Source organism: Pteronotus mesoamericanus, unplaced genomic scaffold (assembly GCF_021234165.1).
Source record: "Pteronotus mesoamericanus isolate MK-2021 breed Mesoamerican mustached bat unplaced genomic scaffold, CSHL_Meso_final scaffold_533, whole genome shotgun sequence".
NCBI lineage: Eukaryota > Metazoa > Chordata > Mammalia > Chiroptera > Mormoopidae > Pteronotus > Pteronotus mesoamericanus.
Window position 1 is genome coordinate 4,798,053 of NW_026555320.1, and position 53,553 is coordinate 4,851,605.

At 56.9% G+C, this 53,553-nt stretch overlaps 1 protein-coding gene across 1 annotated transcript; it reads left to right on the forward strand.

Annotated features, from left to right (window-relative positions):
* The first annotated feature begins 5,102 nt into the window (after positions 1 to 5,102).
* Positions 5,103 to 27,841, forward strand: RBM5 (RNA binding motif protein 5). Its single transcript, XM_054594685.1, has 25 exons — positions 5,103 to 5,213; positions 6,475 to 6,546; positions 8,162 to 8,327; positions 9,019 to 9,174; positions 12,698 to 12,767; positions 13,246 to 13,319; positions 15,755 to 15,838; positions 16,621 to 16,681; positions 17,297 to 17,362; positions 17,618 to 17,778; positions 18,205 to 18,302; positions 18,891 to 18,978; positions 19,154 to 19,231; positions 19,317 to 19,389; positions 19,969 to 20,054; positions 20,436 to 20,520; positions 20,732 to 20,823; positions 22,802 to 22,963; positions 23,363 to 23,512; positions 23,592 to 23,663; positions 24,271 to 24,450; positions 24,886 to 24,960; positions 25,903 to 26,000; positions 26,079 to 26,208; positions 27,213 to 27,841. Exons 2-25 carry the CDS (start codon positions 6,530 to 6,532, stop codon positions 27,336 to 27,338), a joined length of 2,448 nt encoding a protein of 815 aa, XP_054450660.1. The 5' UTR covers positions 5,103 to 5,213; positions 6,475 to 6,529; the 3' UTR covers positions 27,339 to 27,841.
* Positions 27,842 to 53,553: the final 25,712 nt, after the last annotated feature.

The window sequence follows — 53,553 nt, forward strand, 5'->3', positions numbered from 1 at the left end:
GGAAGCTAGTCCAAGTTTGTCCTGAGCCGACCAGGCCAGACTTCCCTTCCGGCCCTGTCGTCCTGCAGGGCCTGGGGCGAGCTGTAGAACATGTGACCTGCTTCGCTGTTGAAGACTGTCCTCGGGGCTACTGAGTTGACGCAGGTTATGGCTCCCCAGCAGAAGGACCAGGTTGTTACATGGTCATCCCATGAATGCCTTGAGAGCCTACCCTGCCTGCCCCGGGGCTTCTGTAGCGAGGCCAGTGTTGGTGTCTAGGGGACTCAGTCAGCGGGGGAGGAGATGAACACTGAGCAGTTATTGGCGTGTTGAGAGCCCTGAGGGAGAAGGACAGCAAATTCCCCGGAATGGTCTGAGCTGCACTCATTCTCATCTTCCCTGAAAACCTTGGACCTCGGAGCCTCGTTCGGGCCGTTGCCTAGTTTTATTTTTTTTAGTTTTATTTTGCCACCTTAATGGAGATTTTGCTGTTGGAAATAAGGTCTAAAGTATTTAATACATTTTAAAAGCAGTACTTCGGGTGTTGATGAAAGTAGAAATAGGTGGGAAAAGTGTGTCACCGTATGGTGTCCCTGGGAAGTTCCCTGAGGCCTGCGATCAGAACGCCGGCTGCACGGGGACAGGGATCCGGGCAGTTTTCTCCACGCGCGTACCCCTGGCTCCCGGCACAGGGCCTGACCTGGTGGGCCCTCAACGGGAGCAAATGATGCTGACCTCATGGGGCAGTGGGAAACACTGGTTGAATTACATTTTAACAACATCTTTCAGTTCATCAAAGCACATCTTAACAAAAGAAATTATTTTAACTTCTTGGCATAGGCCAGAGTTCTCAAAGAAATCTTTTTTACTTGCTATTCTAGAGCAGCAGTTGTGGCCTGGGACACAAACACGTGGGCTGGTGGTTTCTTTTGCCGAGGGGGAGATTAGGGAGGTTGGGGGATGAAGGTTATTATTTCATTAAAAGGAGAACTTGGTTTTTTTTATGTCGAAAAAGTAGGAAAAGCAACTTTAGGGACTACCCTTTATCCTGTATTGAGCGCAACTCTCTTTTGTCATCGTTTTCCTTACTCAGCTGGGAATCTAAACGTTCCCAGGCCCACATCAGCTGTCAGCCAGACCTTCAGGGGCGCAGCTCAGGAGCCCGGCAGGACAATGTCCACAGAGAGGGTCGGCAACCAGAGGATTTGGAAGACGGCACTTCCTCTGATGGAATCCATCTTTTTTTCTAGGCAGCTCCTTTAAGTTTAAGAATGATTTTGCACCATTTACAGCCACATAGCTTTTATGGCCGGTGAGGAGCCCAGCTGAGCAACACCTCAGGGATGCTTATAAATGCTTGTTGGAACAGCTTTGGGAACAAGACAGTCAGCTTGCTAGTGGCCATTAAGTTGGGCAGATTCAGGATTCTTGGCATCTTTATCATCCGTTGGAAAGTTGCAATGACAAAACGTATTTGTGTGGCCCTGGCTGCTGTGGCAAAGTGTCTTGAGCACTGGCCTGCGACTGAAAGGTTGTTGGTTTAATTGCCAGTCACAGCACATGTCTGGGTTGCAAGCCTGGTCCCCAGTTAGGGGCGTGCGAGAGACAACCCATGGATGTGTCTCCCGCATATTGATCTGTTTCTCTTCCTCTCTTCCTCCCTCCCTCCCCCTCTCCTTAAAAGTAAATAAATACAATCTTAAAAATATATATTTGCCTGCCCTGTGTGGAGCACATTTTTTTCTGATGATAAATGTTTTATATATACTCATATATGTACTTTCCCCATAAGTTGGAATATATACCCATATGTATATATGAGACATATATACATATAAAAAGGTAGAAATGTGTGTGTGTAGATAGTGCTATGGTCTGAATGTTTGTGCCCGCGCCCCAAATCTGTATATTGAAATCCAAACCCCCAAAGGTGATGGTATTCGTAGGTGAGGCTTTTGGGAAGTGATTAGTTCCTGAGGATGGAGTTGTCATAAATAAGATTATAACTCTTTTTATTAAAAGAGATTCCCGCGGAGTTCCGCAGACCCTCCGCCCATTGAGGATGAAGTGCCCCTTGTCCCACCATGCCGGCTCCACGATGTCGGGCCTCCCTGCTTCCAAAACTGAGAGAAGGAAATATCTTTTGGTTTATAAGCTACCAAGTCTGTGGTATTTTGTAATATTAGCCCAAATGGACTTCATGCATACATACATATACACATACACCTGTGCATGGTGTGAGAGAGGAGAAAAAGGGAAAGAACAGAAATAAGTTATTATTCCAAAATCGAGGTATTTCTCCATTTCCCTAATGCCATGTTTTTAATTACCCGAAAGGTTTCCACTGTCAGTCACTGAAAGCCCTTGATGCAGAAAGATAAGCCATACCTGTTTTAACACACTTCTCCAGGAGAAAAAATATATTTTTTTAGTATATTTGAAGGTTCTGGTTTGGAATCTCACTGACATCCACTTACTTTTGAAAGATTTCTTGCCTACAGGAGAGTGAGCGCTGTGGACGCAGTTCTCCGTAACTGAACTGACACCTTCCTCTGCCTTGTCATGGTCTATTTTTAAATTTGTATACGTGACCTGAAAACTCAGTTCCACTAAAAATACCTTTCTCAATAATGCCAGGGAGCAAGTTGTGGTAACTGGATGCACAGAAATACCACCACTTCACTGGCCAGAGTCCAAAACATCTCTATGAATCACCCATGGATCCCTCCTTTTTTCTGCCACAAATATTACAATTTTAGCTTAGGTAGTAGATTCATTTATTGTCCAGCAAATAGTCACTGAGTGCATACCATGTGCCAGGCACCAGTAGAAGCACTGGGGACATAGAGCAATGTGGAGAGCAGGACCAATAAGATGGCATTGGTCTGGTCAAGATAACAAACTATATAAAAGAGTCACTCATGTCAACCAAAGCGGCTGCCAGTCAGCCATGACCCTTTGGTTCAAGGGAGAAACTATCTAAATCAGAGCAGACATATCTGGCAAAGAGACACACCTAAATATCTGCACGTGTGATCAGAATAGCCATGTCTGCAGAGCAGGACCACCCATAGGTAGGCTCCTGGGGAAATTCTACACTCCATCATGGGTGCCAAGACATTTATCAAAACACCCAGAAGGGCAGAGAACACCACTTTCAAGGTATAACTGAGGCGGGCTCCAAACAGCAGAGCTCTGCCCCATGCCACGCTGATGTCCCTCGGCATCAGCACTGGAGGCTCTGCCCTGTGGGACGGAGGACTTTCATCTGCACTGCTGCCTATGTGGCTCCAGAGAGCCTTCCTTGCAAGACACTGAAAACTCCCTTGTCCACTGTCCTGTCTCCTGGACCTGCAGACTGAGACTGGGACTCGGGTTCTTCTCTCCCATTGATTGCTCTGTGTGTGTTATATTTCTCTTAGATTGTTAGTGTGAGTAGGATATTAATGTATGTTGATGTCCTACTTTGAGTGAACCTGTGTTCAATAAAAGTTGAGTGAATAGCATGGTTACTTTGTGTGATTCTTATCTATTCCTTGGTGCTGAGCCGCTCAGCGGGCAGCTAGCTGAGCAGTTGCCCGGCTGACTTATAGGAAAGGCTATATCACAAACATACGCTTGTATGACACTAGTAGTAAACTAAACAGACAGAAGTCCCTACCGTTTTGGAGTTTAGAGTCTTGTGGCTGAGGGCAAGGACTCTGAAATCAAACTTCGTAGTTCATATCCCAGTTCCAACTCTGTTAGCTCTTTGTGACCTGCCGTCTCTGTAAAACGATGGCTTTGCCTAGGTGGACAGCAGTCACAGCTAGACGTGGTCAGATCCTAGGAATATTCTAAGGGTAGAATCAGAAAGATTTGCTGACAGGTTGGGTGCAAGGAAAAAAAGTCATGGATTACTCCAAGGTTTTTTGTCCTAACTGGAAGCAGGGAATTTCCATTTATGAGCTGGGGCAGGTTGTGGAGATGAGGTTGGGCTTTGTCTGTGTTAAACTTTGAGATACTACTAGACATCCAAGTAGTAACTGTTAAATTAAATTACTTTCCTGATCCCTTGCCTTAGACTAGAGAATATCAATGAATGATATTGGGTTAGACAAAAAGTTCATTTATTTTTTTTCCAAACCATGGCTCTAGCAGTGCTTAGTTGTCTTTAACTTCATTTGAAACAATTTTGTTAGAATGATTTGTGACAGCTATCATATCAGTGTGCATTAAAAAAAAATGCATTTACCAAAATTGGTGAATTGTTGCACAGCTATTTCAATATTGAAGGTGGAAGAAAATACACAACATTTTTGGTGTATTATGCTTTATTATTTCAAGAAAGATAAAAACACAACAGAAAAGCAAACAAACAAACAAACAAACCCGGTTTATACAGTGTATGGAGAAAGTACTGTGACTGATTGAATGTGTCAAAAGTGGTTTGCAAAGTTTCTTGGTACTATTGACATGTTGGCTAAACAATTCTTTGCTGTGGGGCTGTTATATGCACTGGAAGATGGTTAGCAGTACCCCTGACCTCTGCCCACTAGAAGCCAATAGCGGGAGATAGCCAACATACTCAAAATATCCAAGTCAACAGAATTATTGGTGAAAATGAACACTGTGTCTCTTATTTTACAGAAAAAGCTAAACGGACTTCTTGGCCAACTCAATACTTTGCAGACCTGCTTTCAAGGATTCTCTCGATTTCCATAAATCTCAATTTCCTCACCTGCAAAGGGGATTTAATCACCATTTCATAGGTTATGAAGATGAAAATAGATGTTTGTAAAGTAGCCCAATGATCTTAGCGTCCATTAAATGCAACAGAGGATCAACTAGCGTTTAATCCGAAAGCCGGATTAAACACACTTGTAACAAAGGCAAAAAATTACTACACCTAATAAAGGGCGTACACCTAACAAAAGCTCTAAGCCGCGTCTGCAAAAGACGGCTTGGCCACGGCCAGGGTTTTGAAGAAAAGGAAATACACAGGAAATTAACACAGGGCGTTCAGTAACTGACAGGCTGCTCTGGTGACCACACTTCCCAGCAGCCCTCGCGCAGCCAGGCGCCTAAGCGGATTGGTCGCCTCCTCGGGGGGCGTGTTGGGGGAGGGGCGGGCTCGAGGCACTGTGGGTAGGAGACGGCGGACGACGGAGGCGCCATTTTGTGGAGCGGCGGTACCCTGTTAGAGATTCTGGGGCACAAAACCGCTACTTCTGCAACTTCGACCCTTCCTGAAGGTAAGTGTGGCGGGCGGCCGAGATGACCGGCCGTTCCTGCTGTTGGAGCAGGCCTTGTGGAGCCTCTCTTTGGGCCGCGGGCGGGCGGCTGCCAATCCAGACGGGTCTCTCGCGGGGCTGAACTACCCAAGGCGTTGGAGGCCCGCGCCTCCCTTCGCCGTCAGCGCTGTCAGCTTTCAGAGTACGCCCTCCCGCTCAGCCCCAAGCCTGTTTCGCTGGGCCTCTGAGTGAGTCCCTGCCAGGACGCGCTTTTGACTCCCCATCCCACATGAGCCTGGAGCCGTCGCCGTCCCTCGGGTACTCCTCGGCAGTCCTGGCAGTTTCTAGCCACCATCGCCCCACAGCCGCATCTAATAAGCTCTCTCCGGTCGGCTGTTGTGTGAAGTCTTCTCCGCGGGCTGGGAACCTTTTGGCGGCGGGAGGGGCGTGTGCAGGGAGTTAGGGAAAGCCGGCCGCCCCAGTCGGTTGCGCCGGCGGTGGCGCCGCCATCTCGGCCTCGACACCCCACGGAGGTGGGTCTGGGCACTGCCCAGGAGACCAAGGGCGGCCTCAGCTTTCCGGCCCAAGGCCTTGTTTCTCCCAGGTGATTCTCTTCTGTTAACTCAGCAAATGTTCTTTGGGTGCCTGCTGTGGAACAGTTTCTCGCCCCTCGCAGGCATCGGACGCGTTCTAGTTGCGAGGGATGCTTTACCAGCGCTGCGGGCCTGCGGGGCAGGACTGGCTCGGGGCCCTGTGGGTATTGTTACCCAGAATTAAGTCGAGGTTTGCTCGTGTCAGATTGAACCAACCGAGGCGTTGTAAGTGGAGTAGATTTCAGTCAGCTCAGCCTCCGAGCTTGTAAAAGGTTTTCAGTTTTTCATTAGAAATTTTTGAATTTCACGTTTCCCCTTGTATTAATAAAGACACGGTGATAAATGTTTTAATGGTCTTCTGCCCCACTGGAGTTTCTTCGATGCAGCGCAAGGGAGCTGAGTGCAGCTCTGCCCTTTTTGCTTTGTAATCTTAAACTAGGAACAGGGAAAGACCGTTCCGCCTGCACCCCTTTATGGGTTTATTACTGAAAACGGAATCCACTATTATACAGTATGCTCCGTGTTCCCGCTTTCCTCATTGTTAACAAAACGTAGCATGATTTTAATGTTGACAAGGGGTCCCCTTCTGTGACATTGGTGAAATTCAAACCTCGGTAATGTCCCAGCTTATAGAATAATTGATTTAAGTGGTCTCTCAGATTTTTGCAGCAAACTCTCTTTTCTCCTAGAAAAAGCCCAAAATTTGAAGCTGTCGGAGCAGTGTGCTAGATCTTCAGTAAGGCAATGGGTTCAGACAAACGGTAAGTTACTACCCTGCATGCCTTTCAATATTTCAGTGAAGACTGAACCGTTTTTTAAAGTGGTGTGTTTATCAACAAATTCGGGAGTGCCTGTTTTGTGCCGGGCTTTGCCGTGGGCCCTTGCATGATCCCTGCGCCCACAGGCCGGCAGTTTAGTGGGAGAATCAAAGTGCTGTGGGAGCCGTGCTGTGAGACAGGAAGTTGAGGGCGCTGTGAGAGCGCAGAGGAGGCGTGTGTGTGTTTTCCTGCGAAGGGCCAGGAACGCTTCCTGGAGAAAGTATGCTCTAAGAGGAAGCCTGAAGGAGAAGTAAGATTAGGCAAAGGAGTGTATGGTGGAGTGAATCACAGAAGATTCCCAGGGTGGATAGCAGCCTGTGCAGAAGCCAGGGGATCGTACATCCTGGCACTTGGCACGCTACCTGGGTGTAGTAATAAGTAGTCAGTGAGTGCCAGCTCTTGTTATTGTCCCCTGCATAACAAGATGATCCAGATTTATAGAGCTGAGAAGTTTTGGCCTGTGGATTACATATAGAAACACTGCCAAAGAATTGGTGAAGAATTTAAGGTGAGAGCGTTTTGGCTGCTGTGTCATCTATAGATTCTGCCACTCAAACCATTTGATTTAAACATACAACGTTTCAGTCACCTGCCTCCTCAATATTGAGGCTAGTCCCAGTGATGGATCAAATTGATGGCCCAGAGGGACTCGGCAAATGTGCATGTCACACGATACCATTATTTTAATTCCGTGTGAGCAGCCTGCGGTTCCAAATAACTTAATAAGTTAATGTTTACCTTTTCAGGGCTTCTCATCCCCATACTTTACAATCATGAAATAGTCCTAGACTTGTCATTTTCACTGCCTTTTTTTTTGTTTGTTTGTTTGTTTGTATATGCTAAATGAGGCCCTGTGAGCCTCTCCTTTGTCTTGTCCTTACATAGTAGTTTCATGAACCTGGTAAACAACTTAGGAAAGAACTGTGTATGTCTGTGGTCACATGGGCTTAAGCCTCTCGTTTTTAGATTTTTCCAGTGCTGCCCAGTAACCAAAAATAAACCAGGTGCTATAGGAAATAATGTTCTCTGGCAGTGCTGAGTATGTCTCACAGATGAACTACTTTGTTAGCTGCCTGCTGGAGAGAAAGGTTTGTTTAACTCACCCACGCTGTTGTGATACCCTTGAGAGTGGATGAGTCAGGCTGTGCTCTCCTTTGAAACTGGGTGAAATGCTAATAATTTTTTTCTCCCTATCTTTGATCACTAAGATTAAAATCAGGGATAAGTTGGGCGGTGTGTAGACCACAGGCTTGGGAACATGCAGGATAAATTTGAACAATCTGGCCCTTTCTCTGAAATATTAAACCCAGACATTTGACAACCCATGTTTTCAGAGTTGGCATGAATTCCTAAAAATTACCTTTGCCTTTAGGGATGAGATGTTTTCCCAGTGGTTGGTTGTCCTTGTGAACCAGAATTTAGTGATACACTTAAAGGGATACGTAAAACTATTTCTACATCTTATAAACTGAGCTATGGGGTTTGTGTTCCACCGTATTTTCTAACGGGACAAAACGTGATTTACTTTAGAGTTAATGAAAATTATTTTTTCTGGCAGAGTGAGTAGAACAGAGCGCAGTGGACGGTACGGCTCCATCATAGATAGGGACGACCGTGATGAGCGTGAACCCCGGAGCAGGCGGAGGGACTCCGACTACAAAAGGTCTAGTGACGATCGGAGGGGCGACAGGTACGACGACTACCGAGACTACGACAGTCCAGAGGTGAGTGGCCGGCCGCCGTGCCCCGAGTTGTTAGGCTCATGAGCTGCATGCATAGGCTCTGCGGGGTCCTTGAAGTAAGTGTGCCAAGTGTGGGATCGCTCCTCTTGAATATTACTATTCTGGAGTCTGTTGATTGACTGTAACCCTCAAAGACAGACTTGACCTTACAGTAACAGAAAGATTGGCCAGGTTTCGCAGGGGGCTCACCGCGCACCACACACTTCTCTGAGCACTTCACTTAGGGGAACTCACTTAGGTCTCCCTACACCCCGTAAGGTAGGTGGTCTTCTCATTTTAAAGATGAAGCAGTTGGGTGTAGTAATATGCCAGCCCTGTGCCCCCGTTGTAGTTTCGGTCACCTTAGCGTGCCTTTTTTCATACTCCTTTCCATACATGGCTTTGTTTTAGAATAATCATGCTGCCCATGTAATGTTGCCGTGTTTTTCTTTTTCCATGCATATAATCTTCATATCATAACAGGTAATGGTATTTCATTGTGTGTTACACGATACAGTGAGTTGTAAACACATTCTTCCTGAACTAAATGGTTGTTGACTGGGTATTTTTGGTTTTGTTTCATTTTGTTCTGCTGTTTTAGAAAACACTGCAGTGAACATTGTCATAGAAGTCCTGGATCAAAGGGTAGAAACCCAGTGTGATTTTAACTGTGATTTTGTTTGTTGTGAATCAGAGAGAACGTGAAAGAAGGAACAGTGACCGATCTGAAGATGGCTACCATTCAGATGGTGACTATGGCGAGCATGACTATAGGCATGACATCAGCGATGAACGGGAGAGCAAGACCATCATGCTGCGCGGCCTTCCCATCACCATCACGGAGAGCGATGTAAGGGGAAGCAAGTCCTAACAGGCAGTCTAGTGGGCACAGTGAACTTTGAACTTCTACCATTATCTTCTTCTGTTGTTGTTGTATCTCAAGCTAATATCTCAGCTAGTGATTGGGTAAATAGGGAGGGTGGGGTCACGCTGTTTTTGGTCAAAAGCTGCTGAACACTCGGCACAGTGTGGGCAGGTGCGCTTGTAAACATCCATCATGAAGTGGGTGAACACGTTGAAATAATCTTTTGAAAAAATATATTCACTAAAGCCAAATGCGGCCTCTCACAACAACGCCAGTCAGTGCACTGATACAGGTGGGTTCCTAGAACACATCTAGCAGGGGAAGCCGGTACTACAAGGGGCCCACCCTCCAGAAGATAACTCTGGGGTTTTTTGGAGAGGGTCTCCCAAAAAAATCTCTAGGGTAGATTTCTCTCAATTTGGGTCATTTATTCATGTAAATTACCATTTATATTTAGGCTTTGAAACTCAGTGTAGAATTTCCAGAAGTTCCTTAACTACAGGGATTCAGGTCTTGTTCCTTCAGTATCCCTTAGAAGGTAGTCAATACATTTTTATTGAATCGGTTACTTACTTGGTGAGCACGTATCAGTAAACACACTTTCTTCAGGATCTCGTCACCCTTTGATTTGATGAAAATTATACTATTACTCATTAGAAATGTCTGAGCAGCCTGTTCCAAGGAAGGCCATCCCCTGGCTGCCCACTCCTCAGACTGGCCAGCTGGGGCCTTGGTGTCCTGGTCACTGCTTGGTTTCCGGTGGCATCTCTGGCCCCCGCCCGTTCCTTCGGGGTGTACCGCTGCCTGCATCCCCTGCAGGTCCCTGGGATGCATCCTCCATCTGCTTTTTTCCTCTCGGAGCTACTTTACGTAAAGCCTTTCCTGATCTACCAGGCAGAGTTGCTGCTTCCTTGGTCTCGTCCCAGAGCACGCTGACACATTCCGTAATGCTCACGCTGTGGCTGTCAGCGTGTGTGTCACACTTCCCCCGTGGGGCCACAGACCCCTGAAAACAGGTTCCATGTGAACTGGGCGTCTGTTCCCGACCCTTGAATGCAGGAAACTGCTCACCCCATGTCGGTGAAATGAATGGGTTTTGATTTGACTCAAGTCAAAGGCTTTTGGTAGGAGAGGTGGTGCTGTTGGTGCCAGGTGCTGGAGTCTCTGAAAGCCTGGCTAGGTATAAAAGAAAGTTCTTGAGGGTTTTGCTTGCTGGCAAAACTGGTGCAGGTTAGAAGTACAGACGGGGAGCGTGGTGGGCAGAACGGCGCTCAGGTAGTGGCCGCAGCGAGCGTGTAGGGTAGGGGTAGGAAATCCCACGGGCGCCAGGTCAGGGAAGTTAGCTCGCTTGTCCAGTTGTCCCCTTGAGTCTGTTAGGCCTGTGGACCTGGAAGCCCACAGAGGAAGTGGGTGGTAAGTGGAGAGCAATGCCCTTGACAACACTTTGGGGCCTCCTTGCTGCTAATGAAACGAGATTGTCGCGCTTGTGTGTTCTAGGCTTCTTTGGGGAATTGGAAGTCTCTACCATCGAAAGGTGGTTTTCAGAGAATTTCTGAGGTTCCCAAGTGCTTGTACAATAGCCTTAGAGCATTGCTTGTTGGGATCCTTAATCTTCTGGGCTTCAGTTTATTACTTTTATTGTTTGCCCTTTTAGTTTGTCCTCTACTGGCACATGAATTCTTAGAGTAACTATCTCTAGTTATTATGTTGCCATATGTGTTATTGTATCACTAAATATAACTAAAGTAACCATCTTTAGTTACTCTGTTACTAACATGAATCTGAGTCCACGGTTGGGTCTGGCACAGGGTAGCACTAAACATGCTCTGTGGAAATAGAAATATAGTTCATTTTCCTTAATTGTGGTGGTGGTTGTCGATCCTGGGGGGCTAGCCAGTGAAGACTGGGCCACACAGCAGGGGGTAAGCGCTGGAAGCAGGCAGAGCCTTGCTCCAGTTATCGCTGGAGCTCCGCCTCCTTGGCCCGCCCGCCCCCCCCCATCGGAGGCAAAATTGTCTTCAGCGAAACTGGTCCCTGGAGCCAAGAAGATTGGGGACCGCTGGTCTATACAATCACTGCGAAAACTCAAACCATGGCCCCCGAGGGAAATGCAAAGTGAGGTGGTTGTGAGCCTCTATAGTTACATTTTCATCAGCCTTGTTTATATGTATGTATTTAAAGATGCCTCACTTAATATACGTTGTTGACGTCGTAGCAGCTGTAAATCATGCCTGCGGAAAGCTTGCCTAATGTGTTCTGTGTATAAGCTGTGAGGCACCTCGTGGCCTTCTTGTGCTGAGGAACACTAGATAGCACTCAGCACTGCACTTGGGGAGCCATTTACGCAGTGAGAGCAACAAAAATGGGGAAAACTTGACACTAAATAGACTGAACAGGGCACTAGTTTATAGTGGGAACACGGAAACAAGGCCAGACGCCCCCTCAGCTGGGAACCTGTGTGGCGGAGACCCGGCCCCTTTGCTGCCCTGCGCGGGTCCGCAGGAGGGCACGGCCACGCCGCAGGCATGGACTGGAGTTACGGGGTTAGTGAGCAGGCACGCCCGCAGATGCAGAATCCACAAACAGCAGGGATTGGCTGGGATCCTGCAGGTGGCCTTTGCCCATAAGGGGTTACTAAGGCTCTCTGTTCCACAAGTTTGGCCGTAAAATCCCCCCGCAGGAGTATTGCTTCCTGGTATGATTGGTAAATTGACTGATGTATTTTTTATCATTGCCTTTTGCAGTAGGGGCTTGATCTGACATCACTAAGAAACCTATGAGCCAGAATTGGTTCTTGTAGGCCCAATTAATGTTTATTTTGAATTCTTAGGAGCCTAACAATGTATGAGCTTTGTTAGTTTTCAGCATTAAAGTGAATGTAAAAATTCTTTCTTAAGATGGTATGCAGAAAATAAGGGGAATTTCTCGTTTTTTTGGCTGTTGAGTCTTTTTTTTTCTTTTTTTTCTTTTTATTTATTTTTTAAAAGATTTTATTTAGCTCAGTTGGTTAGAGAGTCATCCCAACGCGCCAAGGTTGTGAGTTAGATCTCCTGTCCGGGCACATAAAAGGATCAGTGAATGCATAAGTGAGGGGAACAACAAATATCTCTTTCTCCCCCTCTTTCCTCTCTCTCTCAAACTCAATTAACAATTTTTTTTAACCTCAATTTTTTTTCTGGTCCTTTAGAAAAAAGGATGATGAGATTGCACCATCCTTTTTTAAAGTGGGGAGGTTTGAGGGGCGGGCACCATGAGCAAGACTGTGTCACGACGTGAATGACGTGCCCGGGCGGCATGTGGAGGGAGAGCGTCGCTAAGGATGCAGGAACACAGTACTCGCTGTGAGGAGTGTTCCTCCTCTTACTCCAGTTTTAGAGCCGTCATGTTGGGGCGGCAGAAGTTCAGAACTGGGCCAGCAAAGCAGTCAGTGCTGCCCCCAGTTGCTGAACTTTCTTTGGAATGGTTTGTGGCTGAAGCTTTAACTGCGAATGTGTAAAACCCTGTGCAGATTCGGGAAATGATGGAGTCCTTTGAAGGCCCTCAGCCTGCGGACGTGAGGCTGATGAAAAGGAAAACAGGTGAGAGCTTGCTCAGTTCCGCTGTTCTGGTCTCTTCCCCGTTCCCACCTCAGTCCCTAAAGACCATCCTGGTACCCCCAGCCTTCAAGCACATGAATTCAGAATGAAAGGTTTGCCATGGCTAAGGAATGTGACTCTTTGAAAACGATGTTAGAGAGCATCTGAGGACCTTTTTAAAAACTTTGCTTTTAGGGACTTTTCTTTCCTTCGGTAAGTAGTGATTTATAAACTCCTTGTTTGTAGTCGGTTGCATGGTTACTTTTTAAGTGTGGAATCAAATCGAGTGGCATTTAGCTCAGGCGGCTTGGTTCCTTGCCATGGCAAAGTATCAAGAAGATCCCCAAGTCAAGTCACATTTGTAAAGCTGCTTCCCAATTGGCTTTGTCACGCAGTGTTGAAGCAGTGGGAGAGAGATTCGCCTGTTGTAAAGGAACTGACTAACACGAGTATCCCGTCTATATCTGAATGCTGTCTCTAGGTGTAAGCCGTGGTTTCGCCTTCGTGGAGTTTTATCACTTGCAAGATGCTACCAGCTGGATGGAAGCCAATCAGGTTGCTTCACTCACCAAGTCTAGATATTCATGAAAGTGGAACAAGTCTGTACAATTTAAAAACAAAACAAAACAAAAACAGAAACAAAAAGGTTGAAGGAGTGGTTTGTTCCAAAGGAGTGACTTTTAAAAGAGAAAAGCTTTGTATATATTAAAATTGATGTGACCAGAATAAATGCAGTTCCAAGGACTGCGTTGCAGAATTTGCTCTACCTTAGACTTACCTACCTGGCAGGGCTTTGTTAACCGCTGAACACCTGTCTGGTAATTACCAAAACATCTGGATGTTCCAGTTTCCCTGATTATGGTCCTGTTCATTATGTCCATTGGGAGTAATCTTAGAACATCCCACTCTCGAATTTGACAGTGAAGAGAGTACAATAGAAGTCTGCCGCAGGCATTGTATAAATAATTCCTTATTTCTGCTTGGCGACCACAAACCTCCAGGAGGCCTTACTGCTCATGTGGGTCCTTCCAGGACTATTTAAGGGCCTGGTGGAATCTGTGAACAATAAGTCTGATGAGATTAGCCCGGGAGCTGGTGTCCTGCTGCTGTCTAATCTAGTTAGAGTGGCATTAACATTCTAATCTCCCCAAGAATGCCTGTGATAGTCTGTTCAAAGCAAATCATTGGTGGTTCTTTGATGTAGCATTAACTGAAGTATCAAGATGATGTCCAGTGCTTGGCACTTAGATAACATTTTTACCAGAACTCCAAAGCACAGTATTGAGTGCCTTAACCAAGTGCATTCTGGGAAGTTCTCTTAACTCATGTTGCTTTTCTGCAGCATTTTATGATTTGTCACCCATAAATAAGAACTACATTGTTTGTTAATATATTGCCATTTATAACAAGACTCACTAATTTTGATTGATTTGTTAAGATTTTTAAGCCTCATTTTCTTAACCCAGAGGTGACAACCTGATCTTACAAAAGTAGAGCTTCATTCATTTCATACCATGGACACCATCCTGGTGGGTGCCGAACGTGCACAAGCTTCGCGTGAGTCTGTTTGCTTGACGTGGCAGCATCTTTTGATGCAGTGGCTATATCAGAAGGACTTGCCTGGGAGTTTAAAACTCCTAAGAAGTTGCAGCCTGTAAGACATTTCAACATCTCCACAATTTTAATGTATACAAAGCTGTGCCAATGTGTAATACTTCATTACAGCTCAAATTCACTCCAGAACTCAAAGGCCGATAGGTTTAGGGACTCAGCGTAGTTCGGAGTCTGCCCCCAGCACGCGCCCCGCCCGGCGGGGCGGCCTGCTGCCACTTCTCCCAGCTTCTTTAGTTGCGCTCTGTACACCAGGAGCGGGTGGCCCTTGGGCTCTTTCCCTCCTGGCCAGACATGCAGCCTTACCTTTAGATGTTGCAGAGACAACATTCACAGCATGTCTTAAACTCCTCCAGGATATGCACGAACCAAATTGCTCAACAGTATGTATGTTTAGAGGGGTTAGACTCCTTTTAAAAATCTGGACGTCTGACCTCCTGCTTAAACCTGTTCTAATAGTGTCAGGAGACCCCACTCCCTCCCCCATTTCCCCTCAAAAAAGGATAAGGAAAAGGTGCTCCTGTTAAATGAAGACTCTCTGGGGGCAGGTGCTGGGCGTGCTCTTGGCTGGCCTGGTTCAGCTTCTAAAATGCAGTCCCCTTAAGTCACGTCGCTGACCTGAGGGATGAGGTGGCGCGCAGGCATTGCGAGTTTTTCCTGCCCCCCGAAGACACTCCATTGGCCTCCTGGTTTCCCCTTTTGAAGAGAGTACCGTCTATTTCAGTGAAAAGCACACCTGTCACCTAGGACATGACGTGTTTGCAGTTGGCAGGAAGAAATCTCATTTAGCTGTTTCAGAGTCGATGGCATTCAGAATAGTCCCTCCTGAGAAAGACATGTAACCAGATGCCCTCCTCAAATGAATTTCCCTCCCTTGTCTCCCAGAGGACACCTCCTGAAGCAGGAATGTGGGGGAAGGGGACATGTGAAGGTTTTTACTCTGCATAAGGATGGGGTCTGGGGGAGAAGTGAAGCGAAGCCCAAGGGCACGTGCCGAGGGCTTCATAGGAGGCAGCCTCAGAACTGGGAGCGTTGTGTTGTCTGCTTTTTGAACTAGACTGTCACTCTCAGGCAGCCTGTCAATGCTGAATGTTAGGACTTCTGTCTCTGCTGGAGACACGGCCTGGTGCATGGCAGCGTTTAGTGTCTGGCAGCTTCCTCAGCACTCCCTGACTCCGTTTACCTTTACTCCGCATCCCATTCTCTTACTGCCTGTCTGAAGGATTGGATGGGCAGAGTATAGGTGGCGGTGGTTGGTCCTCCCCGTATGTTGTCCATTTAACTCCAGAGCACTGATTTTTCCGAAGTGTGCTCTGCCCTGGGAAAATGGACACACGTTCCCCACAATGGGAATAACTAATTACTTTTTTTTTTTACAGAAAAAGTTGGTGATTCAAGGAAAGCACATCGCAATGCACTATAGCAATCCCAGACCGAAGTTTGAAGATTGGCTTTGTAACAAGGTAAGGCCGCGTTCCGCCCACGTGACAGCTCCAGGGTTTTTGTTGTTTCTGTGTGTCCCTCTGAAGAGGGAAACAGGCGTATGTAACCACCAGTTTTTATCCTAGCGTGGTTTTTGTGCTTTGCGACTTTCTTTGGGTCCTCCTGTGTACCTGTTAGAGGACAGAATCCCTAGAACATTAGAGATTCAGTTTATTAAGATTCAGGTTCCAAGCCCTGCGTTTTAGTAAAGATTTTAGGTTTGTTTCACGTGATAGTTTCTTGAATCCCAAAGCTCCCAACTTCCGGCAGTCTCCGCCGCACTGAGAGAAACGCGGTGAGCCCGTGAGGTTATGCAGGCCTGCTGTGGCCCCACGCGCCGTTTTGCACTCGGGTGTCACCACTGACATTGTAAGAGGGCTCCTACTCTGTCCCGCCTGTGACCCGTGTCTGGCGTCCTGTCTGCGTTGTGTGTGCGCTTAGGGTGGCCATGTCGCACTCTTCTGGCACAGCGAAGAGCTTTGCCAGCGACTGACTGTAGGTTTGTCGCTCAACCTACACTTCCCCCCCAACTTGATAAAAGTGGGGTTCTACTTCAGAATATGCCAAGATTTGTTTTTCTTGGAAGAATTCACACAGGGAAGCATTGTAAGTGTTTAGGTTAATGCCCCTTTGTCCTGGATATGTGGCATTACTTTCTGCCTACTGGGGCTTGCCCACGGCCTCGTTGCCCCCGCCCACACTGTCCCTAGTAAGCCTGACCTACTGTGAGAAATAATGACAGGTAAAAAATTTTTTTTTCCAGTGCTGCCTTAACAATTTCAGGAAAAGACTAAAATGCTTCCGGTGTGGAGCGGACAAGTTTGGTAAGCCCAGGTTCAGCTTGTGTGCGACACGTAGTAAAACCTGACTGACTGGGCCCTGGGCGGGTGGGTCGCTGGGTTGGAGTGTCATCCCGTACAGCAGAGGGTCACGGATTCGATTCCTGGGCATGGCACATTCCTAGGTGGCAGGTTTGACACCCAGTCTGGGCGTGAATGGGAGGCAGCTCATCGACGTTTCTGTCTCTCTCCCTTCTCTCACTCTCTAAAATCAATAAACATATCCTCAGGTGAGGATTTAAAAAACACACAAATTGGTTTATCTGTGCACTTGAGGAAAAGGAGGGCATTTAAACAAGCACCCTGGATGATTTCCTGAACCCTGCTCGCTGCAGATTTGGTGGGTGCTGCTGGCGGTGATGAGAGTGCAGAGTTCTCTTCTGTTCCGGAGTTGGGGGCTTGCCTGGTTTGCCTCCTGCGTCTGCTTTTCCTTAGTCCACTTGCCCGATTTTTGTTTTTCACATTTACTATGAGGCTTTATTGTAGCCACAGATGATTAAAAAAGAAAATTATTTACTTAAAATTAAGACTTGGGTTTGACTATATTTATTGTCTGTCTTCAATTACTGAGTCCCCCTCTCCTCCCCGTCCCTCCTGTAGACTCGGAACAGGAAGTGCCCTCCGGAACCACAGAATCGGTCCAGTCCGTGGATTACTACTGTGATAGTGAGTTCAAGTATATAATCTCTGGCCTTTATATTAGAAACTGAAGTTTTTTGTTCTCTCACCCTTTTTTTATAAGCAACAGCAGCAGCCTCAGGTTGTCCTATAAAAGGTTGGTTTTTAGAATCTTCTCCATGTCAAAGTGAAAGGTACACTAGGAACCTCCCCAAGTGGGTTTGTTTGTGCTCGAACCTGCCGTGGGATGTACGGTGGTGGGAACGCACACACATGCCATGTGTCTCCTCACCTCCCTCCCAGCCATCATCCTCCGCAACATCGCTCCGCACACGGTGGTGGATTCCATCATGACGGCGCTGTCTCCCTACGCATCCTTGGCGGTCAACAACATCCGCCTCATCAAGGACCGGCAGACCCAGCAGAACAGAGGCTTCGCCTTCGTACAACTGTCTTCTGCAATGGTGAGGGGCTCGCTGAGTCTTTGCTCTGAGAGAGAACTGAACTTTAAGAGGCAATTGTGGTTCATCGAGTGTGATAACTAAACTGTGAACCCGAAGTTCAAGGCTCTCCTATGTGGCCAACTTACAGGCCGACTCCTCTGGGAAGTGGTGAAACGTGGACCTGTGGTAACAGGCGCATCTGCCATTTGAGCCGCATTGGGCCCTTTGGACCTCGTTGTAGGCGGACTGAGCGTCCACTCCTCTCGTGACACCGGGCAGCGTCATGTCCTGGTGGGAAGGGGGATGGTTTTATCCTCAAGATTTCCTGTCGGCAAACAGCAATAAACTGCTGTTTTGTTAAAGAGAAAGCTCTGTTTTCTTGGGTGGGTGGGAGGGTGAGGTTTTTAATCGCATGACAAAATGGTTTTTCTTCACACTTTCCTTCAGGATGCTTCTCAGCTGCTTCAGATACTACAGAGTCTCCATCCTCCCTTGAAAATTGATGGCAAAACTATTGGGGTTGACTTTGCAAAAAGTGCCAGAAAGTGAGTGGCTTTGTTGACCTTATTTCAAACTGCTGCGTGTGCGCACTTGTCTGGGGTTGCTTTGCTAACTGAACCCTAAACCTGTGCTCCCTACACTGAGGCACCAAGGTTGCGGGGGAGGGAGACCATGGTCTCCTCTTAGAGTTTGGTCCCTCCTCTTAGAGTTTGGTCTCAATAACCAGCTGCTAGAAAACTGGAGGGCAGGTGTGGCGGGCCAGCTGCGAAGGCGCGCTACGTGGGCGCTTCAGAACAGCGGGAGCCCACCTGGACGCGCTCGCCTTCCACAGCCGGCCTGCTGACGGCTTCATGTGCCCAGGGCTTCGGTCTGGCCATGCCGATTTCTCATTCCTAGTGTCATTGCTCAGCCAGCAGACACGTCGTTTGATGGCAGGGTCCAAGTGGAACAGTGATGCTACAGGGACACTTGCCCGCCCAGGAGCTTTGCCCTCCTTGCTCTGCAAGGTGGCCTTGCTGGCCCTGAGACCTCCCTGCAGAGGCTGCAGTGAATCGCTGTCTGCATGGCCACGTGGGGCTGGGGTGGAGGGCGTGCTGGTGTGGAGTCACATGACTGGACCTTTGTGGTTTCAGAGACCTGGTCCTCCCGGATGGTAACCGGGTCAGCGCCTTCTCTGTGGCCAGCACAGCTATTGCCGCTGCTCAGTGGTCATCCACCCAGGTAAGGGGGGACCTTGGTGCTCAGCGTGGCGGGGGTGTTGCCTGCACTCACGGAGGGCGCCTTTCCTGCGGGGCTTGCCTCGTAAGCTCTCCAGGTCGTTTTCAGGGAACACGTCCTGGTTTCTTTTCTCAGCGTCCACTAAGTTTGTGTCTCCTCCTCTTCTGACATTTTGTAGTCTCAAAGTGGCGAAGGAGGCAACGTTGACTACAGTTACCTGCAGCCAGGCCAAGATGGCTACGCCCAGTACGCTCAGGTAGGGAGATGTGGCCGGCGTGCGGCTTCTGGTCTCCAGAGTACGCCTGAGAGTAGCGGCTCTAACGGCGGGCTTTATTCTTCAGTACTCGCAGGACTACCAACAGTTCTATCAGCAACAAGCTGGAGGGTTGGAATCTGATGCGTCATCTGCATCAGGTAGAAACTTCGTCTTCCTTTTCTCTCTCGTCTAAGCCGCTGCAATTGAGGAGATGCACCTAGACGCTCTTAGACGCTCTAGCGAGACCCCGAGCTCCAGTTCCATGTCCCTGCGCGGCTGGGGGGCACTTTTGGGGCTGTCACCGTGCCTGAGGGGCTGGGGAAGATGAGAAGTGCTCACGTTCCTTCTCAGACCTCACCTCTGCGTCCCCTCTCTGTGCTCTTAGGGCTCACGAGTGCCCGTGTGGGGTCAGGTGTCCCCGGAGTCTGGGGCCCAGACCTCAGTCAGAAGGGTCACTATAAGACGCCTTTGTTTAATTGTTACTCCAGAATTACAAAAGCCTTCGAGTTAAATCTTTTCTCGACCCCAGAGTAGATAAGGATTCTAGCCTTTCTTTTTAGCCATCATGGATTAACTGTGTGTCACGTTCTAGTAGGACTGTAAAGGTGAAACTGTCGTGGGCCCAGGGCATTTTAGTGGGATGAGAGCTGACACACGTGAAGACAGAAGGCCGGCCTCGGTGTCACGGATGAAGGCGCTCGCTCCTCCTGACTTTGACCCCATGTTTGTGTCATCAGGCACCGCAGTGACCACCACCTCCGCCGCCGTGGTGTCGCAGAGCCCCCAGCTGTACAACCAGACCTCCAACCCGCCCAGCTCTCCGGTAATCCTATTGTCCTGGGTCCTAGATGCACAGCTGGTGGCTGCTGGGGAGACTGTTTTGCTGGATAAATACCTTTTCCTACTGTATGAGCCAGGGTTGAATAATATACTCCAACCTGTGTTTGATCGTATTAGAGAATACAATTCTTTTTGTGTGTATATTTAAAATGTAAGATTCGAAACAATGGAGGCTTTTGTGCTGCCTGCGTGCTTCGGCCTCACGGCCTTTAGGGGCAAGCCGTCGCGTGCTTTGGCTCAGGGGCAGCCTTGGGCCGTCGGCAGTGTGGGTGGCGGGGAGCCCTGCCGCCGGACGGTTGCAGTGATTTAGTTCTCTCAAGAGGCTGTACAGTTGAAATTACATTGAAGCCGCTGTTCTTTCCAGACCGAGGAAGCACAGCCCAGCACTAGCACAAGCACACAGGCCCCTGCTGCGCCCCCCACGGGGGTAGTTCCTGGTACCAAATACGGTAAGCCAAGCCTCGTGGCGGGCTGTCGACAGCTGGAAGGTGCTAGCTGTTGACTTTGTTTTATAAGACCGCCTCTCCTTTGTGGGTGTCAGAGGGACACTTGGGGATGTGAGAGGAGACGACCACTAACGCCTGCTGCGCCTCGCAGCTTAGAGTTGGGAAGCAGCCCGTGTGCTGCCCGCTAACTGTGTCCCGGGTTTTGCTTTTGCAGCGGTGCCAGACACGTCCACCTACCAGTACGACGAGTCCTCGGGCTATTACTACGACCCGACCACCGGGCTCTACTACGACCCCAACTCACAGGTAGCCCGCACTCCTCCCCCTTGGCCCCACTGGGGGCTCCTTCGTCTCACTGCGTGCGCTTACGGGGGAAGAAGCAGCCCTGCAAAGGAGCAAGGGGCCTGCATTAATGCTTTAACTTCTTCAAAACCATCAGTGTGTAATTTTTATATGTTAGGATTTAAGTTTTTAATTTGTGGGTTAGAAAAACTGTGCTGAGGAATAACATACATACAGAGAAGTGCACAAAACAAGCGTGCAGCTCTGTGAGCGTTTACGGCCATGTGCGCTGCGTGCCAACCAGCACAGAGATGATAGAGGCCGTCGCTGGCTCTGCAAGAGCCCTGGTGCCCCCGCCAGCCAGGCCTCTCCCCCTGGGGGCCGTGGGTCTGACCTCTGTCATTGCGGGTCTTTCCGTCAAGTCGTCTGTAGGTGGCCGTTAACCTTTCTGTGAAGACCGTGGTAGAAATTTTCAGTTGTGTTTTTACTTCCACTTATCCCCTTTTAAATTGACATGGAATTCACTTAACCTCAAAGTCACCATTTTAACCATTTGGGGCGTACGATTCAGTGGTTTTTGGTGTCCTCACAGTGTGGCCCAGCTGTCTCCACCGTCTGTAATTCCAGAACGTTTTCGTCGCCCAAGGGAAGCTCTGCGCCCGTCGCTGCGCAGGCGTCCCCTCAGCCCCTCGCCCCAGTCCCCAAGTCTGCCTCTGTCTCTCTGGGTCTGCCTCCTCTTGACCTTTGGGAAATGGGGTCATGCCATATGTGGCTGCCATGTCTAGCTGCTGCATTTTTTTTGTTTTTAAGACAATTTATTCTTAGAGGGGAAGGGAAGGAGAAAGAGAGGTAGGAAAACATCAATTGGTTACCTCTTGCACACCCCCAGCTGAGGACCTGGCCTGCAACCCAGGCCTTCGCCTTGACTGGGGATCGAACCGGCGACCATTTGCTGTGTAGGCCAGTGCTCAGGCCACTGAGCCACGCCAGCCGGGGCTTGTGTCCGGCCTCTTCATGTGACATCCCCATGGGTTCTTGGGGGTAGAAACTAACGGATGAATGATGTTTTATTAGGGGTGGTGTATGTAATTTTTAAAGAGGAAAAGCAACTTTAACACTCCATAAGTAAACAACTATTTATGGTCAGGAGCTGTAAATACAGGATGATAAGACAAGCGCCTTTAACAGGAGCTTGGCACTGAGAGCTCGTGGTCTCTGAGGGGTGAGGTGGGCACGACGGGCCCCGCCTGCCGGGCTGGGCCTCCGCAGGCTCCCTTCACGCCTCTCGCCGAGGTCCGGCCTTTTCCCAGGAGGCTCTCCTTGCTGGACACAGAGGTCGCAATTTCTGTGTCTGGCCCACCTCACCTTCCCTGGAAGAGACAGGACAGACAGGCTTCCCTGGGTCCCTGCTGAGCAGGTGGGGTGACAGGCTGGGAGGTAAAGAGGAGAGGCAGGTGCTCCCTGGGCGGGGGCAGCTCTTCCCCCGGACCTCAGGCCCAGTCCCTTCACCTGTCACCTCCTTAGGCACCCAGGCTACTTAGTAGTGTCCTACAACCCTGCGTTTGGTGGTCTCGGTGTTCAGTGTTGTGTGTGGTTGCAGCGGGTGACAGCTGTTCCTGCTTGTCATGGGGGGTGTATGCTGGCTGCCTGGTTTGCGCACGTGGTCTCTGTGGGAAGGAGTCAGACACGTTGCCATCCGAGTCCCCTGTAGGCCCAGGGGTCAAATCAGTGGGAACTAGGCTCTAGCGAAGAAGCTGTGTTCTCCTTTTGCCCGAGAGGGCTCCCGCCTTTGCTGGCCGGCTCACCCTCCTCGCCCGCACCAAGGTGGGCGCTCCTCTGTGGGCAGGAAGGATGTTTTATGTCTGTCGGTGTTATTTTTGGGTTTCTGTTTTTTTGTTGTTTTTTCTGACAAAACACTCATGTGCCTTTTTAACAAAACATTCCTGTAAGTTACTGGTCTGATGTAGCAGAAAGTCTGCATTAATTGTGTTTTTTTTCCTAGTACTACTACAACTCCTTAACGCAGCAGTACCTGTACTGGGATGGCGAGAAGGAGACCTACGTGCCGGCCGCAGAGTCCGGCTCCCACCAGCAGACGGGCCTCCCTCCAGCAAAGGAGGGGAAGGAGAAGAAGGAGAAGCCCAAGAGCAAAACAGCCCAGCAGGTGAGTGCACGGCCCCACAAGGGGCCCCACAGTCTGTCTCGGTGGTGGGCTACGTTTTTGTCTTGCTTTTTCGTTGTAGCATTTATGGTAGCTTTATTCGTATCCTTAAAGACCGGGCTGCACATCTTACATCAAGTCTGTGGGGCATTTCGCGGTCCTCAGCGGCACCGCACGTCTGTCCGGCTGCCCGATGCCCTGGAGGACGCAGGCTGCCAGGCAGCAGTCCCAGCAGCTCAAGAGGTGCCTGCAGTTAGCAGCAGGGCACAGGGGCCTTGTGACAGCGCGCAATTGAGATAAAACCATGCTTAGTGGCCTGTCGTCCTGACATGGGAGACTAAGTAAGTGTATTCTAAGAGGCTCTGCGTAAATGTTCTCCTGCGGTCCCTGTTTTGACATTAGATCGCCAAAGACATGGAACGGTGGGCCAAGAGTTTAAACAAGCAGAAAGAAAATTTTAAAAACAGCTTTCAGCCTGTCAGCTCCTTGAGAGAAGAAGAAAGGAGAGAGTCCGCCGCGGCAGACGCCGGCTTCGCCCTCTTCGAGAAGAAGGTAACAGCAGCGGGAGTGGTGAGCGTGCTGATGGGAGCCCCCGCCAGGTGGGAGGCTCACGGCCTGTTGTGTTTCCCAGGGCGCCCTCGCTGAAAGGCAGCAGCTCATCCCTGAACTGGTGCGCAATGGCGACGAGGAGAACCCCCTCAAAGTAAGGACGGCCAGCCTGTGTCTTAGAGACCGTGTGTGTGGTGTTTTCTCACTCGGAACCTCAGCCGTGTCTTGGCTTTTGTGGTTTCTGCTTAAAACGGGCCCTGCTCAGTGTTGGCGGGTGTTTGGAGCGGTGTCTGCTCGTGGACTCCAGGTTCAGGGGGACTTTGTGTTTCCTGGGGGAGCAGGTGAGATGGAGCGGGGAATGAGGCCCGAATTCCTAGGCTCAGCTAATTGAGGTTTACTGCATTTGTAAATAGAGTTTTAACGATGTGGAAAGAGAAAATTAAAGCAAGAAGAAATGCATTTTACTCAGTGGATACCGGTCTGTGTGGGCCATTTCTCTGATCCATTGTATTTGGGGGTTTCCTGGACGGACGGTCAGAGGTCGGAACACAGCAGTCCTTTCTCGGGCCCTGGAGGGCAGGTCCAGGAAGGCTACCAGGCCCGCGCTGGGACCTGGCTGCCTGTGCCCCGGAGCGAGGGGGCGGGGCACAGGGCAGGGGTGTGTCTCCCACATCTTGGGTTACGTGTGGCTTGATCCAGACACATAGCCGTAGCTTTCTTCATGTTGTATGTTTCCAATGATCCCCCCCTTTTGTCTCCAGAGGGGCCTGGTTGCTGCTTACAGCGGTGACAGTGACAACGAAGAGGAGCTGGTGGAGAGACTGGAGAGTGAGGAAGAGAAGCTGGCCGACTGGAAGAAGATGGCCTGCCTGCTCTGCCGGCGCCAGTTCCCCAACAAGGATGCCCTGGTCAGGCACCAGCAGCTCTCGGACCTGCACAAGGTGGCCTGGCTTCTCCGCGCGATCCTGGGCAGGGGTGGGGCAGCGGTGAGGAGAGTGTCCGACAGGGGAAGTGCAGTGAACAGCCCTGCGGGCGGCTGCCTTTAGGAGGCTATTCTGGCCCAGGCATTCCCGGGCGTGGTGGGCCACGCTCCAGGCCACTGCATCAAGAAAGCGGGCTGTAGTGTCTCTCTGGCAGGGGTTTTGCCTTAGGTTTATAAAGAATGTCTGATACAGCCAAAGCAGGTTTGCCTGCAGCCTGTTTCAGAGTCGGGGGTGGGGTGGCCGTTCCACGCACACTGGGCCCTGGGTTTCGCGCTCAGGTCAGGGAACTGGGCTTTAACTCCCAGCACGCCAGCACACAGTGGCTGCTGACTGTGTTGCAGTGTTTCAGATTAGGGTGGTCTGACTTCTGGGTCTGTCAACTCTGTCCTGTAGCAAAACATGGACATTTACCGACGGTCCCGACTGAGCGAGCAGGAGCTGGAAGCCTTGGAGCTGAGGGAGAGGGAGGTGAGTGAGGGGCGAGGTGCCACTAGGAAGAGTGTCTTGGGGTCTCTGTCCTTGGCTTTTGTTGGTAGCACTTAGTTTCAGGCTCCAGGAGCAGGGAAGCTGTCACATGCTTAACACCCAGCCCGTGGGGCTCGTGCAGACGAGACCTGGGCTGTGTGCCACGGGAGCCCTGCGCTGTTCCTTCATGCGCGCGCAACGGGACACCTAAGGACTGCCCACGAGTGCTGAACGCCAGTGCTTGCTGGCGAAGGACACCGGCTCTGACCAAGGCACGGGTGTCCTTCCCGGTCTGGCCGGGGAAGCCTTCCTGGGCAGTGAGAGGGGCTTCAGATCAGGCCCGGGGGACAGCAGGGCCTGAGGTGACCACAGGCAATGCGGGAGGAAGCAGTGGGCCAGGCTGGGGGCCAGTGATGGGCAGGGATTCGGTGTTAATGAGGTAGGTTGAGGGCCAGCCGGGCCGAGTTTTAAACATGAATAGAACCCCGTGGGTTAGAAATGGTCCTGTGGGCGAGCTTTCTCTCCCCAGTGCTTCTGAGCTTCTGTACCTGGGAAGCTCAGAAGCACTGGGCTACCCTGGGGAACTGCTGGGCAGGCCACTGGAGGCCGCCTGGGCGCTGTCTGTCCCTGGAGGTGGGCCTGCCCACAGGCTCAGGGCAGTGACAGCGCTGCCCTCCCCCTCCTCGGGGACCCGGCAGGCTGTGGGAAGAGCCTGGCGAGGGGTGGCTAGTTAAGGAGACCGAGTGTTGGAGACGTAGCTCCGCTACAGGCCCCACATGCAGCTTCTCCCTGCCCGCCGGCCTCTTCACCTACGGCTTGGTGCGGAGGGACAGGGCGTTTGTGTGTCAGACCACCACAGAAGGCCAGGCTCCAGGTTACGAAAACACGAGGTTCTGGAGCAGAGCCACTCAGGGTGGTCCCAGACGTGTTGGTTCTCCCGCACAGATGAAGTACCGGGACCGAGCCGCCGAGAGACGGGAGAAGTATGGCATTCCAGAGCCTCCAGAGCCCAAGCGCAAGAAGCAGCTGGACGCGGGCACCGTGTATGTGTGGTGAGCCCCCTCCGCCTACGCCGCGGGGGCTCGAGCTGCTTTAAGTAACTCTGTGTTTGCCGCTGGCAGGAATTACGAGCAGCCCACCAAAGATGGCATCGACCACAGCAACATCGGCAACAAGATGCTGCAGGCCATGGGCTGGCGGGAAGGCTCGGGCTTGGGAAGGAAGTGTCAAGGCATCACCGCCCCCATTGAGGTGAGCAGCTTCCCCAACTCCGCCCACCTTTACGATGGCGCTTGGGAGGGATGTGCTTGGTTTTTGTGGTCTGTAGGTATCTTAGGGTAAGACCTATTTTTCTGCTAAGGACTGTATGTTTCTGTGTCCTTTGTTATAAACAAAGCCGTAATACTTAACACCGACTCAGACCCATTTAGCCTCCATTGGATTTTTTAAAGGTAATTGTGCTTTACTTTCTGGTTACAGATAAAGCAAAGTACAATGTAGTAGGATTTGCGTCCATGATAAGACCCTTTAGATGGTCAGAGCCGAGACTGAGGTGCCATTCCAGGGTCAGAGCCCATCCCCCGCTGGCCCTCCAGACAAGCCCCTCCTGGCAGCAGCGCTTAGTCAGCCTCTTCCAGGCTATGTTTGCAGGGAGTTCTGCTGACGCCAGGCTGTCCTGCTGGATCTGCGCCTGTAATTGCCAGGCCTTCCCTGGGCCTCGGTGGCATGTTTAGGGTCCTGGTTTCCGGGCACAGATGCTTGCTCAGCAGACACTGGCTGGTGGGGGAGGGGAGTGGGGCTCTATCTGCCTGTCCTCCTCGGCCTTTTTTTTTTTTTTTTTTTTTTTTTTTTGGAAGATTTTTTTCTTTTAATTTATTTTTAGAGCGGGGAAGGGGGGGAGAAACATCAATGTGTGGTGGTTTCTCGTGCACCCCCTACTGGGGGGGGGCATGGCCCTCAACCCAGGTGTGTTCCCTGACTGGGAATCAAACCGGTAACCCTCTGGTTCACAGGTTAGCACTGTGTCTGCCGAGCCACACCAGCCAGGGGCCACACCAGCCAGGGCATTCCTTGGCCCATTTTGTACCTGCAGTCCTCAAAACTGCTGCGAGTCCCCAGTGCAGAAATTCTTGTCTATAGATAAGACTTCCTCCGTCTTCCAGTGGGTGGCCTTGCTCAGTAGGGAGTGGGCGGGATAAGGGTGCAGGCACACCCATGTCCCCCGCTGGCTGCTGACAGCAGTTTTGTGTTCCCAGGCTCAAGTCCGGCTAAAGGGAGCTGGCCTAGGAGCCAAGGGCAGCGCCTATGGACTGTCTGGTGCTGATTCCTACAAAGACGCTGTCCGGAAGGCCATGTTCGCCCGGTTCACTGAGATGGAGTGAGACTCTGGGAGAGCAAGGGGAGAGAGGAGGAGGAGCTCCGAAGGGCACAAGGAGCGGTCCATCGCCTGAGTCACTCTTGCCACCCGTCGTCTCTAAGGGCATGCCTTGTCCTGTTCATAGTTTCTAGGGTGAACCACCTCATTCTGCAAGGTTCTCCCACTTAAAGGAGTTCCTCCAGGGTTGTTGGGTGAATGGCCTTCGTTCCTGCCGGAGGACTTGCGGGCCGGCCGGGGGGCCGTGGCCTTTTATACTGCAGTGTACATAGTGTAACTCGCTGCGCTCCGCGCGTGCGGCCTGCGTGCAGCCCTCGGCCCCGCGCACCTGGGGCGTGGGGGGTGCCCTGGTGTGAGACACCAAAGCCGCCTTGTCGTTCGTTATCGTGTTGTCTTTTCTTGGCAAAAGCCTTGTGTATATTTGTATATTAAACATTTGTACAGAATTTTGGAAGATTTTCAGTCTAGTTGCCAAACCTGGCTTCTTTACAAAAGAAATACCTTGAAAAATGAGAGTCTGTGTCTCTTTATTTCTGGGTGGCGGGAGGGGGTGAGCGCGTCCAAGTGGCTCTGGCCTGGGGACGAGGGAAGTGCATCCAGCCACTCAGAGGAGGCGTCTGGCGCCGTCTTGCATGCTCTGATCATGCGCGGACTTGCCGGAAACCTTTCTGATCACAGTTCACGTTCAGTGCTGTTGTGTATTATTAAGTGTCAGACGGACAGCAGAGTGGTCAGTCAGTCACACACTTTACGAAGTGTCCTCATGTTAAGGTTTTTAAATTCAAGAGTTGGTAACGTGTGTTAAACCTCTTTGTGGAAATGCAGTTTAACACTCAACCTTTCCACTTCCAGACCCTAAAGACCCAGGAGAGTGAGCACTTGTGCTTCTGCAGTTTTCAGACTACCCTCCGGGGGCCAGGGGGCAGGGATGTTTCTGCTTGCAGCCCATGACCCAGTGACCCCCTGCCCGCCGCCTGCTGCTGCAGCGGGAGTAGGGGAGCGAGGGGGTTCCCCGGCGTTTCCATGCCAAGGGATGCCACCCACCCTTGTTTCAGCCCGCAAGACCATGCTTGACAAGGGTGAGAAGTGTGCCTGGGTCTGCATCTGCTTGGGGACCAGGAGAGGCAGCGAGGGTGATGGGGCACCCACGCTGCCAATCTGGCTGAACTAAGTGCTTGGGCTCTAGGTATTAACGTGGGGTCAGAGAGGGGGTTGGGGCTTGCTCTTAAAGCTGCAGCTCCACAGCTTTGTGGATGGTCACGTTTTCCTATATTCAGGCAGACCTGGTCCTTATAAATTAGAATGGGAAGTGCTCAGGAGGGACTTCCTGGGCACCCGCCCTCACCCCACCACCCTCCCAGGGGTTGCCCTGGGGAGACAGAGCCCAGCTTTTACTAGGCAGGTGTGGAAGCAAACGCAGAAGCCCCAAGCCTGGGCTTCCGTGGTGTGAGGTTTGGGACCCCCACAGGGGAGATCCAACCCACACACAGACCCCCACCTGCCCAGGCTGGCCCCACCTCCAGAGCCCGGGCAGCATCCTCAAAGTGCTGGTACTTCTGCCCCAGAGTGGGAGCCACGAGCAGCCCTGTCAGACGCAGCCCGGCCAGGTGAGCGCACACATGGTGGGGCCTGGGAGGTCCTTCCTTTCGTGCCCTGAGCTCATCGAAGGCGGAGCCTCACCAGGGAACCAGGCCTCCACCGGTGTCTCAAACCTCAGATCGACTCCTCCGCCCCAGGGAAGGTGCGCGAATCAGACCCACGCTGTCTGGTGCTGACAGTCGGTTTTCTCAGCTGGTCAAGGCTCCCACGAAGGCTGCTCCAGACCACAGCGTCTGCGGTCAGCTCCAGTGCGCGGGCTTTCCTGTGAAGTTAGCGTCTGTCCCTCAGAGAAGCGGAAGGTCCCCCCTCCTGCTTCCAGCTGGCTCCACAGCCACCCCCGTCACACACGTACTTAGCCAGGTGACTGCAGCCCCCACCTTGTGTCTGAACCAATGGCCGCATTTCTTAAGGCTCTGCGTTGGCCCACATCTCATGTGAGACCACATTTGGGAGACCCTGGGCACCAAATGGCTCACCCCCTCAGCATCTAAGGCTGAAGCCCCATCCAGTCCCTCACCAGCCCAGCAGGGTCAGCTCCAACCCCAAGCCCAGCGGCGAGCGGCCTGCCATGTCCTGCCGTGTCCTGTCCCCAGGGCCGCTGTCCCTCCTAGCCATGCCTGACGTGGCGGGGGCAAGGGTTGTGCTAGCTTCCCAATCAGGGAAACCCAAATTCCGAATCTGGAAGGGTCTCTCGCTGAACTGGAGGGAACCTCCAGGGGCTCCAAGCCCAGCCTGCCCTTGGCCGGGACAGCTGCTGCAAAGCGCAGGGCTTTGAGGGCCGGCCAGGAGCAGCTGTCATGGCCAAGCATCAAACGCGTTTCAAAGCCCAGATGAACGGCCAGGCCTGAGCTAAGCTCCCCAGGCATGCAGCCTGGCTGGGGGGTCTCAAGGGCTCCCGGAGCCCGGCCACCAGCCACCAGCCACCCTGATTCCCGAGGGATAAGCACCCTCAGAGACAGGTGGGGGGGTCTGTGTGTGTGTGTGTGTGATGGGGCAGGGAAGTTGGCGCAGGAAATCACCCGCGACTGGACCCTGGAGGAGGCAACTGTGCTGCCGGTGACCACCAGGTGGCAGCACCCCATCATCTATGGGGCAAGGTCAGATAAAGGGGTGGTGGTGGGAGGGCTGTCTCACCCAGTCCTGGGGTACTCCAGGGTCCCAGGGTCTCTCCCAGGTCTCTCTGAGACTTAAGGGAACCCAGCCAGAACTCAGGCCGTGAAGCACTGCGTGGTGCTGGCCTTGCACATTCCTGACAGGTGTCCCACCCACCCCCAGGGTTCCCCCACTGGTTAGAAGGGGTAGCTGTTGCTCAGCTGCGTGGCATTAAGTGCTTCAGTCTCTTAACAATTCTTTCCCACCCAGGCAGGTCATCTCTGCAGTCGATAAAATGCATTTCTGCCTCTCACATGCCCTTCATCCCGCTGCCCGATTATTGACTCACGGAAATGCTCCCTTGACAGAACCCACTCCTGGCCCACAGCCTCCGTCTCTCCGGCCCAAGGGGTTGGGGCTGAGCTGGCCCAGGGCACTCAGAGGGAGCCAGGGGTGCCCATCGCTCTCACTCAGCCTCCAAAGAGGAGGGAGGGCAGGAGCTGGAATGTCCAGCAGGAGGCATGAGCCAAGGGCACAGCCCCTTATCCTACTTAGCCCCTGGACCACTTTCATCTTGTCGAAAAAGGAAACTGAGGCTCAAAGCCGAGAGGTGCTGGAGGGGACTGGGTTGGGAAGCGCCAAGCGTGGGTTCGGGCCCCGGTGCCGCGTCCGTCTGGCCCGTAGCCGCAGCCATTCACCCAGTGAAGATGGGTCCCTAGCTGCGGGCACAGGGTCCGGCTCCAGCTGGGCACGTGCTCCAGCTGATGTGTCGAGGGTGGAGTGAGCTCAGCCTTGGGGTGCCCCCCTCCCTCCCCCACCAAATGCCCTGGGGAGAGAGGGAAGACAGACAGGGAGAGGCAGGAAAAAAGACAACTGCAGACAAAGCGAGGCCCAGAGGATGCTGGGAAGAGGAGCAGAAAGGTCTGAGGCTGCTGGGGGTGGGAGGAGGCTGCGGGGACAAGATAACACAGGGTGGGGGCGGCCGGGTCTGGGGGAGTCGGGGCTGCTCCACCCCCTGGCTGCCTTCAGATAACACAGCCTAAGACAGCCAAGCAGCAGCGTGTGAGTCCTGCAGGCTGATGGGGGAGGTGAGTCTGCAGCAGGCCGGGCAGGGAGAAAGCGGGGCCGGATGCCTGGCCAGGACCCCTGCCAGCGGTCCTGCCAGCCTGAGGTCCCCAGGGCCTGGTGCACCCGAGCCGGGCTCCCAGCGCCAGGCTCCCACCGCCAGGCAGGTACCACCACCCCGAGTCCGGCTGGACGGAGCTCTCTGTGAATGATTCACGGCTGCAATTAAGTGCCCTCCAGGATCCCCTTGCTTGGACCCGGGGGTGGGGGTGCAGCTTTGGGAGCCCAGCCTACGCTCCAAAGGTTGCAATGCCCTGTCCAGGTGTGCAGGGCCTGCAACAGGCAGGGCTGGGCTCGAATGCTGGGGGCCTCATATGGGGGTTCCTCTCCTTCTTCTTTCTCCCCAACTCGTGGCTGGGCTGAGGGGCAGCCCTCTGCACTCACAAGCGCGCACATGCATGCGCAGGCCCGGAGCGTGAGGCCGCGGCAGCAGGCGAGCCTCCCCAGCACCTGAGGCGCCTGCAGACCCCAGCCTCCCTGCACAGCGTCCTTACAAGCAAAACGTGCAAGCTCATGACTACCGCTCCCCAGCTGATCACCTGCTCAGGCAGGTCGGGTCCGGTCCTGAAGCCTCTCCCTGCACACGCTTGCGGCCTGCCCCACGCCGAGAGCGGGCAGGAACCGAGCTCTCGCTCCCCTGCAGGAAGGAAGCCAGCTGCACGCTGGGAAGGGAAAGGGCCGCAGGGCTCGGGCTGGCCGAGCCCAGGCCCAGCTGCGCTCAGGCACGCACTTGCTGTGACTCCCCACTTCCCAGGGAGGTGGATCTTGAGGGTTCCACCCCCAACAGGCTCCTGAGCTTACCAGACAGAGTCCACTGCTCAGCAATAGGCTCCAAAGGCAGAGCTGAAGGGGGAGGGGAGGCTGAGAAGGGGGGCCTGTGCTCCTAAAATAGATGGGCTCAAGGCTCGGAACCTCCCTTTTTTTTTTTTTAAGATTTTATTTATTTATTTTTAGACAGAGGGGAAGGGAGGGAGAAAGAGAGGGAGAGAAACATCATGTGTGGTTGCCTCTGGCATGCACCCCGCCCCCACTGGGAAGCCTGGCCTGCAACCAAGGCATGTGTCCTGACTGGGGATTGAACCAGAGACCCTTCAGTTCGCAGGCCGGCGTTCAGTCCACTGAGCCACACCAGCCAGGGCATGGAACCTCCTTTCTAACATCTGCAGCCACACTTGGCGGGGAGAGAAGGAGCAGCCTCTCAAACAGACTGGTAAACTGAGGCTCCACGACGGTCAGCAGCCAACCGGGCTGACATAGCTCAACGAGGCCTCAGGGACGCCTGGCTGCTCTCGTCATTTCCCTGGGCTGGCGCTCTGTCTCGCCCAAGACGGGGCTCTGCTGTCCCCTCAGCTGAGAGACCCCTAGGGCCCCCTCAGGCCAGAAGTCCCCAGAGTCAGCTGGGCTCTGCCTCCTCCCTCAGACTACGCACCCCAGCTCCGGCTTGGCAGCCCCCCGAAGGCCCGGCTCGCTGGCAGAGCTGCTGGATCTCCACCAGACTCACGCAAACCCTGAGCAGCAACCACACGCGTGCTCGCACACCCCCGCCCCCACTTTTTCTGGTTCTTATTAATGTAAATGAAATCTGCTCCAAGCGTCCTTAATGGAAATCGTTCCTGGAATTTGACTGTGCGCACGTGGTGGTGGGGGAAGCACCCTGGGATTAACTCTTGTGCAGCCAGACAGTGACCAGCGGGCCTCAGGCTGGGCTGGGCTGGGCTTTGGCAAAACCAGGACAGTCTCCCAGCCTCTCCCAGGACTGTGTCCTGGGAGGACATCAAGGACAATGACATCAAAGGTGGCAGAGCGTCTTCCACAATACCCTCCGCCCTGGGGGCAGCTGGTGGGTCCAGAGGTTTCTCAGAGCCCGGGAAGGTGGCCTTGACAGGAAATGGGAGCCCTGGCAGGTCCTTGATCAGGGAGGGGCCCAGGCACGGACGGCAGGGGGCGGGGGGGGGGTGCGGGAGGTGGGAGGTGGGAGGAGGGAGGACTGGCAGTCAGGGCATCATGTCCTTCTCGGGCTCTGTCCTGAGCTGGGAGGGGGGACCCAGGCCGCAGACCCTCTGTGAACCTCTCCGCACTGGAGAGAAGACCCCGCCTCTGGGGCGCAGTCCCCTCTCTCTTCTGCCCACCTTATTATGCCTGAGACAGATCTGCCAGGACAATCAGCTTCCTAACTATAGCAAAGAGGGGAGCTGGAGACCCCAGAAGAGAGGCCCAGAGACGGTTGGCCGTGGGGGCGGGGGACAGAAGAGCCCTGGCCTGGAGCCCACGGCGCCCCTGCCTGGCTCCCTCCCCGAATCTGGCTGCTTGTTCTGGCACAGCCTGGCCGGCCCCAGTGGAGCGGTGTTTTACTGCCTTTCGCGGCCAGGACAGGGATGTCTGCTCCGTTGGCGGGGGCAGGGAAAGAGTCTAAGATTTCAATTTCTCCCAGGTGTGGCTCCGTCTGCAGGATGCCGTGGGGAGGCTGGCTGAGGGGCCAGCACCTGGGGGGTGGGGGGCAGCACAGGGAGGGGGAGGGGCAGCGCAGGGAGGGGGCGGGGCTCAGGAAGGGGAAGGAGGCCGCAGAGGGGGTCTCGGAGGGAGAAAGGGGGCTCAGGGCTTGGGGGGAGGGCCCCTGGAGAAGGCGGGATTCTGCGAAGGGCAGGGGGCTGGGGAGGGGGCTGGAGGGAGAGGGGGCTCAGAGCGGGGCTGACTTCAATGGGGCTGACAGTCCTCCCTCCCACCCACACCTGTCAGGCGGGCTGGGGGAGGGGACTGACCCACTTAGCTGCCTCCCTCCCCGGCTTCCACTAATGAGGCTCTGGGCTTTGGGAGGCAGCCTCCCCCCAGGCTGTGCCGGAGGCTGTCCCTTCCCCCACAGCCCCTCATTATCTACTGGGGGTGCTCACCAGCTCAGGCAGCCCCCTTATCTGCGGCTGTGCCTGCCTGTGGCAGTGGGGGGAGGCTCTGCGCCCCCCAGCGTACCCTCTCTCGGCCCCTAGCTCTGCATGCCCAGCACGGGGGAGAGGAAGGCGCCCAGCTCCCTGCTGCGCAGCTCTGCTCTGAGCAAAGGGCTTTGATTCCACCTGTGGGTCCCACCAGCATGCCAATGAGGGAGGCAGGGGCGTGGCAGGCACGCGGGGCAGCTGAGGCTGAGGCCGGCAGCGCCCCCACACAGGGGTACGCTCTGCTTTCCCCAGGGGGTCCCCAGCGCCTGAGGTCAGGATTCCCACTTGACAAGGAGAAGGTCTTGTGCTGGGCGACGGGGGCTCATGGGTGCGTGGAGAGCACAGCTCTGGAGGACGGAGGGAGGAGGAGCGTTTGGGGCACAGTTCTGCCTGGTTCGAGGAGAAGGGGCCGTGGAGCCCAGTTCCAGAGGACGGTGCAGGGCAGGAGATGCAAGAGAGGCGTGCGTGGGGCACGGCTCCCGCGGACTCTGCACCCGGGAGCACAGCTCTGCAGGGACAGGGAGTCCTTCGGAGCACAGCTCCGGGAGGACGGGATGCAAGGCTCTCAGAGATGCGTGGGGAGGAGCCTCCTGAGAGCGAGAAGGGAGCCTGCCCAGCATGCCTGCGGGAGCACAGCTCTCCAGGCTCCGCTGCAGGAGGATGGTCCGGGGTCCTGGGAGGGGCTTCCACGGCCCCTTCCTCCCCCACATTCCTGGGCGCATGGCGAGGTCTGGTTGCTGGAGCACGCCCAAGTCTCCCCGGGCTTTCCCGACTCTGTCCCGCTGTCCATCTGTCCTCTCCTTCCCCCAGGACCCCAAGGCCCAGGTGGCCCTCTTCCCTCACAGCACCCTCATTAGGGAAGGGCTTTGAGATCCTCCTGAAGCGTCTGCTCCCCGACAACCCTAAGCCAGCTGCAGGCTCTGGCCCCTGCGGCCTGATAAATATTAATGACAAGATAGGCTGGACCTGCCAGGTCCCAGCCCAAACCTTTGTCCTGAGAGCCTGCTGGAGAGTCAGGGTCACGAGCACAGGACTTGAGTTTCTGGGGGCAGAGCTGGGCCCCCGGGTCCTGGACGGAGCAGGGCCGGCCTGGCTGGGGGGCAGCCTGCCTGGGCTGTGCACCGTGAGGCGCTGGGAGAGGGTCTCAGGATGGGGGCTGCGTGAGAGACGGCCTGCAAGGGGCAACGCTGGCCATGGCCTCTCTCCCCGGCCTGGCCGGTCCTGTATTGGGGACGTGGGTACACACGGCACATGGGACACACTTCATTCCTTCTCCAGGGTCAGAGTAGACAACTGTATTCCTGGAGCGGGGGCAACCCGTGGGGCCACCCACAGGTCCTAAGCCTGCCCACAGGGTTAGGCAGCCCAGCTCTGCCAAACTGGGCTGGGGCTGGAAAGGAGGGGGTGGGGCAGCCTAGGGGCTGGGGGCGGAGCCCCACCTCCGGCTTCTGCCTCCGGGGCCCACACCTTTGTCTTCCCAGGCTTGCTGGCGCCAGCCCCTGGGAGCCTGCATGCTGCCAGGCCGGCCGAGCCCAAGGAGAGAAGGACCACCGGGCCCTCGCCACCGGGCCCTCTCAGGTGCGAGGTGGGGGCCGAGTAGGCCGGCGGGGGCCAGGGCCCTGCTCGCTGGGCTTGGTGGGCCATGCACGTGCAGCCCCCAGTGCTCCCGAGGCTCACATGCCAGCCGGGGCTGCAGCAACTGATGCAGCGCCAAGGTTCCTACTCTGAGGACGGGCTGGCCACCTTGGGGCTAGTGCACAGAGGCCTGAAGTGCTGAGTCCCGGCGGTGGCGCAGAACTCTGCCCGCAGCCCCTGTGCGTGCCCCCGTGCCCGCGTGCCCCGGAGCAGGTGTGCTCGCGGAAGGGCAGCCGCGGCAGTGTCTGCAAGGGGGGCAGCGGGCGTCAGAGTGTCAGAGTGCCGGGAGCCTCCTTCACTTCCTGACTTCCACAGTCAGGAGGCTTCTGTTACCTGTCTGAGGGTCGCTTCCCTCAGACCAGCTTGCTCCTCTCTCTGCCCCCCAGGTGGCCCTGAGCTGGGGGGGTCACGCAGCCTCCCCGGTGCTGCAGGGCCTCCTCGGAGCTCTGTGCCCAGGCTGTGGTCTCGCGGAGTCCAGGCTGTAACCAGCCGCCTGAGGCTGGGAGGTTGGGAAGGTGGACACCACCGCCCCACCCTTTGCTGACCGTTGTGTACGCGCACACGTGCACACACGCAGAGCGAGGTCCCCAAGGCCACAGGCAGCCCACAGGAGTCTCAGAGCCTTGGCTACGCTAATGCGTTAATGGAGAAGCCTAAGACTCTGGAGCCGAGAGGCTCCCAGGTGTGTCTGCTGAGCCTCTGACGGTGCCACTGGGAACCCCGGAGACCGACGCTGGGAGTGGAGGTCAGGCCAAGGGGCCGGCGAGCCTGCGTGTCCAGGCCAACGGTCCCTGGAGCCTGTGGACATGACAGGGCCAGTTGAGACCAATGGTTCCTAAGTCAGTCCCGAGTCGGCACTAGGGCCTGTTGAACGTGATCTGTGCTTCTGGCTGCCGGGCTGACCTGGGCTTCCTGAGAACACGCCCGCTGGTGATGGACCGGGAGCCCTCCCGCCCCTCCCTGGGCCCTCGTGCTAAGGGATAGGTCTGGCGTTCTGGAGGCCAGGTCATGGGGCGGTGGGGCCTGCTGCCCTGAGGAGCCCCCCTCACGTGTGTGTGGTCACCCCCCAGGTGTGTGGCTGCCCTCAGGGTACTTCACAGGTATCCTCCAGGCCTCAGAGAGCTGATCCCTGGCCACGCAGTTTTCTTTTTCGGGATCAGTGACTGCCGCGACACCCAGGCTGCCACTCCCTAAGGTCAGGAGCCACTTGGATGGCTCCCCTGCCCAGGCTCTGCCCACTGAGGGGTCCAGTTAAGCAGGCTCAGGACCCCCTCGGGGCCCCTGGGCTGGAGACCTGGGAGACAGGGGTGGGGACCAGGGGGGACTCCCAACCATCTTTCTCCTCTGACACCACTGCGGGGGGGCGGGGGTGTCCAGCCTCGACTTTTGGCCCCTGAGAAGCTGGGGATATGTGAACCCCGACTGCACAGCTGCCCCCCCCCACACACACATATACAAATACCACTGCTAGAACCCAGGCCCAGCCTCCTCCGCCCACCCCTCCGGCCACATCCCAAATCCCCAATCCCAGCAGCAGACCTCGGTGTTTGCCTGTTGCCATGGCAATGGGATGCACCTTTCTGTTACCATGGCAACCAGCCAGGGGTTTTTAAAATTCAGTTGAGGTAATTTCCACCCCTCAATCCTCATCCTCAGACACCTCATTCTTCCCTTTTCTTCTCTGAATCTTAGGAGGCTGGGGTGGGGGGGCCAGAGCCTGTAGCCAGAGGTAGCGTGTCAGAGGGGCTGGTGGGAAGCTCGCACCCAGGCCCTGTTCCTCCCTGACTCCTTCATCCAGACTGGACAGAGAGCAGCGCAGCCTCATCCCCATTCCCTCTCTGGGTCCAGGGTCACTGTGAGAAGACAGGGCTCTGCCCATCCGGCGAGGCGGAGGCCAGCGCTGGGGTCACCAGCCGCCTGCAGCCTGCAGCCTGCATGCCTGTGCAGGAAGTCAGCAGGGACCCTCCCAGCCTCCCTCTGAGTCCCCAGAGCTCATCCGATGACCCCAAGGCACCAGGGCCCAGACCCCGGGACACAAGGGGACAGATGCTGTTCAGGCCATGTCCCGGTGCTCAGCGCGGCAGGACCTGTGCAGACAGGGTTTGGGTAGAGGGTGTCTGAGGATGAACGGAAGGGGAGGCAGACACTGTTCAGCACCTGATGCCCCCTCCCCTCTAGGGTCCTCATGGCATCGGCTTCATTAGTCTTGTCATTGTAAATTCATGAGGCCAAGCCTCCCCTCTCTGCCTGCCCCCCTCCGTCCCTGTTCCCGCTCAGCTGGGGGAGGAGGCATCTCAGCCCAGGACAGCCAGGTGGATGCCTCCCTGGGCAGAGCAGGCTGGCCCTCAGGTGGCTGCCAAGACCAAAGGGAAGACACTCCCATTTCCCTGTCCCTTGGGCTCGAGGGCCAATGTCCTATGGCAATAGCCCTTCTGGGGACACAGTTGGGCAGGCCAACCTTGAGGGGCTCCACAGAACCCCCATTTGGAGCCCAGGCTTTCTGAGGCTCTGCCCACTCCTGCTTCTGCCTCACACAGGGCAGGGCCGTCCCAGGGCGCAGAAGGGCTGTTTGGGTCCGTGCGGCCCTGCCATGTCTCCTCCGTTCAATCACAGTCCCAGCCCGAGTCTATGCCCAGGGCCCCGTCGGGCCACGAGCGCCTGAACGCCTGGGCCTGCGCCCTGCTGCATGCAGGGTAATAAAGTCTGTGTATGACACTTTCATGAGTTCCTATTCCCACCAGCCCTGTCGGCTCCGCTGGCCCAGACAAAGCCACAGGGTTCCCGATGGCAGGCATGGTTAACTCTTTTCTGTTCTCCCACCAGGCAGCCCGCGGGAGAGCTGGGGAGGGGGGTTAAACCAGAGACCTCTGGGAAGCGGTGGTGGGCCTGGGGGACAGGACGGAGGAGGTTGTGGACACCGCTCACCCACGCCCACTTTACTTCTGCCCTGCTCCTCCCAGGCTCCCAGACTGGAGACACTCCGGGCAAGCCCTAGTGAGAGTCGCGTGTCCTAGCTGGGGACCCCCTGGTCCCTGAGCCTTTCTCCAGGCACCGGGGACCTCCCCCGCTGTGAGCGGCTGATGAGGGCTTGGCACCCGTGAGCAGGTCTAGCTGGGCGGAGGCTCAGAGAAGGCCCGCTGGCCCTGGTGGCCCAGCAGCCCCGGAGCCCCCATCAGAGTTGGCGGGTGGTACAGACGATGGGGGACCGGCAAGGCAGGGCCGACCCCAACCGTCCTCTGGGGAGAACGAGGGTCAGGATGGGAAGAGCTCCCACCTCAGCCTGGGACACCTGATGGCCTAGACCCTGGCCACCACCGTCTCTGCTCTGGGCTGGGAGCCAGCACCCTGTCCCCCATGCCCCGCGTGGCACAGCCCGCATGGGGCGTGCCTCGGACCCCCTGGGGGGATCCCGGGTCCTGCTGGGTCCGTGAGCACCAGGAAACACTGAATCGCTTTGTCTCATGGAGGGAGGTCCTTGGGGCTGACGGGCCAGGAATCAGGGCCCAGAAGGCTGCCTCCCCAGGGGCCTTTTAGAAGGGAAGCTGAAAAAATGCCAGGAACCATGTTTAACGGGCACGATGTGCCAGACTGAGTCCAGGGTGCAGGCCTTCGTGCCGCCCGCCGGCCAGGGGACGAGTATTTCTGCCCTGGACCTGGGAGGCCCCAAAGTTTCAGAAAGAGCAGCGGACCCAGCTGAAACCCCACAGCCTGGATCTGCACGGCCCTGGGAGCCCGGTGGTGGGGGAGGGGCAATGCCTAACCCAGGGCACTGCGTGGTGGGGGAGGGGCAGCGAGGGGAGCGTTACCCAGATGGCGGGGGCGGGGCTCTTGGCCCAGGTGGGCAGCCCTGGTCAAAGAGAAAGGGTGGTTGGCTGGGCCGCCAGGCAGGGGAGTCAAGAGCCCCGTTCGCCCCGGTGAAGCCAAGGCCCTCAGGCCACGTGAATGCGTGGGCGTAGGGGTGGCTGCTAAGGAGTGGAGGCTATAAATTGTCCTGTCAGCAGCTTAGGTGACCCAGCAACAGGGGCAGGGGGCAGATCGGAGCGGAGAGTACGGGGAGGGTCCCCACTGCTGGCTGAGCAGGTGGACGTAGGAAGCCCTCCCAACCCACCCACCTGACGAGAGGGCCTGAAGGAAGCCCCCAGCCCCTGACCAGGACAGCCCATCTGTCTCCAGGCTCTAGGCTTGTCGGGCGCCCAAGGGCATGGCACCTATTTCCTCAGCCTCTGGCCTGTCCTGCAGGGAGATTCTGGAGTGGCAGAAACTGTACCTGTCTGATGTCTGCACCCCCCCAGCCACCACTCACCCCAGGGCCCAGGGAAGAGCGGGGCACACAGGCTGCTCCATGGACAAGGCAATGGACTTGCCCTGAAGCCTGGGAAATGCACCTGAAACCCGTGGTCAGCCACTCCCTCAGCTGGCGGCGCGGCTGCCCGGTGCTGCCAGGACTCGGGGACACCCACTCGGAGCTTGCAGTCCCACGGACAAGGAGGAAAGGCAGACGCAGAAGGGTCTGGCTGTGATGGAGGCCACAGGGGACGTGCGCTGCCTCGGAGGGGGGGACTAGGTGGCTTCTTCAAGGAGAGGGCCCTGAGCTGAGCCGGCCAGGCCAAGCGGCCTGGGTGCACGTCAGCGCCCAGGCGGAGCCCTCCCGGGGCCCAAGCTGTCCACAGCTTTTCCCTGAGAGCAGATCTGGGCGGGGGAGGGAAGTCAGAGAGGAGCCCTGGGGCAGGGGACTTCTGGTCCACATGCGATAGCCTGGGGACATGGAGCCAGGACAAGGCAGTGGCAGGACCTCGGGTCACTGCTCCTCGGTGACCTGAAGGACAGGCCGGCTCAGATCTTACGGGCAGCTGGCTCCATGGATCTGCCTGGAGACTGAGGATCCAACCAGGTGGTGACCAAGGAGCAGGTCAGGCCAGGAGTGCTGGGGGCAGGTTGTGGAGGCTACTCGTCACCTCGGCCTTATCTGGACTAGGGTGTGTTCCTTCCCAGTGGGCCCGGCACGGCTGTCCTTGTGGCAGGCACCCTGTTCTCAGGAACTGTGTGACTACCCAGGACTTGCTGGGGCGACCTCAGTGCACCAGCCAGGGGAGCACCTGCCTCATCTCCCAGGGATGCAGGAGAGCTTGTTTTTCACCAGCCTCCTTCCTGGGAAAGCGTCCGCCCAGCTCAGGTTGTCTGAAATGGGCACCACCATCTGGACAGCTGGCCCTGGAGCCAGGTAGTGCTGGGTGGGGGTGGGGTGGCATCCTCCCAGCCCCGCTCTGGAGCTCGGCGAGTCCCAGAGCCGCTGTTGCCGCGGGCCTGTCGATGACCACATGGGCCTCAGCCCCTCAGCCTGGTTGCCGCTCTCTCCGGGCCATCCCAGGCAACCTGTCTCCTCCTCCCAGCACGCGAGTGGCCTGTTTTCCTCCAGGAGGACCCCTTGCATGGCCTTCTATGCTGCCACAGTGATGGAGCTGGGCAGTCCCTCCTGGGGCCCACCGCTGCCCCAGAGCCGAGGCCAGGCTGGCACACAGTGGGGTTCCGGAGTGCGGCTCCCTGGGGTGAGTGCTCCCAGGGAGGATAGTGACCCGTTTGGACCCGAGGCTCTTCCTGCTCCACCAGCCCGGTGCCCGGCTCTGCGGGGAGCTGGGCCCAGCGTGGGCGGTGGACTGTGCATCAGAAGCCCACCCTCTGTCCAGCTGCCCCTGTCCCTGTCCACTGGAGGGAGAAGGGACGGCGTGGCCCTCCCTTCCCCTGACATCCGCATCGTCCTGCTGGGCAGCCCTGGGACCTGGGGAGGGGGAACAGCCACTAAGGAATGGGGACGACGTGCTGCCAGGACCTGGGGACCAAGTGTGGTCAGTCCAGAGGTGGCATCCACCTCCCCAGAGCTCCTGGCCCTACGGGCAAGGAGCACAGCCATCTGTGGGCTGTGCAGCTGTCGGGGGCTTGGGCTCCAAGCCCTCACTGCCTGGAGCCCTCCTGCCTTGTGCCCCGACCTTGTCTGCTGCTTAGGGGTAGGGCCAAGGGTCCTGGGTACCTTCAGGACTGCACAGGGCTCCCCAGGGACCCAAGGGCAAGGGCCCACAGGAGTCCCCAACAGGCCTTGCTAAGAGACCGTGGTCAGTAGGGGGACCCCGGGGTGCCAGCCCCTCCCCCTGGTCCTTCCAAAGCGGGGAGCGCGCCTCCTCGGGCTCATTTCCCATTTCCTGTGGGTCGGGCTCCACCTGACAGGCATCCCCTCTCACCTCCCAGTCACCATTCCTCCCCCGCCCCCGCCTGATCAGGCTGTGCCCACCCCCACAGAGAGGCTTCCTCTCACGGGTCTCCTTCCCACGTCGGGAGGGGGCGATTAGTTGGCCCCACCCTCTCCCAAGCCCCTGTCCTCACCCCTCTGCCCTTCGGGAAGCCCCCACCCCATCTGGAAATGCCCCACCCTCTGGATCCCCCTCCTCAACCTGCGGCTCTGGCCCCCACCCCCAGCAAACTTGGCTCCTTCCAGCTCCCCTCCCTGGCGGGCAGAGGCAGGGCGTTCAAGTCCATTTAATCTTGGCAGAATGCAATTTCCTGCTTCAGGGAGCTGGCGGGTTTAGGAGGCTTAATGAGGGGGGAGGGGGGAGCCAGGGAAGAAGAGAGGCTGAGCGGGCCGGAGACAGACAGAGCCCCTGAGAGGGGTGGTCCGGGAAGCGCAGGGGTCTGTGTCTGGGGGCAGCCTGAGGGGGTCTCTGGGATCACTCAGGGGTCAGCTCGTCAGCTTCTGGCTCCCACTGGCAGGTCAGGGCTGTGAGCAAACCTCCCGCGCCTAGCTGTGCGGAGTGGGGGGGCTCAAAGGGGCCCACTGTCCACAGAATGGGGGAGGGTCAGGGCGCCTGAGTGGCCATGGGGGGGGCCGCGGGTCCATGCGTGCAGGTGGGGCAGGGGGTCCTGGGGAACACGTGCAGCTGGGGGGCTCCCAGGTGGACGGTGCGCTCCAGGCGGGTCCTGGGGAAAGCGGGCAGCTGGCGGGTCCCGAACCCCCAGGTGGGGGGACGGGCAGCTGGGCTGGAATTTCAGCCCCAGTGGGACGCTTATCTGGATGCTGCCACCGAGGAGGCCGAGCAGATAAGGGACAAAGGGCCCTCTGAGCTGCCGGAAGCCCCACACCTGGTGGGGGCGGGGCAGCTAAGAGCTCCGCCTGACACCCAGACACCCAGGGAGGGGGGACAGGCTGGGCATCCCCCACTTGGTCCCTCTCCTCACCCCTCCCATCTCCTCCCAACCTGGCTCAGCCAACCCAGGAGATGGGGGTCCGCAGGCTGGCTGGCACAGGACCACGTTCAGCACCCTGGGAGCCAGAGAAGGGGCAGAACGGAAGGCTCTCACCGGGAAGCAGGCAGCCTGGGGGCCTCCAGGAGCAGCGCCCGGGGCAGGGAGGCTCTGCGCATCTGCACCCCTGGGGAGGGCAGAGCTGAGGCTGGAGCAGGTTTGAGCGCTCGCGCAGGCAGCGGCCAGGGCACCTGGTGGCACCTCCTGCCAGCCTGTGGTCGGGCCTGCTCTTTCTGGCGGGAATTCTGTAGGAACGGAGCCCTCGGCGCCTCAGCACACCGGGCCTGCTTCCTCTGGGCCTCAGTTTCCCCTTTTATGAATAAGCATGCTAGGATGGGGTCTCTGAAGAGAGGCCCCTGCCTCCTGGCAGTGGGCGGGCCCCGTCCCAGCCCCAGGGTCCTCGGTAGGTGTGCAACTGGAACGGCAGCCAGGTGTGTCGAGGACACTAGGCCACTGGGAGGGGAGAGGGTCCAGAGGGTCGCAGCCCATGGCCCTCTGTCCTCCTGGAACCTCAAGGCCCCCCAGCTCTGCGCCCCTTGGGAGAGAAGCATGTTCTCCAGAGGAGGCGTCCATCCCCCTGGGGAGGACAGTCACAGCCCCCAGCAGACTGCTCAGCGGCGGCCAGGAGCCCACACGCCAGCCCCGGGGAAGAGTTGACCTTGTTCCTCAAACCCCTCCTGCCCCTTCTGACTAACTCACCGGCTGCCCAGGGCCGGTGGCTGTCCCCTCACTTGGCTTCTTCCCCTGGCGGGGCCTCCCAGGGCTGTTTTGGGGCCCATGGCTGCCTCTGCACTGAGCTCCCAACCCCATCCCTCCCAGCACTTCAGTATCCTCAAAACGGGGCGCCCCTGCCCCTCTTGTCCCGCCCCCCGCCCCCACCCCGGCCGTCTCTAGCACGCTCTGATGAGGCTGGCTCAGTCCTGCTGGAGGCAGCTCCACGACCGACCGGACTCAGGACACCTTGACAGGTCCTGCCCTGGGGCTCTAGCTCAGGGTTCCCACAGCCACCAAGCCTCTAATTGGCCCTTTAAGGCCCAGCAGCAGCATCACCTCCTCTCCGCAGCCTTCCCTGGGCCGCTCCCCCAGTCCCTCGGGTGCCCTCCGTGCACCTGCCAGGACCCCCGCTGCTGAACTGGGGGCTGGCCGGGGAGCAGCCTCATCCCCTGCCTTGCCCGCCCCCGCACTCGGCCCTCACAGATGTTTGGAGAACCGCGGGCTCCAGGCCACGCGCGGCTGCCTGCCTTGCCTCCGGGGGTGGGGGGTGCCGGTGTGTGTCCTGGGAGTCCCAGCTGACCTGCTTTGCCAGCACTACGCTCCCATGACAACCCCTATGAGGGCCCACTGGGGTGACAGCGAGGTCACCTGTGCTGGTGGAGGCTTCGGCAGGGCCAGTGTGTGGCTGCCGTGGGCGTCCTGCGTGCCTGACAAGCAGAGGCGGTGGCAGGATCTGGGGCCAAGGCTGCCCCGCCCTGAGTGGACCCGTATGCTGACTAGAAGGCAAAGGCTTGCCCTCCATCTCCTGGGGCCCAGCAGGTGGCAGAGCAATTCCGGCAAGCCCCTGTGTCCCTGGTGATGGCGTCTGTGTCTGTCATCCACTGGGGAGGGGCAACGAGTCATAACAAAGGCGACACAGGCAGAGTGTGCCCTCCCTGCCGCTCCTGGCAATCTGCTCTCTCGTGGCTGGTGTTGCCCTCCCAGCACCCTGGGGCGTAGGGAGGGGTCTGCTTTCATTTCACAGATGAGGAAACCGGGGCCCAGAGAGTGGGCAGTGCGCGCACACGGGAGTGGGGGGCGAGCCTCACAGCCAGGCGTGGATTTGAGGGGTCCTTGGCAGGGCCAGTAGGGACCTCGCCACGCCTGACTGTGCTCACGCCCAGCCAGCACCTGCTGCCTCGTTGGCCCTGAGGCTTGGGTGGGTGGAGTGCGGCGCGGTGAGGCGGGGTTGCTCAGCGGCCCTGCCTGCGGTGGCCACGCACCCTCCTCCAGCGGACACTGTAGCCGCCGCCGGGACAGTGAGGTCGGAGTGGCGGGGCGCCGCCGTGGCCAGGCTCACGTCGGTCTCCAGCTTACATGCCAGTCAGGCTTCCGTAGGTGCCAGGCCCTTCCTGCCCGGGGCCCACCTCCCAGCTCTCCTGAGACCTGTCAAAAGGGCTGGGTCTAGGAGGGGCCTGGGCCATCAGGGTCTCTCGCGGTGGCCCCAGACCTCAGCCCCGGGCCTATAAGCCTGTCCTACCACCCTTAGGGACCCTGTTGCCAACGTTTCAGGCCATTCCAGGGTGGAAACTCAGCAGCTGGGGTGTGGGAGCTTAGTGGCTTCCCCACCCCACCTGAAGCAGGATCCCAACGGCAGTCTGGCTCCTGCTGCCTGTCCTCCCAGAACCAGCTGTGCACCTTCCGCCCCGGGGAGACTCCACCAGACCCTCTGGAGTTCATGGTCCAGAACGAGGGTGAGACGTGGCGATGTCAGCCTCTGCCCCCCAGTGCTTGGCCTGGGGCGGGGGGCGGGCACGTATGGTGTCTGCGAAATGAACGGTGAGTGGAGGGCGAATGAGTGGGTGATATTTGACTGAGACACAAAGACAGTGAGGGTTCGCCCCAGAAGCTCAGGGGGCAGAGACCAGCTGGGTCATCGGGGGCAGAAACAGCGTTGGAGCCGGGCCAGAAGAGCCCGAGTGCCTGCCTAGGGGGTGGACGCATGCCAGGCGGGAGGCTGGCCTGGGCAAGGGCTTGGGGACAACGTGCTGGGAGGGTGATGAGGCTGTGGCCCTGCGGGCACTGAGGAGCCACGCAGCCAGGCCCCGGGATGTGGCTCCCCATCGCTGAGGTTTGTTTGGGAGCCCCTGCAGGACCCCTCTGCGTGACCTCCTGGTCCCTCGGCGAGCAGACCGGGTTTTGCTGGTTTCGACTCCGACTTTTAGGGCCCCTGCTTTGTTTTCCCCATTTGCCAATTGGCCTGTCCTGGTAGAGGGCAGAGGGCCCCTAGCATGGCACGATGTGAGGATCCCATCCTGGGGACGCGTGGGGTGAGTTCTCTAGAGCCCTGGACCCACAGGACATGTCTGTGGGGTGGGGGTTAGTGCCCTAGGTCAACGAGTGACTGAGGGAGCAGGAATTGACACGCCCCACAAGCCCTGTCATGAGAAAACACCAGGTCGGGGGGAGGGGGAGCAGAGGGGAAGGGGATGCTCACGGTTGAACACAGAATTTCTTTTCTGTGGAGACCTCTGGTGGGGACACATGCCTTGTGCCCCTCCCCACCTCAGTTCTACCTCCTCCTCCAGGGCTCCTTCTCTGACAAAAAGCCCAGGACATTGGGAACTCAGCCTGGACCACCTCGTATAACCCAAGGCTGCAGAAGCTGAGCCCTGAGCAAGCCAAGGGTCTAGGACTGGGCCCATCTGTGGGTGACTAACTCCAGCAAGAAACACCAGCGTTATTCAGAGAACAGGCCTCAGCCAGCCCTGCCTGGCCCCTCCGGGGAACCGGGCCCAACCAGAGCCTTGGCTGGGAAGTGCGGGCTTCCCGAGGCCCTGGGTTGTCCCAGGGCCTTGGGATGCTGCCTAAGATCTCATCTTTGGGCCCTCAAGAAATTCAGATTCATCTCAGGCTGGGGCAGATGTCCTTGGCCGCGAGGCACTGGCTGCTGCTGGGGCAGGGTGGTGTTAGAGGGAGGGAGCCGAGTCGCAGCCTGCGGGACACAGATGGAGGCTGAGATGGGAAGCAGGTGGGGCAACTTGTGTGACAGGGACAGAGGTGGAGATGGCACTGAGTAGGCGCTCAGGCAGGCTGTGCACGCGTGAGTACATCCTTCAGGGTGGCAAGCGTGAGGTCCCCAAGTTAATCTGGGGGTGCTGGAGGCGGGCCAGAGGGTGGAGTGTAGATCTCAGATCTCTCCTCTGCAGGCCGTGCCCCCTCCCTCCCTCTCCTCCTCCCTTATCCCTCCATCTAGGCTGGTCCCTGCTCCTTCCTGTAGCTAATAGGAGTTTTGCAGAAACTTGTCCTCGGATTAAAGCTTCAACCCCTGTCTCAGGAGCGGGGGCAGGGAGGCTAGCCAGTCAGGCCATGTGGGGGGAGTATGGGGGCCAGGGGCGAGGCCTCGCTCTCTACCCCAAAATCTCAGGGCAGACCTAACGGATAGGCCCAGAAGAAAGAGGAGGGGCCCTGGCCGATGTGGAGGATACTCGGCGGCGCCCCCAGTGGTCCAGCCCAGGCCTGTCCTCTGTCTCCTGAACGCCGCCCGCAGCTTCCTCTGTGGCCCCTCAGAGGGGCCGGAGGAGCCTTTACAATCTCAAATCAGACTCTGCCATGCCTCATCACCCTCGGGCTGGTCCTGGTCTTCTCTCAATCAGGAACTGCCCCCAACACTCAAGGGGGCCCTGGTCTGGAATCCCCCCGCCAAGGCCGCTGCTCTTCAAGACCTCAGCATTCCCTCCGGGGAATGGGCTCACGGTGACGCTCTAGCCAGGGCGAGATCGAGGCCTGATCCTTCCCATGACCCGCCTGATAGCATGGGTGGAGGCTGCAACCACTGGGGGCAGGGTCAGAGGCCCAGGGTGGCCAAGGGAGCTGCTCTGTCCAGCTCTGTTAGGGAATCAAGCCCTGATAGGCATCCCGTTCCGGGGCAGGGAGCGTGGGCTCGGCGTTGCCACCCTGCCAACCACAGCACCAGGAGCGAAGAGTCTCATCGGCTGGAAGGGGCGTTTGGCTGGCACCAGGTGGGCCAGGCAGGCCCAGCTCCCCGCTGCCTGGCATTGGCCCTGCCACCTGGCCCCGCTCCGAGGTGCAGAGGCCATGAGCTGGCAGGGGTCCTCTGCAAGGGGCCCTCCTCCTCGGCCGTCCAGCGCCGCAGCGTCACAGAGGCCTCGCGGCCCCGCGGCCCCCTGTGCTGGGCAGGGGCTTTCGTGTCTGTCTCGAGGGGGATGGAGACCAAGAAGGGACGCCCTGGCCTGAGGTGTCTGGTCTGAGGGTCCCTCCGCGGGGGGACCTGGAGCCTGGCTTCGGGAAGAGGACCGGGATGGCTGGATGCCCAGGTCTGCCCACCGGCCTCGCCTCCTCCCGGGGGGCCACCTCATCTGGGTCCACTTCCCTGTGTGTAGCAAGGGACCAGGGGAAACCACTTCTCGGCTGTCACGGAAGGGACATTCCCCAGTCATTTGGAACTAAGTAAGTCCAGATCCCAGCTTGCAGGCCCAGCTGAGGACCTTCCTTGGGCCCCCTCCCCCAGGACGGTGGCCACACAGACACATGGAGGGTGTGCGCCGCAGATGTGGGCCTGGGAAGCAGCCAGGAACCCGCAGGATCAGAGCCCCCCACAGTCAGCTTGTGCAGGGCTGCCCAGGTCTGCCCTGGCTCTGAGGTTTACCTCTGCCTCTGCGGGGCTCACTGCAAGGGCTCCACCGCCTTCCAACTCAAGGCCAAGTCTGCCCTGAGTCCCGGCTGCTGCAGCTTGAGACCCTCTGAGGTCAGCCCCGCCCTCAGGTAGAAGAGCCAACAGCAAATGGGCAGCCAGCCCTGCCCCCATCCCAAGGTGAGGGTAGAAAGCAGTTCCCAGACCCCATTCCGAGGACAGAGGGGCCCCGGGCTGAGCCCCCTCCCATTCAGTCAGCAGGAGCCCTGAGGCTGCAGTGAGCCTGGTATGGGAGGAAGAGAGGGGGCCGTGCAGCCCAGAGCGGAGGTCGGGGTCCAGAGGAGAGCAGGGGGCTGGGGGACAGCCACAGTAAGGCCCTGGCTTTGACTTGGCAAGAGAGAGACCTGACCTGGTGTCCATTTTAACAGGGTCCCTCTGACCCTGGCCGACGAGGCTGTAAAGTCCGCAAGAGCAGAAGCGGGGAGTCCAGTGAGGAGGCTCCCATATGCATTGGGCCAGAGGTGAGGCTGCCTGTGAACATGGTGGCTGCACAGGCAATGGCTGCAGAGCTGCTGGCCAGGGAGTGGTCACCTGATATTTTGTATATTTTGAAGGTAAAATTGAAAGTATTTGCTGATGGTTAGAATGCAACTGTGAGTGGGAGAGTCCAGGCTGATTTTAGGCTTTCTGGCCCGAGGAGCCAGAGGCTGGAGCAGCCCCAGCACAGTGGGCAGAGGCCAACAAGTTGCTGGTCAGAGTTCCCAGGCTGGGCTCCGGATCCAGGGCTTTTCTACACAGACCCTGTCTCCCCAGCCCAGCCCCGCATGAGCCCCAGGGGCTGGGGCTGCCCAACCATCAGGGACTCAGTGCCCAGGGCCCAGGCACTTGGAGGCAGGGCTCCTGCCATGTTGCAAAGGAAGCCTGGAAGCCCCATCCCAGCTCAGCGAGGAGGCCCCTCTGGAACCAGATAAGGACTGAGTGCTAGGCCCAAGGCCTGGGCTCCGCAGCAGGGGCTGGGCAGGCCCGAGAGGGCGAGGGACAGCTGGGCTGTCTGGCCTCTGTCTAAACAGGACATGCTTAGGCTGGTCGACAGTCATGGGTCACTTGGCAGCCAGCCAAGCTTGGGTCCACCCAACCCCCACCTCCCTCACCCCCCAAGCACAAATACACACACACGACGGGGGTGGGGTAGCATGTGAGGATCGCAGCCCTGTGTCCGCCTCGCTTCTTCACTCTGAACTCACATGAGAAACAGTTGCTGATAGGGCAGGTCCACGTGGGGACCCGCTGGGAGGATGCAGGGGTCCGGGGCCCTGGGCTGGATCTCTCCTTAGTGTCTGAATGGGGGAGCAGCACAAGCAGGGGCCTAGGGAAGCTCCTGACTCAGCCATCAGGGTTGGCTTTCTGGGAGGTAATGTCTTTCCAGAGGCCTGAGGCCCGAGAAGGGAACAGGAAGAGCGTTCCAGGCAAGGGGAACAGCATGTGCAAGGACCCCGGGAGGAGCGTACGGAGCTCCTGGAAGAGGCTTGGGCCAGGCAGCCTCAAGAAGGGAGGCCAGGCCCTTGCACAGAAAGGGCCACAATGTCTGCCGGTGAAGGAGGTGGCCGAGGGCTCTGGCCTAGAGGAAACCCAGGGCTTACACTGGCACATTCCTGGCAGAGGGGACAACAGCAGAAAAGGCCTAGAGGCGGCTTTGGGGAGCAGCCAGGGAGGTGGGTTGTTCCAGCTTTTGATCGGCTCAGAGCCAGCCCCTGGGGCAGGCTGGGCAGGAAAAGGCTGAGCAGGAGGAGCCGACCCCCATCCCAGCCCTCGGGGCTGCTGGTGACTCCTCGATGCCCGCCCCCTCCCGGTGCTGCCTGAGCAGCCTCCCAGCACCCCCTCCCTGGCCCCTTCTCCAACACTCCCCCTCTCTGGGATCCAGTTCCGGCGCGGGCGGGCGGTGGGGGCTGGGCCAGAGAGCAGGCAGCGCTTGGGGCAGGGGAGATGAGAAAACCAGAAAGTGGGGAAACCTGAGCCAGCAACGCAGGGCTGGGCGGGCCAGGGCTTGCTTAGCCTGCTAGGCCCGGGAAACAGGTTCCCCAGAGACCCGGCCAGAGGGGGGAGTGCGGGCAGTCACTACCTTCCCCCAGGGGGCACGGAGGGCCTCTGCAGCCGGCCTTCCGTTCGGTTCGGCCTTCTCGATGCAGAGGCCTGGAGGGCAGGCTCTCTCAGGTTACCCCAATACGGGGCTTCGCGCGACCCACCTGAGGATGGAGGCCACAGGGTGGACAGACAGAGGACGGTCAGGCCACAGGAGGCCCAGGGCTGCACCTCAGTCCCCACAGCACAGCCTGGAAGAGACAGGAGGAAAAGAAATAGCCAGGAGCACCTCCAGGAACAGACTGGACCAGCGTGAAGGGCTGAGGGGCATTGGGGGGAACCTTCACAGCTCTCCAGCCTCTGTCAGTGCGGTCACCCAGGGTGGGGGCTGAGACAAAGCGGCCAATTCCTTCCCAATTGCAGCACCCCCTGTGGGACCAGGTGGCACCTCCAAAGCTCCCAGGGGTGCTGAGCTGTGGGTCCAAGGCTCCACAGTCGGGATGTCACCCCAAGGGCCTATCTGGTGGGCACTCAGAGCCCATCTGGGAAGGAAGTGGGGTGGCTCCAGGAGGGGGATCCCGGAAGCTGGGCCGGTGGGGGAACCAGGCCTGGTGTAACCATCTCTGCACCCCCCCGCCCCACCTTGTCCAGGCTGGTACCAGGGCGGGCCATGGGGGACCTGAAGAAGCATGGCTGGGATCTGAGTGTCCAGCAGAGAAAGGAGGGAGGCCTGGCCAGCGGGCCATTCCACAGGACACCCTGGGTGGCCCTCAGGGGAAGGTGGCACAGCTGAGTGGCGTTTGGAGGGGGAGACAGAAGGACTCTGGGTGGCAAGGAGAGCGTCGGGTGGGGCTGGTGAGTCCAGAGGGGGTGGATTGTAGGGCGGGGAGCTGGCTCCTAGCCACCGGGCTCTTGGCTCCGGTTCCCTCTCGGATCCTCAGATCGGGCGGATGATGCAGAGATTTGCTCTCTGATTCATTCAGTACAGACTTACTGACCTCCGCAGCGCGTGTGGGGCTCCGGCCCTCACTGCCAGCTCAGGGCATCTATCTGGGTGGCAGGCCCTTGGCTCTACGGGGCCCCTGGCCTGACCCTTCCCTCCTGGAGCCTTCCCAGAGCTCCTGAAAACACAGCTTTTTCAGGACACCACGGCCTTCTCCTCCCAGTCTCCTCTTGCTCGTCTGTACAATGGGGGTGCCAGGACCTGCTTCACAGCGGGCCCCGGAAGGGCCTCCGGCTGAGCAACCTCACACCTGGCACGCAGGGCCTCCCAGCCTGGCGCCGGGGCTCATCTCGAGGGGCTCTAGACACCTGACATGGAAGACAAAATTGTGGGAGGCTCTCCAATTTCCTCCCAATCATATTCATATCTATATCTATATATCTATATCTATCTATCTATCTATCTATATATATCAGTGCTCAGCCCAGCACAGGCACACGGTGAGGGTGCAGTGCAGATTCAGTGCTGCAATCATAATTGTTCTTATTTATATTGATTATTCAGCCTTCTCAAATTGTTTGGGAGAGACTTGGCATTCCGCCGGGTGCAGCCAGGCTCCGCTCTCGCTCTCTTCCCGCTCCCTGCGCGCGCCCCCCGCCCCGCCCCCCCAAACCTCTGTGTCCTGGGCCTATTCTGTGTGCGTGAGTGGGGTTCCATGGACAAATCTCCTGAGTCTCCTTCCTTTCCAACCCAGCACCCTGGAGTCTTTGGCAAGTCCTTACAGTTCTGCTTTAGTGACCGTGATAACGATCGTGCTGGGGGCGTTGACAGAGGTGGCTGGGCCACGACGGGGGAAGCTGGGGCCAGGGGTAGTGGAAAGGGTGGCGTCCGTGATGGTGGCTTCAATGGGGCAACCTTAGGGGTGACCTTGGCACAGAGGAGTAGTGGTGAGGAGAGATGGCGGTCAGTGTTTTAAATGAGACAAGACAGAGGGAAGAGGCGCGGGCACTGCCATGGCAGCTGCCTGACTCCAAGCTGAGGTTTCCTAGCGCGGGCGGCCAGCCCTGGCCCCAAGCTTGTGGGCCAGCGCTCCAAGCGTGGTCAGCAAGCTCCTTACTGCCCTACTGCGCCTGGCCTTTGCAGTCCACCAGCCACTGGGTCAGAGAGAGAGGGGCCTTCTCCAGAGGATCTGATTAGCCAGGAGGAGAAGGGGGAGGGAGAGGGAGGAGCCCTGAGGGGGGACTAGAGACAAGAGGAGAGGAGTTGGGAGGAAGAGGAGGGAGAGGAGGAAGAAAAAAATAGGGGGAGGCAAAGGAGGGGAACAAGAGGGCAGGGAAGGAGAAGACAAGGAGGGAACGCAAAAAGAAGGGAAGGAGGAGGAAGAGGGGAGAAGGGAGGAAAAGAGGAGATAGGAAAGGAGGAAGGGAGGGACAGAAGAGGGAGGAATGAGCGGACAAAGAGGGCCTCTTGGGACCTTAGCAAAGTGCCTGGGGCACGGCTGAGACTGTGGTCCAGGCTGGTGAGGCCATGACCTTGGGGGTTGGATTGGGTGGAGGGTCCCTTCTCGTTCAGTTGCAGGGCTCTGGGGTCATCGCAAGGCCATTTGAAAGCAAACGTCCCTTTTAGGAGATGAGGCCCGGCCTATCTGGCTTCCCTGGGGTATAGAACTGTAATGGGTGGGTCCCTGGGCTGCTGGCTTGAAATAAGGCTGGAGCTTGAGGGTATCACAGGGAGCCTTCGAGTGGCTGGACCGAGCTGTGAGGCTCGACTGTCGCGACCTGGTCTGGGCTGGCGGGTGTGGGCAGCATCCAGCGGTGCCAGCTGTCCCAGGGGCTGCACCGCCACCTGCTGAGCGTCCGGGGCAGTCCTGGGTCCTGCGCTGCGGGGCTCAAGCGCGCGGCCAGCCGGCAGGGAGTGGGCAGGAGCGACACGACTAGGGGTGCGCAGGTGAGCGCAGGCTCGTTCCTCCCCGGTGCGCCCGCCCTTCCCGCCAGGGAGTTGAGTACCGGGTAAACACCAGGCGCGGTGCGCGCGGTGTATCCACCGAGAGACAAAGCCAGGGCGGGGCGGGGGCGCCGCCCGCGAAGCCGGGGCGGGGGCGCGAGGTGCAGATTAGCCTCCCCTGGCGCGGGCTGCCCGACCGCCTGGTAGACCCCAGCCTAGCCAGCGGACAGGTGGAGCGGGG

Coding starts and splice junctions, on each gene's coding strand:
- RBM5 (XM_054594685.1), top strand. Junction 12,768..13,245: donor GCTGATGAAAAGGAAAACAG/GTGAGAGCTTGC, acceptor TGCTGTCTCTAG/GTGTAAGCCGTGGTTTCGCC. Junction 18,979..19,153: donor CTCAGTGGTCATCCACCCAG/GTAAGGGGGGAC, acceptor GACATTTTGTAG/TCTCAAAGTGGCGAAGGAGG.